At 48.5% G+C, this 71,225-nt stretch overlaps 2 protein-coding genes across 2 annotated transcripts in view; one reads left to right on the top strand and one right to left on the bottom strand.

Annotated features, from left to right (window-relative positions):
- FMOD (fibromodulin) overlaps positions 1–8,747 on the top strand; it is a 14,998-nt gene extending 6,251 nt beyond the window's left edge. The window contains 1 exon segment of the mRNA XM_049770664.1: positions 7,119–8,747. Coding sequence (XP_049626621.1) covers positions 7,119–7,270 — 152 coding nt within the window. The 3' untranslated portion in view covers positions 7,271–8,747.
- Positions 8,748–46,486: 37,739 nt separating this feature from the next.
- On the bottom strand, positions 46,487–50,143 carry BTG2 (BTG anti-proliferation factor 2). Its single transcript, XM_049770687.1, has 2 exons — positions 49,903–50,143; positions 46,487–48,741 (listed from the first exon to the last, which is right to left on the bottom strand). The coding sequence occupies exons 1-2, from the start codon at positions 50,054–50,056 to the stop codon at positions 48,407–48,409; spliced, it is 489 nt and encodes a 162-aa protein (XP_049626644.1). The 5' UTR covers positions 50,057–50,143; the 3' UTR covers positions 46,487–48,406.
- Positions 50,144–71,225: the final 21,082 nt, after the last annotated feature.

Here is a 71,225-nt window from a genome sequence, read left to right on the forward strand (position 1 = left end):
GTAGAGCGTTTGCTTTGCACCTCTGCCGATCCGGATGGACCTAGGTCCAATCCCCAGCATCCCATATGAACCCCTGAGCCTGCCAGCAACAATTTCTAAGTGCAGAGTCAGGACTAACTCCAGAGTGCCGCCGAGTATGGCCCAAAAAGCAAAAAATAAAACAACTACCGAACAATACCCACCCAACCCTATCTAATCAGATGAGGAAAGGTCTCTGCCTTCCACCTCCCACCCTCCCTCTGGTCACTGGTACTGGTGGACAGGCTAGAGGGAGGGAGGCCCAAGCCCTGGAGGCAAATAGTGGTGCAGGCAGGTCTGGTCCTGTTTGAGGAGTTTCAAGCCCACACTATGTGTGACCTTAAGGCACTGAGCACTTACTGTGAATGCTGGAGGCCCAGAGCTGACCCCTAGCTCTGCCTGGTCCCCTCCCCCTAGCACCACCAGAAGAGACTCCCCATCACCACTAGTTTTGACACACAAAACAGTCTTAGGGTTCTTTGTGGTTCCCCTGAGGGCAGGGGGCTGGTCCTCACATTCTCTCTTAAGTGCCACAATAACTGGCCCCTCTGAGACACTTATCTGGAGCCTGGACCTCCTCTAGGCATGAGACCACAAAGAGCAGAAAGAAATGTAGAAAGAAATGGACAGAAAAAATGGGGGTGTGGTCCATCTACTCCCCCTCTGCCTGCGAGGGCCAACAGTAGCCACTTAGATGCCTGCTGCCCCCCAGCCTGCCCTCCAAAGGCTCTGTAGATGAGCTCTGGAGAAGGCCCCAGCCTGGCCAGCAGAGGTTCCCCCTAGTTGGGCAGGTGTCTGTGATTGAAGGCAGACCCCCACCCAGCCTTCACTTCACCTCCATTTTAGGCAAAACAATACCAATTCTGGTTTCATTTTTTTGTTGTTTTTGTTTTCATCTTGGGATCACACCCAGCAATGCTCAGGGGCTATTCCTGACTCTACATTCAGGGAATCACTCTTGGGTGGTGCTAGAGAAACCATATGGGGGTGCTGGGAATAGAACGCAGGTCTTCTGCATGAAAGACAAGTACTCCACCCTGCTGTCTATTGCTCTGGCCCCAATTCTTGCTTGTTAGTTGGCTGTTTGGCTGATTGTTGTTTTTTTTTTTTGGGGGGGGGGGGTGGGGCCACACCTGGCAGTGCTCAGGGTTACTCTTGGCTCTGTGCTCAGAAATCACTCCTGGCAGGCTCGGGGGACCATATGAGATGCCAGGGATCGAACCCAGGTCTATCCCAAGTCAGCCGCATGCAAGTCAAACACCCTACTGCTGTGCTATCTCTCTGGCTCCTGTTTGATTGTATTTTAACCAGTAAATTAATGCAGACAGATTGCCTAATCAAGGACTTGACTTGTATTTTTGTTTTGCCCTACTACTCCAAGAATGTTTTTTTACTTTTTTTTTGGGGGGGGGGTCTCACCTCACGGCACTCAGAAGTTATTCCTGGCTCTGTGCTCAGAAATCACTCCAAGGGGCCGGGAAGGTGGTGCTAGAGGTAAGGTGTCTGCCTTGCAAGCGCTAGCGTAGGATGGACAGCGGTTCGATCCCCCAGCATCCCATGTGGTCCCCCCAAGCCAGGGGCGATTTCTGAGCGCATAGCCAGGAGTAACCCCTGAGCTTCAAACGGGTGTGGCCCCCCCCCAAAAAAAAAGAAATCACTCCAAACAGGCTCGGGGGACCATATGGGATGCTGAAGATCAAACCCAAGTCTAACCCAAATTGTGTAAGTCAAACACCTTACCTCTGTGCTATCTCTCTGACTCCTGTTTGTTTTTAAATTGTCTGGTCAAGAACATGACTTGTATTTTATTCTTTTTTTTTTTTTTTTTTGGTTTTTGGGCCACACCCGTTTGATGCTCAGGGGTTACTCCTGGCTATGTGCTCAGAAATCGCCCCTGGCTTGGGGGGACCATATGGGACACCGGGGGATCGAACCGCGGTCCTTCCTTGGCTAGCGCTTGCAAGGCAGACACCTTACCTCCAGCGCCACCTACCCGGCCCCTTGTATTTTATTCTTTTGTTTAGTTTTGTTTTTAAATTGTCTGGTCAAGAACATGACTTGTATTTTATTCTTTTTTTTTTTTCCCTACTACTACAAGAATACTCAAATACTTTTATTTATTTATTTTTAGGTTTCACCCCATGGCACTCAGAAGTTACTCCTGCTCTATGCTCAGAAATCACTCCTGGCAGGCATGGGGGACCATATGGTATGCCAGGATTCGAACCACCATTTGTCTTGGATTGGCTGTATGCAAGGCAAATACCCTGCCACTGTGCTATCTCTCCAGTCCCCTACAAGAATTCTTTTAAGAGAAGCTAGAGCAATAGCATAGTGGTAGGGCATTTGCCTTACACACAGATGACCAGGACAAACCAGGGTTCAATCTCCAGCATTCTATATGGTCCCCAAAGTCTGCCAGGAGCCAGAAGTAACCCCTGAGAGTCGACAAGTGTGCCCCAAAAACAAAAACAAAAGCAAAAAGAATTATTTTAGAGGGCTCAGAGAAATAGGCTACACCCACCAGTGCTAGGGAATTAATTCTGGCTCTGACTTTCTGCATAGGGATCACTCCTGTCAGGCACAGGGGTTCATGTAGAGTGCCAAAGATCCAACCTTGTGCAAGGCAAGTACCTGAACTCCTGGAGCATTTGTCCAGGCCCTGACTCCTGCTCTGAATCCAGCACACAATGGGATAGAGATGCAATGGCCTGAGTATCTGCTTTGATGCAGGTTCGATGCCCACAATGTCCTCCAGCACTGTAGGGAACCAAGAGTATCCCCTGAGCACCACTAGATGAGCTTCAAGAAAAAAAAAAAAGCAACTCACAACCTCAGCTTCGGTGGTACCTTCTTTGATAAAGCAGGCCGAGTTTTTTGTTTCTTTTTTTAACATCACTAGAAAGGGGAAATTGTGAGGCCGGCAAGGTGGCACTTGAGGTAAGGTGTCTGCCTTGCAAGTGCTAGCCAAGGAAGGACCTCGGTTCGATCTCCTGGCGTCCCATATGGTCCCCCCAAGCCAGGGGCAATTTCTGAGCGCTTAGCCAGGAGTAACCCCTGAGCATCAAACGGGTGTGGCCCGAAAAACAAAACAAAAACAAAAAAAGAAAAAAAAGGGGAAATTGTTGGGTCGGAGCAGTGGAGCACTGGCACAAGGGGTAAGGTGTCTGCCTTGCCCACACTAGCCTAGGACGGACTGTGGTTCGATCCACCAGCATCCCATATGGTCCCCCAAGCCAGGAGCGATTTCTGAGTGCATAGCCAGGAGTAACCCTTGAGTGTCAGCAGGTGTGGCCCAAAAACCAAAAAAGGGGGGGGGGATTGAGACCCAAAGAAAAACAAGCAACCTCGCCAGGTCCCCAAGGCTTAGACCACAGACCCCCATAGCCCTATTATCAGTAACCCAGGTGCTAGAACCAGGGAGACTGCACCCTCCTAAATTGGCCCCTCTCCTAGGGCACACCCCCATAGGGCCAATCAGGGACAGGGCAGAAGGGGGTGAATCCTGAGAACAGTACGGGAGGATGGGAAGTAAAAAACGATTAGGAAATAAGGCCTGCACCTGCCCTCCCTTTGGCACCTCCCTCCATCTCCAGCCCAGCAGCAGTAGAGCTCACTCTTGGCTTGTGGCCCTGTAGTTTCAGGATCTCGTGGCACTGGGTGCACTCTGGGAAAAATGTGGAAAGACTGAGGTCAGTATTTTAGCTGGGCTGGAAAAAATTCTTCCTGTGCTCCTAAACAGAAGCCTTCGGCTATTCATAAGCCAGTGGGAGACCCAGAGGGGCTGATACTTGGGGTGTATGGAGTCCAGTGTGGAGCAGAACCTGTATACTGTGACGACTACCAGCCCAGAGGGAATACCCGCCCCCCATATTTCTAAGCCCACAGTGGCATCTGGAGTTCTATCAGCTGCCTGGGGTTCCAGGTTGGGGCAAGGAAATAATCAGAGGAGCTTTGTTGCCATGAGTTCCCTCTCCCCAGCCTGCTCCCTCTACTTCTCATATACACCCCACAGATCTCTCGGCATCTCTCAGCTCATGTGATCTCTGGTATCAGAGAGGGAATGTCCAGCTCTTCTGCCCCCTCAGAGTGCTTCCAAAGAAGAGTATATCCAGCTAAGAGTGAAGCTCAGAGGAAACTCAACTACCTAATATGTGTCAGGTCCTGGGTTTGATTCCTAGCTCCCCACTACCACCACATTTTTCATCTCCCCTGTGAGTTCAGGGCTGGTCTTCTAGCTGCTTTCTTTCTTTAAGGCTCATGCTTGTTAGAGCAGCCTCCCCACAACTCTTCTCAATGGTGCTTAGAGGGAGAGGAAATGAGCTCCTCTCCAGCAGCCCCAGCTCTCCAAAGGGCTCCCTATGCCCCACAATCACTCCCACAATCTCTCCCTTCCTCCACCCTCAATTCCCCAGACTCCATCAAATTTCACAGAGGAGCTACAGCAATGCCTCTGAGACAACCCAGTGCAGCATTTGCCCCAACCATCCCGGGCTGCCCTTCCCATGACAAGATCATGTCCTCAGTCCCTGCCACTCATTGAGTCTCTGGCTGGTCCTTTTGAATCCTCAACAGGGTGTTGGAGAAGATGGGGCAGGTGGTTGGCTGTTCTGAGGTAACCAGAGGTCTCAGAGACAGCAGGAGGATTAGAACCGAACAGAGCATTGTATCTGCTAAGATGATCTGGCATCCAATAAGACTTCTGAGATCTGAGAAGGGTGCTGAGACATGACTCAGTGGAGTGAGAACATGGTCCACATGCAGGAGGTCTGGGGTCTGCTCCCCAGTACCCGCTGGTCTCCCAGGTAATACCAGGAGTGAGCCCTAAGACCTCCAGAGCTAGGAGCTCCTGAGTATAGCAAGAAAGTATAGCAAAAGCCAATGTTAAGTTAAACCTAATGTTTAAAAGGGATACATCATAATCACGTACAGAAAGCTGTAGGATTGATTTTTTTGTTTTGGTGTTAGGGCCACATCCTGTGGTGCTCAGAGGTTACTCCTGCCTCTGATTTCCTGAATCACTACTGGCATTTTTGGGGGACCATATGGGATACCAGGGATTGAACGTGGCTGGGCAGCATGCAAGGCAAACACAGCCCTACCCACTGTGCTATCACCAGTTCAGAATTATTATTTTAATTTGTTTGGGAGCCACACTTGAGATATATGCAGTGCGTATATGTGGGCATCAAAATCAGAGTCCACAGCAAGCACCTTAGCATCCCCAATGCTTTCTCTCCAGCTCCTTGACTTGATTTTTGAGATCAACCCACTGGTCTCGGAATTCTATCTCCCTTAAGCCGAGACCCCGTAGGCTGCACACTGAATATAGAGTAAAAGTGCCGGCTTACAGGCACTTGTCCCTGGACCAAGCTCTCTCATTAATTTCCTGCCACTTCCAGTGTCTGCACGGTGGCGAGAGATGGTCCTGATTTAAACCCCTTCATTTCCCTGTCTCCTGTCTCGTGGGCGTTCAGCAGAGCCCCTCAAAAGCAATCAAGGTCCCCAAAACTCTAAGGGCCGTTCTCATCTTCTGCTTCTGCTGCGGGCAGATGGGCAAAAGCTCTTGTCCTAGCAAGAAGGACACTCAAGGACATTCCTGGTCCTGTGCAGGTTGGTGGAACGGGTGTAAGCAGGCGAGGCAGAAGCAGACGGAGGCGAAGACTAGTTCTGCCCCCTCGTGGTAGACATCGGTAGGACTTTCAATCCCAACCCTGCAAGTCATTTTTTTTTTTTTTTTTTTTGGTTTTTTGGTTTTTCAGGCCACACCCGTTTGATGCTCAGGGGTTACTCCTGGCTAAGCGCTCAGAAATTGCCCCTGGCTTGGGGGGACCATATGGGATGCCGGGGAATCAAACCCTGGTCCTTCCTTGGCTTACCTCCAGCACCACCTCACCGGCCCCTCTGCAAGTCCTTTCTGCACAACCAAATTTGTGCAACCAAGATTTCTTCTGATCATGAAATTTTCCTATACATGGAGGGACATGGAAACTATTATGCTAAGTGAAATAAGTCAGAGGGAGAGAGACACACGCAGAATAGTCTCACTTATTTATGGGCTTTACGAATAATAAAAGGCATCATTGTAATAATGCGCAGACATGAGGGCCGGAAAGACCTGCTCACGATATGAAGCTCACCTCAAGGAGGGGTGAGTACAGTTAGAACACTAAAAAGTACATTGACAATGAGTGAGAGAAGTAGAGTGTCTGTCTCAAATACAGGCAGAGGGTGTGGGTAGAAGGATATGGGGTGCATTGGTGGTGGGAATATTGCACTGGTGAAGGAGGATGTTCTTTTTGTGACTAAAACCCAACTACAGTCAAAAATTTTGTTTTAAATCTTTAAAAAAAAAAAAAGTAGGTGACCGATCTTGAAATAGGGAAGTGGACTACTACTTCAAAATACCTTTTATGGCTAAAGTTATGAACATCTATGTGAGTAATTCACGTAAATATTGACCCTAGGAGCCGGAGAGATAGCACAGTGGCGTTCCTTGCAAGCAGCCGATCCAGGACCTACGGTGGTTGGTTCGAATCCCTGCATCCCATATGGTGCCTTGTGCCTTCCGGGAGCTATTTCTGAGCAGATAGCCAGGAGTAACCCCTGAGTGCTGCCGGGTATAGCCAAAAAAAAAAAGAAGAAGAAGGAGGAGGAGGAGGAGGAGGAGGAGGAGGAGAGAAGGAGGAGGAAGAGGAAGAGGAAGAAGAAGAAGAAGAAGAAGAAGAAGAAGAAGAAGAAGAAGAAGAAGAAGAAGAAGAAGAAGAAGAAGAAGAAGAAGAAGAAGGTTATTTTTGTTTGTTTGGTTTGGTTTTTGGGCCACACTCGGCGGTGCTCAGGGGTTACTCCTGGCTGTCTGCTCAGAAATAGCTCCTGGCAGGCACGGGGGACCATATGGGACACCGGGATTCGAACCAACCACCTTTGGTCCTGGATCGGCTGCTTGCAAGGCAAACGCCGCTGTGCTATTTCTCCGGGCCCGATTTTTTTTTTTTTTTTTTTTTAAGAATTCTTCTGAGCTTATTGTTGGAGTCTCTCTGGCCTCATGGTACGTGGATCTGAACTTCTCTCGCCCGCCCCCGTCCCGCCTGTCCCCACAGAATTCTCCATCAGCAGTTTCTGCAGCGTGGTGGATGTCATGAACTTCTCCAAGCTGCAGGTGCTGCGTCTGGACGGGAACGAGATCAATCGCAGTGCGGTGCCGGTGGACGCACCCCTCTGCCTGCGCCTGGCCAGCCTCATCGAGATCTGAGCTCCAAGCAACAGCGCTGGCTCCCGGCTGGGCACTGGGGAGACCCGGGCCCCACTGCATTTGGCTTGATGGTTTGGTTTGGCTTTTGCTGGAATGTCTGGGACTGATGGTGAAGCATGATGGCTCCATAAACTCCCTCAATCATCTCCTTCCCTGCTGCAGAGTCCGGTGGACTCAGGGCTCAGGCTGCCTTGGGGGGGGCAGGGGCATGGACACGGGAAATCTAGCTCTTCCAGGACAGAAGTAGTGGCCAAGACAGTAATCAGGAAGGCCCAGCCCCAAACATTTCATGCCCTTTAGTCCTTGCCACTGATGTTAGGAAACTAACTAATGGTCCCAGAGCAGTAGAACATCCGTGTCCTCTTTCAGTGACCCTGGGTTCTCAGAGCTATCTCTGGCCCAACCACCATACCCTAAATTAGCCTCCACCCTTGACCTGGCCCCACAGACTCTCTATGCCATGAGCAGAGGCAGGAGGACCCCCCCCCAAGAGAGCCCCTGCCTGTGTCTGAGGTCCCTCCCAAACTCACGCAGAGAATGCGCCAGCTGGTGGCCCTGATAGTACTATCTGAGGGCATGTCTGAGGCTATATCTGAGGGCAGAGGCCAGCACCTTAGCCTTGAATCAAGTGTGGTGCCTTGTCTTAGCATCAGGCACATCTCTGAGCATGGGTCAGATTTCCAAAGAGTGAACCTGCCTTCCTTTCTATCCCAGGGGCAAACACTATCCACATTGATGGGGCTAAGGAAACCAGTTCTTCTCTTCCCACCCAGCCTCTGCCAACTGGAGCCTCACAGGGCAAGAACCACATGCTTCTCAAAGCAGAGGGAAGCTCCTCTTTCTCCTCTTATCCAAACCCGAAGTTCCTGTCTGGTTGGACCCAGGCTCTCATAGCTCTCATCAGGGGTGGGCTGTGGCTCATCTCTAGAAATCAGTGGCTCACAAGGCCATGTCTGAGTATGGCCGTTCAGCTGCAGGTTCTCTGAGTCTAGGAAGCTCAGCAAGAAACCCTCCATTAGCACATGTCTGAATGGCCCGCTATTTCCCAGTAGGCCTGTAGCTCTTAGCATGTCAGAAAAGCAAAGCTCTCTTCCCATTACTGACCCATCTACCCTACTGGAGACCCCTGGAATAATAAAGCCATCTGGGCAGCTGAGGCAGGGGCTAGAGAGGACTTTGTCCTTGACTGGCCCCTGCCTAATGGCTGTGATGTCCTCATTCTGTGTATGCTTAGAAGTGGCTTCTCTTGGACATAAAGCAGGGACAGGGGGTCCTTGAACTATGTTCTTGACTCCAGACTCTGAAATTCACAAAAGCCAAACCAGCTCATTCTACAAAGGAGCTCTGCTGTAGGGTGGGGTGGGGGAGGGCAAAAAGCATTGCATGTGAACCCCATCATGCCTCAATACAGGAACCATATTACAGGAAAAGCATGTGTGGTGGCTGACCTGACAATAAAGTTGTTTTGCCATTGCAACTGCGAGAAATTAATCATTTGAGCAAGCAGAGGGTTAAGTAAGGATCCTGGGGGGTTAGGGGATCTCCTGAGTCACAGACTAGAAGTGCCCTCTTTCTCATTTGTCCCTCTCGGGTGGACTTAAGAGTTTTAAACCTCTGTTGGGGCAAGAGAGAAAATTCAATATGTGGAACGCAGGCTTTATATGTAGGAGACCTGAGTTTGATCTCAACACTGCATCATACCCTGAGACAGAGCTGGAGTAGTCCCTGAGTACTACTACTTTGTGGTTGTTTTCCCCAACCCCAAAAGAGATCCCTGTATAAAAGTTCCCCTTACCAAACATTGTGCTGTGTGGTCAGCCCCCTGCACAGCAAGCACCTTGGCCCCTGCAAGTTCTTGAAGCCTAACTTCAGTCCTGCTAGCTACACATTCTCTTCCATTTTGTCTGGAGGCATGAAACAAGCACTTTTTGTTTATGTTTTCTTTTTTGTTTTTATTTCTTTCACTTTTGTTGTTTATGTTTTCAATCATGGTGATGTTTTTATCTCACCAAAAATATCCAGACATACTTTGGAATATTCTTTCTATGTCAATTCTGGAGTCATTGGCATCCTGAGGATTGTTGTCTTAACATCTTACGCCATCTAGTGGTGATATGCAGAAGTGAAGGCAGTGGGATGCTAGATTGAAGAAAAGCGAGCTAGTTTCCCACCCTTCCTTCCTAGGTACACGTTTCTGGGTGGGCTCTAAGTGCCAGCTGTCATCTAGATGCTTAGCAAATGCTCTGCTTAGGATGGCAGAAAACTTGAACTTTCAAGATGGTCCACTATATTCTGATAAGAAAGTAATAATTGATACTTAATTGTTCACTGACACATTTGGTGAATTTCTGTGCCGAGCATGTTGCAAACATTACTACCCCATCTTAATTCGGGTAAGCTCATTTGATCAGAATTCTCTGAACATGATTCAGGCAGGACTGTGAGTGCAGGAAAGGTCAGAAGGACAACACATGGGACTGGAATGATAACAGTGGGTTGCCTTGCATACTGCCAACCTGGGTTTGATCCCCATCTCCCCATATGGTCTCCTGAGCCTGCCATGAGTGATTCCTAAATGCAGAGCTAAGCATGAGTCCTGAGCATAACCAGGTATGCGCACGCGCGCACACACACACACACACACACACACACACACACACAATTAGGTGGAGCACAACTTGAGCCCAAAACCAATTTCAAGGACAGTGCTCCAGTTCAGGGATGTCACGTGGGCTGGGACCCAGCACGGTCACAACACACACAAGGAAGCATCTGCTGCCTTTGGGGGTGATCCCAAGAACCTCACATGAGCACCCCAGAAAAGGCAGAGCAGCCAGAGCCCAGCCTTTCAGGCTTCCCTGGTCTCTAAATCCAGGACCTCTCAAGAATGGTGAGTGTGGGGCCTGCCCTATTCTCCTGGGCTGCTGATCTACTTCAGTGATCTCAGCTGCACTCCCCACCTCTCTGCCAGAGGTCATTCCTTCACTGTTTTACAGACCTGAGGGCGTTGTCCTGGGGATGAAGAGGCTGGTCCTGGCTGAGGTAACAAGTATAAACACCCAATGCAGAAGATTAGAGAGAAAGAGTGTGAAATAGCCACTGCATGGAGAATAGTGACAAGGCTCCTATGCCAGGAGGCTGGAACTCTAGGCTAGTAAAATAGTTAATGCACAACTGAGAAACGAGGCAAGTCCCCCAGAAGCCCTGGTCCAGGCCTGACAGTTCTTCCTTCCGCCACTAGTGGGCACACTTCACTTTGCTCCAACAGGCTTCTGACCACCCCCCCACCCCCCCCACACACACACCTTGAAATCTTCCCTCCGGACCCCCCTCCCCTTTGTTTATTAAAGCAATCAAATAAGTAACAGCAAGTCTAATTAACCATAGCCACTTCCAAGTGTGGGTGAGCACAAGTGGCATTTCAAGATCTTTTCAATAATTGTGATGGGGGGCCGGGTAGGTGGCGCTGGAGGTAAGGTGTCTGCCTTGCAAGCGCTAGCCAAGGAAGGACCGCGGTTCGATCCCCCGGTGTCCCATATGGTCCCCCCAAGCCAGGGGCGATTTCTGAGCACATAGCCAGGAGTAACCCCTGAGCGTCAAACGGGTGTGGCCCAAAAAAAAACAAAAAAAAAATAATAATTGTGATGGGGCATAAAAAAGTCGCTGTAGCTTTGGTTGGTAACAAAGTCTGGAGACCACTGAAAATTGCTTTGGTTCCTAGGAAGAAACCAAACAGAGAGAACTACATCTCTGGTAGCTGTGTGGAAAACAAAGGGTTCATTTTCACCTCCAAGTTTACAAGTCCTTTCTGGAAAGGCATGAAAAAAAAAAAAAAAAACAGACAGGATGGATCATGGTGGGAGGAGGCAAGCAGAGAAAGTAACTAACAGATTTCTCTCCTGAGCCATCTCAGATCTCTCAGTAAATGCTTATTTGCTTATATTTTTGTTTTGTTTTGTTTCTTGTTTGGGGGCCATACCCAGTGGCAGTTGGGGTTACTTTTGGCTCTGTGCTCAGAAATCACTCCTGTTAGGTTCGGGGAACCATATGGGATGGCAGGGATCGAAACAAGGTCCATCCGGATTGGCTGAGTGCAAGGCAAATGCCCTACTAATGTGCTATAGCTCCAGCCCCATTATTTACTGTTTTTTTTTTGTTTTTTTTTTGTTTGTTTGTTTTTGGGCCACACCCGGTAACGCTCAGGGGTTACTCCTGGCTTGGAGGACCATATGGGACACCGGGGGATCGAACCGCGGTCCGTCCAAGGCTAGCGCTGGCAAGGCAGGCACCTTACCTTTAGCGCCACCGCCCGGCCCCTTATTTACTGTTTTTAATCTGGGCCACACTTGGCAGTGCTCAAGGTTTACTCCTGCATCTTTGCTCAGGAGTCACTCCTAGTGCTGATCAGGGGACCATACTCAGTTCTAGATAGAAGTGGGGTGGGCTTTGAGCAAGTCAAACACCTTTTTTGTTTTGTTTTGGGGCCACACCCAGCAGTGCTCAGGGGTCACTCCTGAGCAGAGTCGATGAATCATAAGGGATGCCAGGGATCGAACCTGGGTGAGTCACATGCAAGACAAATGTCCTATCTGCTGTGCTATTGCTCCAGCCCTCTCAGTAAGTTGTTTTTTGTTTGTTTGGTTGGTTTGGTTTGGTTTGGTTTTGGTTTTTGGGTCACACCTGGCAGTGCTCAGCGGTTACTCCTGGCTCCACACATAGAAATCACTCCTGGCAGGCACAGGGGACCATATGGGATGCCGGGATTTGAACCAATGACCTTTTGCATGAAAGGCAAATGCCTTATCTTCATGCTATCTCTCCGGCCCCTCAGTAAGTTTTTAACCATCTGCAAAACCATAATCTGAGTAATGTGTCAAAAACTGATACATTTAGTGTCTGGTCAGATGAATGACAGTTCCCAAGATACTGTTTCAGGGATCTGGCGGAAAGGACAGTCCAAAGGTACCTTCATGTTGGCAACTTCAGAGAGAGGCTCTGTGCTCCTCAGAGAAGCAACCAAGTAAATGGATAAAGTGCTGGATTGAAGCATGATTAAATTTCACTTTAAGGGGCCGGAGAGATAGCATGGAGGTAAGGCGTTTGCCTTTCATGAAGAAGGTCATTGGTTCAAATCCCGGCATCCCATATAGTTCCGTTCCCCGTGCCTGCCAGGAGGGATTTCCAAGCATGGAGCAGGAGTAACCCCTGAGTAATGCTGGGTGTGACCCAAAAAACAAAAACAACAACAACAAAAAAAAATTCACTTTAAGAGGAAATGTTCAGGAGTCCCAGGGTGGACTGAGACTTCAGGAATGCCCCCAACCCTGAAGTGAATTCAGGTGACTCTGTTTCTATTGTAGACCTTCCTAAACACTCTTGATAGAGGATGGAAGTCAGCAGGTGTGACTCCCCACATGCTGAGCCTCAAGTGACCCAGGCCCCTAGGTTACTGCCATATAGTAACCAACCCATTGCTCAACTCCCCCAGACCACCCCACCAAGTGCTTTCCAGAAGCGGAGCCCACACCTGGGGACAGAGCCCAACATGTGGTTTAACAAGGGCTGGGCTGGCCCCTACAGTGGCCTGGGACCAGGAACGAGAAAAAAGGATCTGAAAGGCTGAAGAGTACAAAAAGGGCCAAGCATCCAGCAAACCCCTGTCAGTCCAGTCCTGTTGGACCCCAGTAGAAATTGCAAATACTCAGGTTCAACTGAAACTCTTTCCTCTACATGCCTGGGTGTTGGCTGTAGGGAAAAAAACAGTTGCACTTGACCCAGTGTAAGAAATAAAAATAGGATCCTAGGCACAGCAGGGAGGACATTTGCCTTGCACACCGTCAACTCAGGCTTCACCAGCACCCGATATGGTCCCCTAAACCTGTCAGGAGTGATTTCTGAGTGCAGAGCCAGGAAGAGTAACTTCTGAGCACTGCTGGATGTGTCCCAAAAAAAAAAAAAAAAGAAAGAAATAAAGTAGCAGAAAGAGGATCCAGAGTTTTGAAAAGAGATGAGAAGACCTTCCTACAGAAGCAGGTGGGGGAACAGAGAAGTAGCACAGGGGGTAGGGTGCTTGCCTTGTAGGCAGCTGACCACAGATTTGATCCCTGAAAATATGGACAATGGGACAATAGCACACACCTGCCATTACAGCCAGCACGAGAGCACATACTACTTTACTACACTAAGGCTACCCCAAAGCAGACTGGTGGGCATCATGAAGGGACACCAGCAGCTCCTGGCCAGGTGTGAGGTGGGTGGGTACCAAAAGGGGAGCTTGAATCCCGCCTTTTAGCTTCAGGCAGTTCAAAGTATGCAGCGAATCTCTCATAGTCACAATGGTCATTTTCTCTTGTAGTAATAGCACATTTCACTAGAGGATGCATATCTTCACAGGTTCACAAACCACTCCCTTTGAGGCCCTAAAAAATAATATTAAAGTCAGGATGCTTGCCTCACATGTAGCTGATTTGTCTGATCCCTGGCACCACATACGGTCCCCTAAGACTGCCAGCAGTAATCCCTGGGCACAGAGGCAGGACTGATCCCTGAGTACAAAAAGCCACTACTTGGTATGGGCTCAACAAGGCAAAATAAAGTAAGTCCTAGAAAGGCTCAGATTTGCAATGGAGAGACCTTTTGGGATCCCACCATCAGAGAGGAAGAAGTGTATCAGTTCCCAATTCTTACGTTCTCAACAACATAAATTAAATTTAGCTGACTGTAAGCTGAAAATAATTCCTTTTTATGCTACTTCCATAAGGAGAAGTGGTGTCTTGGGGCAGGGGGTGGTTACAGCATCTGTCTCTTGGAGGAATCTAGGTCTAGGGCAAGACACTCGGCATTGCAGAAGCAGCACCCAAAGTCATAGCCACAAAGGTACCCCAGCACACTCCTAGAGCACAGTGACGCTCAGAGGAGATGAGGACCTTCAGCCTGCCTGCTCCCAGCATGGTTCATGAGTTCCCACACAAACATGATGCTAACCTCTGGCCTCAAAGTTCAATTGGCAGAACCAAGTCATGTCTGATGCGTGGCGATGTGGCGGGAGGATGTGCACCCAGCAGGTGGGTCTCAATAGAAGGGTTAGGCTATCTAGTTGGTGGCAATAATGCATGATGAATATAAAAGGGGGCCCAAGATGCTCAGTAGTCAACTGTGGTAGATTCCTTTGGGGGAATTTTGTGCAGATGTTTTGTGAGGCATCCTGGTCACCATACTAATCACCTTGGCAGCCCTATAGAGTTGGATTAGGGATATAGGGTATGTCCTGATAAATTAGTGCTGCCAAATTGAATGCTTCATTCTATCTTGCATTCTGAGTCTAGTTCTGTAACCTGCAGAGCCCAATAGCAATCAGTGTCTATGAGCTGCATACTAAAGCATTCCTATACAAAACTGATGTATAACAATTTTTTAATGTATTTATTCTTGGGAGTGCAGGAATGGTCAAGTACCACTAGCCTTGCAGCATAAGATCTCGTGTTCAATCCACAACATGGACCCACATGCAGAATGTGCTTTCAACAGCCTGCTTTAAGGATCCTGGCATTGCAACAAGGTGTGGTCTCTGCCTCTACTCACTCAGGCAAATGTGTAAGCATCGAATCTGGTACATGATTCCTGGTCATTGCAACCACAAAAAACATGGAAGAGGAAAAGGGAAATAAATATATTTCTCCTCTCATAGTCTCAGATACCAAAAGTTTAAAGAGGCCATGCATCTTCCAAAGTCTCTAGGAAGAGCCTTGTCCTTTCAGTTCAATAATCTCTTGGTGTTTTTTATTATTATTATTATCATCATCATCATCATCATCATTGGATCATACTCAGAAACATTCAAGAGTTGCTTTTGGCTTTGCACTCAGAAATCACTCTTGGCAGGCTCAGGGGACCATTTGGGATGGCAAGGATCAAACCTGGGTCAGTCATAGCAAGGCAAATGCCCTACCCACTGTGCTATCACTCCAGCCCCTCTCTGGTTGACTCATTGCAGCATCACTGTGATCTCTGTCCCATGTCCCATGACTACTTTCTGTGTACTCTCTTTCTCATAAAGAATTCTAGTTCAGGGGCCGGGAAGTGTCGCTAGAGGGTAAGGTGCATGCCTTGCAAGCGCTAGCATAGGATGGACAGTGGTTCGCATCCCCCGGGAGTCCCATCATGGTCCCCCCAAGCCAGGGGCGATTTTTGAGCACATAGCCAGGAGTAAACCCTGACAGGTCAAACGGGTGTGGGCCCAAAAACAAAATAAAACAAACAAAAAAAACAAAGATTCTAGTCACTGGACTCAGGGACCATTTTAATTTGCTATGTCATCATTGTTCTCACTGATTATGTTTTCAAAGCCCTGTTTTTAAATAAATTTTAAGGTTCTAAGTGGGCCTGGGTAAGATGAGTCACTATTCAGATTGTGATGCTGCCCAGAGGGACCTCCCTCAGGCAGACTAGGAGTGTCCTCTCTACCTAAGCTATCACACAGATATTTCCAAGGGCTTGGGGACTAAAACTTAAGACACCAGAGATCCAGGTCCTGCCCAGATAGTGTGGACAACATCTGAATTCGTCAAAAATAATCCAAGTCAGCATCACTTGTGCACCAAAGCAAATAACAGATAGAGGCAGAGAAGAGAGTCTTCTGGGTGGATATAAATAAACAAACATATGGAAAACGTCAAGAAAATGAAGAAAAAAAAAGCTAGAAGCTGGAGTGATAGTACAGCAGGTAGGGCATTGTTACCCCTCCCCCAACTTCTGCCTATCTTACCTGGATGGGAGGGGTCTGTGGTTGCTAATAAAGGGGTTGCCTCAGGGGTGATAGGGAGATTCAGAGGAAGATTCAGAGGGAGATTCAGCGATAGAAGGAGCAGAAGAAGCTTCAGAAGAAGGAGGCAGGACAGAAAGATTGGAGACAGGAAGAATGCAGAGGCTGATTAGCTTAGAAGCCACACATGGTGGCTAGGGCCTATTAATAATAAAGCTTCATGTCTCCTGAAACCTGACTGCTGTGGATCATTTCCTCACCGTTATCCTGAACCCTCAGACCCGCCAGCTGGAAGGGGATGCAGGCACCTAGCCTAGCCGAGAAAGGCCTCACCATCCATCCATGATCATCCACCACCATCGAGGACTTTTATTAATTTAATTAATTCTACAGGACATCTACCTTACACTCCACCACCCAGGTTTAGTACCCAGCAAGGATGCTGGGTCACCTAAGCCCACCAGGAGTAATCCTTAGAGTCAAGAGTAAGCCCTGAACATTGCTGGGTGTGGCCCAAAAACAAACATTATGGGGAAAACGTTCCAAATTGTACATCTGATAAGGAGTACAAAATGTACAAACAACTCGCATGAGTCATATAAAAAGAAAAAATCTGGGCCAGAGAGATAGCATGGAGGTAAGGTATTTGCCTTTCATGCAGGAGGTCATCAGTTCGAATCCTGGAGTCCCATATGGTCCCCTGTGCCTGCCAGGAGCAATTTCTGAGCCTGGAGCCAGGAATAACCCCTGAGCACTGCCGGGTGTGACCCAAAAACCACACCAAAAAAAAAAAAAGAAAGAAAGAAAAGAAAAGAAAAGAAAAAATCAGATTAAAAACGGGCAAAGATTCAAATGGACATTTTTCCCCAGGAAGATATACAGATGACCAGTCAGTAAATAAAAAGATGTTCAACATTTTGGTCATTAGGAAAATGCAAACAAACCAAATCCTAATAAAAGGGGCAGCTTGGAACCTCTTCGAGATTAGTCCTGGAACTGGGAAGCTAGAACATTGGTATGCAGGAGGATGTTAGGTGTAAATGGGGTGCTTGGCCTTTTTTAGTAGGGCCCACCCCCATCCTGAGAGGATTCCAGAGATTTCAACCAGAGTCTATGCTTGCCTAGGACAATTCAGAGGTGGAAACATTAGTCCACAAACATTTTTAAATAGGCACTAAAGGGGGGTTGGAGCAATATCATACATAGTGGTAGAGCATTTGCCTTGCAAGTTGTTGACCCAGGACAAACCTGGGTTCAATCCCCAGTGTCCCATATGGTCCCCCAAGCCAGAAGCGTTTTTTGTTTGTTTGTTTGTTTGTTTGTTTTTGGGCCACACCCCGGCGGTGCTCAGGTGATACTCCTGGCTATCTGCTTAGAAATGGCTGGGGGGGTGGGGAACGGGACTGTTGGTGTACCTATCTGAGACCCTGGATTTAGGTGTAGATACCTAAGACCCACCCATTTCTGGGAGGGGTCTTGGGAACCAGATATTAGGTGTGACCTTACCTGCAAGACCCCACCCATTCCTGGGAGGGGTCTTGGAAAAGTTAGAAAAGCCTTGGACCGAGGGGATTCGGGGCCCCTTTCGGCCCTGCTGAGCTCTCTGGCTTTAGGGTCTCTGCCTCTTTTGGTCTTGGACCAGGATGGAGGCCAAAGGGAAGATGGCTGAAAGAGTTAAGACGCAGGGTAGCCTAGAATGGCTGAATGCTTAAAAGGTTATGAGATAGGCCACACACATGTGGTGAATAGGGCATGAATAAAGCTGATGGTTCCTGATGCCTGCCTGTGAGTGAGTGATTTCGCCTTTCACCTGGGCCTGGGACCCACGGGCTGGATGGGGTTGCTGAGCCACATGGCCTGGGATGGCAGAGAAAGAAATCCATCGCCATCCACCGCCATCCAGCCCCATCCTTAATTATTTGACACAACACGGGACCAAATGGGACGCTGGAATTCCAACCAACCACCTTAGGTCCTGGATTGACTGCTTGCAAGGCAAGAGCTATCTTTCTGGCCACGAGAAGTGATTTCTGAGCACATAGTCAGGAGTAACCCCTGAGTGCCACAGGGTGTGGCCCAAAAAAAAAAAGGCATTAAACGGGCTGTGGCAATACAACAGCCAATTGGGCACTTGCCTTGCATGTGGCCTATGCAGGTTTGATCACCAGCGTCCCATATGGTTCTTTGACCCCTGCCAGGAGTGATGCCTGAGTGAAGAGCCAAGAGTAACCCCTGGGGGGGGGGGGAAGAAGAGTAGCCCCTGAACACCAATAAGTATGAGCCAAAAACCAGAAATAAAATAAAATAGACTGGGGCCCAGAGAGATAGCACAGAGGCATTTGCCTTGCAAGCAGCCGATCCAGGACCAAAGGTGGTTGGTTTGAATCCCGGTGTCCCATATGGTCCCCTGTACCTGCCAGGTGCTATTTCTGAGCAGACAGCCAGGAGTAACCCCTGAGCAATGCCGGGTGTGGCCCAAAAACCAAAATAAAATAAAATAAATAAAATAAGTCACTAACAAGAGAAATTAGTTTATTGAAACAGAAATAGATTGATGGTTTCTAGAAGTAGGTGCGAGGAAGTAGGCAAAATAGGTCAATGTGGTCAAAGTTATAGCTCAGTAGTCAATCCAGAATGTGCATGACAGGCTAATGATTATAGCTAGTGTTGCCATTTACAAGTTGCTTAGAAAGTAGCTCTTGAAAGTTCTCATCACAAGAAAAAAATAGTCAACTAAGTGTGGTGACTTCCTTGAGTGCTACACCTGAAAGAAGTGCATGTTTTATGTCAATTATATCCCAATTCAAACAGGAGAAGGAGGGAGAACAAACCACAGACATTCCTGAGTCAACATCTGTTTTGAATCTGAGACATTTCAAACCTACAAACCATGAAAAGTAAAACAACTAAACCCCACATGCTCACCATCCAAATCCCCTACAGAGAAATTTTTTGTTTTAGTTTCCCTTTCCATTGGTCTGTTTGAGGGCCACATCAGCTGGTGTTCAGGTTTTACATCTCGGTGTTCAGGTGTCACTTCTGACAATGCTCTTGGACCCCTGTGTGATGTTGGTGATAGAACCAACATCACCCCTATCCAAGACAAGCCACTCTGGCAGGCCCCTACAGAAATGTTAGTGCAACAGTCACCAGGAAAGTGGTGGGCTACTGGACTGGACTCTATGGACAGCAACAACAGCTGTGGGTGCCCTATGAGGGTTCCAGCAACAACTATTTCGAAAGCCAGATGCAGGACCTAGAGACCCAGATCTTCCAGGAACTCAAGACTCCATGGCGGCAGCCAACCCAGCCTACTGAATGGCACTGGACTACATACTACTAAATGAACTAGGCGACTGCGATTTGGCTGCTGTCCCTGTGAACACTCAAACCACTCCATCTCAGTTGCAAACATGAAGCACACTTTGACTACTCTGAGCTGAACACATTCAAACCATGGAAACGAACTTTCCTTCCCGCCTTTTGTGCTTCTTGAACAAAGCCAGTTCTGTGAAAGAAGCCAAGTTCCTGGGCCCGGAGAGATAGCACAGCGGCGTTTGCCTTGCAAGCAGTCAATTCAGGACCAAAGGTGGTTGGTTCGAATCCCGGTGTCCCATATGGTCCCCCGTGCCTGCCAGGAGCTATTTCTGAGCAGACAGCCAGGAGTAACCCCTGAGCATTGCCGGGTGTGGCCCAAAAAAAAAAAAAAAAAAAAAAAAAAAAAAAAAAAAAAAAAAAAAAAAAAAAAGAAGCCAAGTTCCACAATTACCTGGAGATCAGGCCATGGGCAGCTTCGATTAATCAATCATTTGATACTGCCACCTAGGTCGAGGGGGTCTAAGACCTATTGCTCAGCTCCAAGGCTGCCCGTGGAAGCTGTAGAAAATGTTCCCAGGGGTATAAAGACAGGTGTAGTGGAGTAAAACTCTGTTACTGAAAAGATGTATGGTTTTGTATGGTTTATGAGTTCTTCTTATTCCTAGATGAAGAATAAGAGATCTTAAGGGCCAGGAAGATCACTAAGGGGAAAAAGTTCATGCAGAGGAAACACTGGGTTCTATTCCCACCACCACATGGTCCCCCAACCACCACTACCACAGGGTATATTCACCAAAAAAAGAGGAAATAATGTTAAGAAGAAATTCTTTTGGGGCCGGAGAGATAGCAGGAGGTAAGGCGTTTGCCTTTCATGCAGAAGGATGGTGGTTTGAATCCCGGCATCCCACATGGTCCCCCATGCCTGCCAGGGGCGATTTCTGAGCATAGAGCCAGGAGTAACCCCTGAGCACTGCCGGGTGTGACCCAAAAAAGAAAAAGAAATGCTTTTGGTTTTGGTTTTGTTTGGTACCATGCCTGGGGATTACTCTTTTTTTTTCTTCTTTTTTTTTTTTTTTTTTTTTTGGTTTTTGGGCCACACCCGGTTGACGCTCAGGTGTTACTCCTGGCTATGTGCTCAGAAATCGCCCCTGGCTTGGGGGGGACCATATGGGACGCTGGGGGATCGAACCACGGTCCTTCCTTGGCTAGCGCTTGCAAGGCAGACACCTTACCTCCAGCGCCACCTACCCGGCCCCCCCCCCTTTTTTTTTTTTTTTTTGGTTTTTGGGCCACACCCGGTAATGCTCAGGGGTTACTCCTGGCTATGCGCTCAGAAGTTGCTCCTGGCTTGGGGGGACCATATGGGATGCCAGGGAATCTAACCACGATCCGTGCTAGGTTAGCGCTGGCAAGGCAGACATCTCACCTCTAGCGACACCACGCCGGCCCCAGGGGATTACTCTTGGCTGAGTTCAGGGGATCATATGTGATGCCACAGATCAAATCTGGGTCAGACACCTGCAAGGCAAGTACCCTATTCACAGTACCACTATACTATCTCTCTGGCCCGATTAAGATTTTTTATTTTTGGCCACACCCAGAGGTGCTCAGGGATTACTCCTGGCTCTGTGCTCAGAAATCATTCCTAACAGGCACAGGGATTATGGGATGCCAGGATTCAAACCACTGTCAGTCCTGAATCTGCTGTGTGCAAGGCAAATGCCCTATCGCTGTGCTATCGCTCCAGCCCTTAAGAAGAAATTTTTAAGAAAATAAAACAATTGGGGCCGGAGCAATAGCACAGTGGTAGGGCATTTGCCTTGCACGCAGATGACCCTGATGGATTGAATCCCCAGCATCCCATATGGTCCCCCGAGCCTTCCAGGAGCGATTTCTAAGTGCAGAGCCAGGAGTAACCCCTGAGCACTGCTGGTGTGGCCCAAAAACAAAAAAAGAAAAGAATCTTAGGAAAAAAAAAAAAAAGACATTACCATGGTCAGAGAGATAGCACAGAGGTAGAGCATTTGCCTTGAATGCAGAAGGACAGTAGTTCGAGTCCTGGCATCCCATAGGGTCCCCCGAGTCTGCTAGGATCGATTTCTGAGCATAGAGCTAGGAGTAACCTCTGAACACTGCCGGGTGTAACCCCAAAACAAAACAAAACAAAACAAAGACATTACCACTTAACAAAGGAAAAGAGTTTTTATTTTGTTTTGTGTGTGTGTGTGTGTGTGTGTGTGTGTGTGTGTGTGTGTGTTTTGCTGGGATTAGATATTAGATCCAGGGCTTCTATTACTGAATCACATCATTGGTCCTATTTGTATTAAAGTACTTTAAATAGACCTTGGGTTGCCCTATAAAATGCATAATATGTAGATTATATATTATATATAATATAAAATATAACTATAATATAAACTATACATGGATGAGATAATTTTTAAGAAGATTCTTTGGGATTGTCATGGAAATTACAAAATAAGAATTATATTTAAGGGCCAGAGTGATAGCACAGTGGTAGGGCATTTGTCTTGCACATGGCCGACCTGGTACAGACCAGTTCCAGGCATCCCATAAGGTCCCCCAACTCTGCCTGCCAGGTGTGATTTCTGAGCACAGAACCAGGAGTAACCCCTGAGTGCTGCCTAGTATGGTCCAAACCCCCCCAAAAAATTATATTTAAGGGGCTGAAGTGATAGCACAGTGGAAGGGCTTTTGTCTTGCATACAGCCCACCAGGGTTTGATACTTGGAGTCTCATATGGTTCTCTGTGCCTGCCAGGAGTGATTTCTGAGCACATAGGCGGAGTAAACCCTGAGCACTGCTGGTGGTGGCTCAAAAATCAAAAACAAAGAAAGCTGGGTGAGGAGCCAGAAAGATAGCACAGCGGTAGGGCATTTGCCTTGCACACAGCCAACCCAGGACTGACAATAGCTCGAATCCCAGCATCCCATATGGTCCCATGAGCTTGCCATAAGTGATTTATGAGCACAGAGTCAGGAGTAATCCCTGAGTGCCACTTGGTGTGACCCAAAAACTAAAAAAAAAAAAAAATAATAATAATAATAATAATAATAATAAGCTGTGTGAAATACCAAAATTATTTTAATATTTATAAAATTTCTTTATAATTTGTAAAGAATTATAAAACTGTCAAGTGTTACAATGTCTATTATCATATGATATTCTATGTTCATAGTAAAAAATAAATAGCACAGAAAAAGAGAACAGAACAATGCAGCTCTTTTTGTCTTCCCACTCCTGTTCCTTTCTCCCCAGAGGTACGCTGTGTGTTTGTATGATTCTGTTATGCATTTTTGTACTCATAAATTCTAAAGAGATATTTGTGTCTTCCCACTCTGTCTCTTTTGTCAGTATTGAAGGTTTAAGTTTTCTCCATCTCTACAGTTAGGCTCTGGGGTAATTTATTTTTAATATTGTATGGATATACCTAAATGCATTTCTCTGCTCTCCTTTTGAAAGACATTTACATTATACTACCAGTAAAATATTGTCTTCTATGATAACACAGAAAGTATCCCTCTTGGGGCCAGAGCAATAGCACAGCAGTAGGGTATTTGCGTTGCAAATGGCCGAACCAGGACAGACCCAGGTTTGAGTCCCAACATCCCACATGGTCCCCGAACCTTCCAGAAGTGATTTCTTTTTTTTTTTTTTTTTTTTTTTTTGACCACCTGGTGATGCTCAGGGGTTACTCCTGGCTGTGCACTCAGAAACTGCTCCTGGCTTGGGGGACCATATAGGTCGCCGGGAGATCAAACCACGTTCCATTCTAGGTTAGTGCATGCAAGGCAAATACCCTACCACTCGCACCACTCCTCTGGCCCCCCAGAAGCGATTTCTGAACACAGAGCCAAGAGTAACCCTGGAACACCGCTGGGTGTGATCCAAAAACTAAAACAAACAAATAAGTAAATAATAAATAAATGTTGGGGGGGGGAAGTATCCATCTTGTACTTATCTGAGCTGGCCTTTTGGAGTTTCTATGTTTTATACCAAGGTTTTTCCATACTTATTAGGGTTTATTTTTGGTTTTGTTTGTTTGTCTGTTTGTTTTTAGGCCATACCTGGTGCAGCTCAAGGGTTATTCCTGGCTATGCACTCAGAAATCACTCCTGGCTTGGGGGACCATATGAGACGTTGAGGTATCTTAACCCTGGTCTGTTCTAGGTCAGCGCATGCAAGGCAAACACCCTACCACTTGTGCTACCATTCCACTTATTAGAGTTTAAATAGACTTTGTTGAGATCTAGGAGATAATACAGTGGGTAGGGTTTTTGCCTTACATGCAACAGACCTGGGGTTCACTCCCTGGCATCCCATATGGTTTCATGAATCTCAACAAGAGTAACTGATGAGTGCAAAGAGTAACTCTTTTTTTTGGGGGGGGGGGTTGGGCCACACCCGGTAACGCTCAGGGGTTACTCCTGGCTATGTGCTCAGAAGTTGCTCCTGGCTTGGGGGACCATATGGGACACCGGGGGATCGAACCGCGCTAGCGCAGGCAACGCAGGCACCTTACCTTCAGCGCCACCGCCCGGCCCCAAGAGTAACTCTTAAGCATAATCAGTTGTGTCCCAAACACCAAAAACATTTTTTTCTTTCTTTTTTCTTCTTGTTTTTTGTTTGTTTGTTTTTGGGTCACATCCAGCAGTGCTCAGGGACTACTCCTGGCTCTACACTAAGAAATCGCTCCTGGCAGGCTCAGGGAACCATATGAAATGCCAGGATTAGAACCACCGTCCTTCTGCATGCAAGGCAAATGCTTTACCTCCACGCTATCTCTCTGGCCTCACATTATTTTCCAATAAAATAAATATTCTTTGTTAAGCAGGACTAAAGTATCGCATGTCTGCATTCTAGGATGTTGAGCCACAGACCAAACTACCTGCTCCTCCTCTGCAGAAACAACCCAAAATGACTCCAGAGCTTCCAGGTGGCCAAAGCACCAGCACTAAAGAGCCAGTGGACTCCAGGTCCAGGAGGGAGCAGGTATGGTGTGAAGCATGAGCAAACTCCTGAGCAGGTACGGCCACCTGCTCCCACAGTGCAAACAGACAAACAAGTCACTCTGAGGCGCATAGTCCTCAGCTTCCTCTAGCCATGGTGCCACAGAATGCTGCAGGCTCAGAAATGCAGACAGCCTATTTGTTTGCACTGGCATATCCCATCTCTTCTTTTTCAAACATGACAGCAGTCAGATCGATAGAGAATTTCCCGGAAGTTGTGCTGAGCCTTGGCTGGCGACCCCCCAGCCAGACTGCAGCCAACTCTGACCAGCCCTGGGCGTCTGGAGTACAAATCTGTCGGCAGTGGCAGCAGAGCTGCCCCCCACCCCCATCCCAGGTGAGTTCCCTCCACCCAGGGAGCTGGAATGGGTCCTGCTGTGGTTAGGCCCCTCTACAGTGGAAGAACAGTGAGCCCCTTATATCTGGTCTTTCTGGTCTGGAGGTAAATAAAAAAGAGGTGGAAGAGAGGTTTTTTTCTTCAGCGCATCTAGGATTCCAACCAGGACTCACTGAGGTAGAGGCACTGAGTGCATTTGAAACCAGTGCCCTGGGCAGGGGTGGGTGAGGCAGCAGCCAAACGAGCAGCTACATGACTGGGAGAAGGTAAGCAAGACAGGCGGTGCCATAGAATGTTCTCCAGCTTGAGCCAGGCCATGAGTCAGACACACTGGGGAGGGGGCAATGACGGTGATTTGCCGGATCCAAATTCTGCCCAAGGCCAGAGGGGTTGGCCATTGTGCTGGTCCAAGGGGCACATCCAACAATGACTCCAAGGGCCCTCATATCATGTGTTCCTCTGGAGAGGAAAGGTGGGAGATTCCATATCATAAGCCCCCAGTCAGCACCCCCTCACCAATGTTTTGTGAGTTCACTGAACAACCTGATTAGACAATAAATTCCTTCAAGGTATAGATCATGTCGTTTGATTCTTTACACACCCACAACAGCTAGCCTGGAGTACGGTTCAGAAGTTTTTTTTATGACACTTGTTAGATCATATCCTTGTGAGCCAGTGAAATAGAGGCAGGACATGAATATTTGAGGTGGGGTGTGTTTGCTTAGAGGTACTGTACTTTGGCAGCGCTGGTGATTAAACCCAGGTCGGCCATGTGCAAAGCAAGTGCCCTCATCACTGTACTGTGCTCCAGCCCCAACATAACATAAATTTAATAGCCCATTAGCTCTCATACATACATACATACATACATACATACATACATACATACATACATACATACATACATACATACATACATACATACGTCTTCCCACAAACACTGAGGACTTTCCATTTGAGGATTGTTTCTCAGAAGGCTTCTCTGTACTAAGCAGATAGATGTAATTAACCTACTGACCACTAGGGGCATCTACTGTGTTTGCAAGACTTGCCCCTAACACAATGGACTGAAACCCAGGCCTACTGGTTTCCCGTTGGTCTAGCCCAGTGGTCGGCAACCTGTGGCTCACAGCTGCTCCAGGAGTCAGGACTCTGCTCCTAGCCTCTGTCAATGCGCGCCCTGTGTGGCTTTCAAAATAAATTTCAATCGTGGTTTTGGCGAGATTTGGCTCAGTTGGAAGAAAAAAAAAGGTTGCTGACCACTGGGACCCACTGTACATCCAATGTATTGTGTTCTCTAGCCACTTCCTTGTCCTCACCATCTGGCACCTGTGAGGCGCCCCAGACACATCACTGCTTTTGTTCTTCACGATACAAAACATAAGCAAAGGCCAACTCCTGACATCACCACAGCTAACAGGTGAGCTGGGTGGCCTCCAGGCTCTGTAACACCCCCCACCCTGGCACCAGCTCCTGAGCTCACCTGCAGGGCTGGGGAATGTGCTGCTACGGGAAGCCAGGGCTGCAGGAGATGAGTCTCTGGGGACAAGCAGGGACTCAGGAAGACACTTAGAGAGAACATACCAGCACATTCTGGTGTTAATTCTGGTCTCTGGAGGATCAGAGAAGCACATATCCATGACAAAAGGTTAAATTCTAAAGAAATAGGGCTTTAAAAAAAAATCTTCAGATGCTGCTGTTCTGAAATTTTTAAGAGGGAGGATTATGAAGCAAAGTCCCTGAGGAAAAAGAAGAATCCTGTCTTGCCAAGAGTTTGCTCCCTTGATAAAATCCACGAGCTAAAAGCAGCACTTACCTCGAGAGCTTTCCGACTGGAGCATATTAAATGTCATTCTGAGACTGGAGACTTGGCTCAGGGGTAAAGTTCATGCTTTGCATGTGGAAGATCTGGGTTCAATCCCCAGTGCAACAAAATAGAAAAAAAAAATAGTCAGCTAAAGTTTATTCTGTGTCTTGTTTGGGAGGTTGTGTTTGTTTGCTTGCTTGCTTTTTGGGCCATACTTTGTGATGCTCAGGGGTTACTCCTGGCTATTCCCTCAGAAATTGCTCCTGGCTTGGAGGACCATATGGGACACCGGGAATCGAACCTCGGTCTGTCCTAGGACAGCTGCGTGCAAGGCCTGCTCTGGCCCCTACTGTTTAAGGTTCATGGCAACCAAATCAAAATGGAGGACCCAGATTAAACATGGGGAAATAATGTGCTTCTTTCCTTTGTCAATGATACCTATCACAACAATATCATCTGCTTTTGGGGCCAAGCATTTGTCACCTTAAAGCTAAGAAGAAAGTGTTATTATCATTCATATTTTTTCATAGCAATATGCTAAGATCAGAGCAGTTAAGTAACATGAAAGTTGCAGGGCCAGGATTAGTTGTTCTGGAGTCAAGCCCTGGTCACTTGTCCTTAAAGATTTTTTTCTTGGGAGCCGAAGAGATAGCATGGAGGTAAGGCGTTTACCTTTAATGCAGAAGGTTGGTGGTTCAAATCCCGGAATCCCATATGGTACCCTGAGCCCGCCAGGAGCGATTTCTGAGCGTAGAGCCAGGAGTAACCCCTGAGCACTGGCCGGGTGTGACCCAAAAACCAAAACAAAACAAAGGAGTAAGTCCTGATCACCACCAGGTGTGGCCCCCAAAATAAATGTTTCCTCTTTTTTTTTCTTTTTTTTTTTTTTTAATGTTTCCTCTTTCTAAGCTTACAACAAGCATCCTCGGTGAGCAATGTGTCCAGAAGTGTTGAGCCACACAGTACAGGCACCCACCAGGGGAAATGCATGCCCCAATTCAGACAGACATCGGTACAGGAGCTGGAGAGGGTTAGAGGTGCAAAAACCCAAAACTTCTAGAGGTGCTCAGAAATGACGGGCTGAGCAATTGGCTGGCCTCAGCCAAGCAGCCTGGGAGGCCTGAGAAATGGGTAAACGATGACATTTTCCGGACCCAGAAACTCGGCAACAGGTGGCAGACAGGAGGGGCTCTGTGCACAGCAACTGGCTTCGGCCCCTCCCTCAGCCTACCCAACCACCTCCACCCCTACCCCCACTTTCCTGCTAGGTCCCGCTCCGCCAACCTCCAAAGCAAACTACCCTCCCAAACCCACAGCACCCTCCTTTCTCCTTATCTGTCCTGGCAACCTCCGGCGTCCGCAAGAGTTCGGATTGGTCTACCCGGATCCCGCCTGGCCAATCAGCAGCTTGTTGCTAAGGTGCGGCTTCCCCTATAGGGCAGAGCCCGCAGTTGCTGGGAGAAGAAAGCAGAAGTGCCAGCGGGTTTGGTCGCGAGGCAAAGCTCTGGCCAGCTGCTCCGTGGGGACAGAGGGGCATGGGTGGCGTCCGAGGACTCCCCCCTCGTTCCAGATCCAAAAGGAATGGCTCGTTCCAGATCCAAAAGGAATGGAGCCTATCACCTGCCTGCCCACTCTCCCACTGCCCTGTGCTCCACTCTGCAAGATATATCTGAGCCCTGGAGACCAGTGGAGAGAGCTCTGCGTTTTTATTTTCTTGGTTTTAGGGGATTTTTTTTGGGGGGGGACACCTGGAGGTACTCAGCAATTACTCTTGGCTCTGCACCCTGGAATCACTCCTGTCGGTGCTCAAGGACCATATGGGATGCCAGAGAACGAAAGGGTTTGGTGTGCAAGGCAAGCCCCCTAACCACTGTACTATACTGGGAGGGGGTACTTTTTAATTCAGACAATGGGGAGGTCGCAGCTGATCCCCTCCCCAGGCCTGTTAAGGTCAAACTGCTCTCTCAGGAAAGTGAAGGAAACAAGTCTCACCTCACCGATTTGGGAAAATTCAGACCAAGACATGAAGAGCCTTGAACAGGGTTGTCCAGTTGGGGACCCCGCCCCCCCTACCCCTAGTGATCATCTCATGTCAGATGACTTTGTGGAATAGGAGAGCTGGGTGTGGACAGACCCCCAGGATGGAGAATTTTATCCCACCCCCCTAACATTTGAGTTGTTCTTTCTAGCTGTGAAAACCAGGGCTCCCCTGTGATTTCAGCTTGACTCCCACCTCCTCCAGGCTGGGATGTTGACTACAAGTGAAAAGCTGAAAAAAGCTCAGCTGGATACCTACCTGTTTCCCAGGACAGAAAGGGTGGGAGTGGTGGGCTCATGGTAAGAACATGTGGTATTTAGTGCCAGAGCCTTAGTACAGAAGATAGGGTGTTTGCTGTGCATGTGACAACCCAGGTCCCATCCCTGACTTCCTATATGGTCCCATATGGTCACCAGGAGTGATCTCTGAGTACAGAGCAAGATATAGTCAGCCCTGAGTACCGCTGAGCTTGGTCCAAAAACCAACCAAACAAACAAGAATGGTCACATTTAATCATGCAGGAGCCAGGCAGGCGCTCGCCCCTGCATCACTTATTTTCATTAATCCTCCCACCAATACTGAGTTTCTTCCTACTGAAAGAGAAGAAAGCAAGCATGGAGCAGAGCCAAGGGCAGAAGAGGCAGTGGGTGGCAAGATACCTGGTGCTTGTGTTGCAGGAGGTGGGAGTCGCCCTGAGACTCCCAACTGGCCCTGTTCAAGAGCTGTGCTGCCAGAGCACTGTCCAAGAACGCTGGAATGAGGGGCTTCTCAGAGGCCATGTGCGCCCCACACACAAGAGCAGAACCTCCAATTACGCCTCCTCATCACATCCAACAGCTCTCTATATGGTCTGGCCATGCGAAATGGAAGTCCATACTGCAGTGAATTTTATGTCCTATGACTTTTACCACCACAACAAAAGAGTACCCAGAGAATGTCCCCCTGCTTGGATGCAAGGGGGAAAGGGCAAGGGAAGGGAACCAGTGTCAGCAAGTGCCAGAGAGGAGCGATAGGGGTGAACCCAAAGTTGTTCATTGCTTCTTAGGTGTTTGCAAAATCCATGTTGCTTCAGGGGAGCACTCTGTTTGAAATTGGGGTATAGGCTGGTATAGGAAGGACAGGCTGTCCCCAGCCTCGACATGATGGGGAAAAGGTCTGAGCAGGACTTGCTGGGTGATCAGTCCCCATTCTCTGACCCTCCCAGCCCTGACCTCTGGCTCCACTCTCTCTCTCCTCACCCACCCGGCCTGGCTCCTGGGCACACCATCTGCCTCTCCTCTCCCTCCCCCTGGGACTTCGCTCCTTTTATTGAGACCTTTAAATAATTAAATGCCCCAAGCCTCCCCTGCACAGAGCCCCCGCCCCTGGGTGTTATTCAAAGACCAGGAGCTGGACTGGAAGGTTGCCAGCCCCACCACCTCTATTCAGCTCCTTTCTTTTCCTGCTCAGCTGCTTAGCGGCTAATGGGCCTTTTGGGGAGGGTGGGAGCCTCTGCCTGTCAGGGCTGGTCTGCAGAAACCAAACAAAAAGACCAGAGCTGTCAGGGGCTGAAGGGGGTGGGGAGGAAGCCGGCTTTGAATGTCTCTTTCAGGCTGCTCTGGGAGGGAGAAAGAGAGAGATGTGAGACCACTGGGAAGTTGGGGCCAAAGTGACTCTTCCTAGGGCCAGGGAGCCAGGGCCACTCGCCCTGACCCTGAGGAGTCATTCCACCCAAGGGGGAACTGGGGCAGAGGGGGGTGTGAAAGGGGAGAGGGGCCTCAAGATGTCAATCACTTGAATGGTTTGGGGCTTTGCAGCTCCTCATGCAAATCATCCAAAGAGGGCCTGAAAGTTGGTCCAGACACAAAGAAGTTTCTCCCCACTGTGCGTCAACTCCCACCCCCAGCCTCCAACAGCCCCCAGTAGCTTCCACCCCTCCCTAGCCAGACAAACAAAAGGTCTGGGCCCAGCAGTGCATGGAGAGCCAAGAGCAAGAGCGAATGGGATCTCTTGCCCTGCTCACCAGCAGACAGATGGGAACAGTTGCCCCACACCAGTTGGAGTTTCCTTTCATCCCCCACCCGTCATAAAGGGGCAGGGCCCCCAGCCTCACAGCGCCCCTTGGCTCCTGTAGCCAGTCCCAAGACAGAAGGGGTGCCAGAGAGCGGGAGGTGAGAGGGGACTGACGTGGGCTGTTTGGCTGGGAAACAAAAAGGTTGTTCAAAGCTGGGGCACTGGGGCCGGCCTGCCCATCTGTCCTTCTTTGGGGAGATGCTGCCCCATGCTCCTCCTCTGCTTCTGGCCAGCGCAAAGCAGAGCCCAGGGCCCCTGGGAAGGGACACTTCCATTTGGGGAGACAATGCTTCGCTGCCCGGGCTTGAAGTCGGAGGCGTTAAAGCTTTCATGAGGCAAAAATCCCTTGCTGGGTATATTGTTTTGCCTCCTCAGAAATCAGGTTAAAATGGAAAATCCAAGACCTTAGGGACAGATGGAGAACGGTGGGATCAGGGCTCTCTGTCGTTAAATAATAACATTTGAGGGCCAGGGAACTGAAGCACATGCCTTATTGTAGAAGGCCCAAGGTCAGTCTCCAGGTCCTCTCATATTTTCCAACAGCAGAGGGGTGCAAATTTGGAGCCATGTTTTCAGTTTCATCACCCACCCATGCAATGGGGTGGGGGGTGAGGTGGGCATAGCAATCTAAGGGTTTTCAATGCCCTTCCTATCCCCTGGCCCTGCCTCCTGCCTCCTGAATGTCAGTCTCTGTTTCTTCTTTTGCCTTTTAACATCAGTCCAGTCTGATGGGGCATGGGGTTGAGGTTGAGGTACTAAGAAAATGCAATAAATTCAAAATAAATGGGAACCTTCTATGTCTTCAGTCAGTGCATGGCACAGCACATGAGCTGCTAACCCACCCACTTTGGGGCCAGAGCCATAGCATAGTTGTAGGACATTTGCCTTGCATGAGGCCAACCCGGGCTCGATTCCCAGCATCCCATATGGTCCCCCAAACCTGCCAGGAGCAATTTCTGAGTGCAGGGCTAGGAGTAACCCCAAACTACAATAACTAAATAAAATTACCCGGGGCTGGAGAGATAACATGAAGGTAGGGCATTTGCCTTGCATGCAGAAGGATGGTGGTTCGGATCCCGGCATCCCATATAGTCCTCCGAGTCTGCCAGGAGCGATTTCTGAGCGCTGCCAGTGTGACCCAAAAACCACAAAATAAATAAATAAATAAATAAATAAATAACCCATTCACCTGTTGCTCTTCCTGCAAACACAGGACGCCCACTCCCCAGCTGGCCTCTGACCTGCTCTTCTGTCACACACACACACACACACATACACACACACACACACACACACACACACACACCTATCTATGCTCAGAATTGCTTTGGGTATCTTCTGTGGCACAGGTAATGAAATCATTTCTCAAAACATCTTTCCCAATCCTTGTTCAAGATCACCTCACCCATCTCTGATCACTTCCATTTGTAGAGCAACCTGGGGCATTTATTTGGGCATACCTGAGGATTCTGGTGAGCCCCAGAGTTTGCATTTAATTCCACATCCTCAGTGTCTTTTATTTGTGTACCTAGAATTATCCTGTCACCTTCTTTGGACTGGCAATGTCCCAAAAAGAAGAAAAGAAAACCCCAAATGCCTCACCTCTGTGCCTCCCCTTACTCCAGGACCTCAGAGAACTGATGGCCAGAAAAAGGACTAAAAAACAGGATACCATCTGCAGCTGGCCTTGGCCCAGCCCCATGGACAGCCCTGGGTTCTTCAGCCACCACTGATCCCTTTCTCCCATCGCAGTCAAGTAACAGCCTTCCTAACCCATTCTCTCCACCAGAGCTCACCTTCCCAGGCAGCTCTGAATCTCATTCTAGGGCTATAGCATTCACAGTTAGTGTTTCCCCCACCTTATTTTTCCACCTGGGTGGTGCCATGGGAAAAGCCTATTGGTCAAGCAATGACTCTGACTGAGAGATTATTTTCATTTTGTGAAAACAAGTGAGGCCACTGAGACCTGCGCCTCCACCCTGAGCAGGTCGGTGAGAAAGGAAGTGGGTCATAGTGGAGACAAGGAGGCCCTGTGTTTTGCAGCCGCGCTGGGAAACCAGTAGCTGAGGGTGAAGCAATCCATCTGGCGGGTGGGTCTATATTGGATCAGTATTTCTCCAACTGAAAAGAGGCAAAGGGCAAGAGACTGAGATCCTAGAGCCATGGCCATAGTCGGAGCCAGAATCAGAGGGAGCTGCTCCAGAATCCAAAACATACTTCCTACTGCTCCCCTGACTGCACTGCTGCCTTAGACGAAGGTACAATGGTGGATACTGAGCAACATTATAGGTGACCTCTGGGGCCTGCTATTCAGGTTGAAGTCTGCCATATAAACAAAAAGAAATCAAAGCTCTCTCTCTCTCTCTCTCTCTCTCTCTCTCTTTCTCTCTCTCTCTCTTTCTTTCTCTCTCTCTCTCTCTTCTCCCCCTCCCCCCTTCCACCATACACACATACACACAAACACACACCACCACCACCACCACCACCACCAGATACACATGAGTGAGGAAGCAGTGGCTTCTTTCTAGATCCCTGATGGTTTTTATGAAATCACTTACAACTAGGACTCATGCACTGGTTTCACAGGCTAGGTGATTCTGAGTACAGACATGAGAAGCCTAAAAGGTCAGAATTCCAGGCTTATCTTTTTTTGACTTCTTCAAGTTGGACTATGACTTAGTGAAAAAAATTCCTAAAAGCCAACAGACCTAAGACTAAGAGTGACAAGAAAAACTTCTGAAAGCTTGGATCCAGTTACACTTGATTTCCTCGATCTGTTCGGCCCTTCTGGACTAAGCTCTGGCTCAGAGAGAATCAGGAGCATTATGCCCACAGAAACCTGCTTCCCTTTCTCTGAGTCCAGTGACCTCACCTGATGAACCCAATAAGTTAGCTTAAAGAGTTAACAAAAGAATGTTCCTGGCCAGCATTCATCTCTGAGCTTTATTATTGTGTTATTCCATTAGTCTGATGCAACTCGAGGAAAAAAAGCTTTGATGAGGAATCATCCCCAGTTACAAAATTGAGAACCTATTATGTGCCAAGCACCAGAGAGACAAGCTTGCATGGAAACAGGATCTCCAGAATCCTAAATCCAAGAGGACTTTGATAGAGTTTGGATGAGCCTTTTCCTCAATGATGGAGAAAGCCTGATCCCCACATAGATAGTACTGCTGCCTTACTGGACAGAATGGCCTCAGGACTGGAGGGTAGGGAAGGCAGTGGAGTGTCTCAGGTCATAGGTGAGAGAGGGGCTTTTCCCAGAGGCTTTTGTCACCCGTGGCCTTGGCCCTGAGAAGGGATCCCAGTACACTTTAGGCTAGACAGTGACCCTCTGGGACTAGACTGCCCAGAGCAAGAGATTGAGGGCCTGGGCATGACCCTGCCCATACCCCCTTACCCAAGGGGGATCTAATGGACATTTGGGGGGATGAGGAGAACCCCCCCCCCTTTCTGGTCCAAGTGAACAGCAACCCTGCCAGCTCAAGCCTGGGCGCCTGCCCCACCCTAGGCATGACTGTTTACACCCCTCAGAGAGGCAGGTGTCTGGGCAGCTGCCGCCTGCGGTCCCTTCTCCCCAGATACAAGGGCGGCAGGCCCACACCCGCAGCCATTGGCCAACAGGAAGGCAAAACAGAGCCAGTGCTCCGCCCTGCAAGCTAGTGAAAAGGAAACACCTGGAGCAGGCAGCTGGCCGAGGACGCTGAGCCCGGAGAAGAAAGGGTTTTGGGGGTGGGGTGAGGAGCTGGGAGGGGCACGTAATTGCGGGGCCTGAGGGCCAGCTGCTGAGAACCAACAGCTGAGTTAAAGGCTCCCGGGCCCTCCCCCGACGGGACACTCTCCGGGGGCAGGACAAAGCATAGACTCCCCAGAGACTCCCTCCTACTTCGGCTCTTTCCCTCTTTCTAGGCTGCCTGACCCCTGATCCAGACAACAGAGCCAATTCTGAGGCGGTGCAGCCTTTGTTTTGGGAAATCGTGTTCCCAAGCCAGTCCGGGTATTTCCAAAGGGCCTTAGATCTGCACCATCTCTGCCTCCTAGCTTCTTCCAGCTCTGTCTGTAGATTGGGATGGGACAAACCTCTTCCTAAGGATCAAAGGACACCCCTCACTCTGCACCCAGCCCAGAACAGGCTGGCAGGTGTGAGGCCCCAGACCATACAGTGGGGCTTAGTTAGGGTTAGACCGGCTCCCTAGTGGGGCACTTTGATCAGACTAAGCATGATGATGTCTTGACTTAGACTCTGTGGCACAGCAGGCAGGACACCTGCCACACATGGGTTCCATTCCTGGCACCACATAGAGAGTCCCTCAAGCCACACTAGGAATGATCCCTGAGTGCACAGCTACCCATTTTCGTGCAGACAAATGTCAGGAGAGATGGGGGAGAGAGAGATATGCACAATGAAACAGTGAGCAGTTTGAAATCATAACAGTTTTGGGGGAGACAGACATTTTAGCCTGGACAGTTAAAACCATTTCCAAATAGTACGTGGGGCCTGCAATGTGCAGGGTAGGGAATCCAGGGCTCCCTGGCCCTGCTTATGGATAATTTCTTTTTGCTTTGTTTTGTTTGTTTGTTTTTGTTTTGGGGCCACACCCGGTGGCACTTGGAGGATGTGTTCTTGGCAGGCTCAGGGGACCATATGGGATGCTGGGGATCGAACCTGGGCCCATCCCAGGTTGGCAACACGCAAGGCAAACACCGTACTGCTGTGCTATCACTCCTGCAATGGATAATTTCTGAAAGCCCTAAGGTTCTTAAGAGGACTCTGGATTATCCAAAGCAGCATTCTGAGAGAAGCAGAGAAGGAAAAGGCAGCAGCAAATACCCAGCTTTGAACCTGCCCTCTTCCCTCTAACTCCACCTAATTACTGCTGCTCTGCTTTCTTCACTGGCACAGCCAGGTGAAGCCATCTAAATGTTCTGTGCAGCTGGCCAGAGATGCTGCAGGTCTGGCACTAGGTAATGCCCAGCAGTAGTGGGTGTTCAGAACACAGTATAAGCCAGGGTGTCTAAATTTTCTTTTTGATGCTGGGGGGTGAGGAGGACAGGTACCCCCACAGTGCTCAGGATCTACTCCTGGCTCTGTGCTCAGGAATGCTCTCTGGCAGTGCTCGAGGGGACCGTATCTGGTGCCATGAACAAAGTGGGGTTGGCCACATGCAAGACAACTGTCTTACCCTTTGTCACTATCTCTGCTTCTGTCCAAATACTTTGAAAATAATCTGGGAGTAAGTGTATGGTAGATGTAAAAAGAGCCTTGACAGTGGTGGAGACACTGACACGGTGGGGAGGGACGCCACAGGTAAACCTAGATTCAAACAGTGAGTCCTATTGTCAATTGTGACACCTCAGTAAAAATGTTGTTGTTGTTGTTTTTAAATAAAAAGTTATTTGGAGAACTGGCTCAGAGAACTGACACACATGCTATATATGAGCAACACTTGGTTTGATTGCAAGCAGCGCTAGGACCCCTGAGCAATGCCAAATATAGCTCCCCACAAACAAAAATAAAGTAGTTTGGGAGTTGGAGACATAGCTTAAAGAGTTGAAGCTTGTACTTGGCATATACAGGCCTTATGATTTGGTTCTTGACACCACACGTCAAGTCCTGGTGGCCTCTAGCACTAGTAAGGGATAACCCCCATAAATACTAAAAGAGAAACCACCACCTGACCAAACCCCAAATCACCAAGGGGCTTAATCATTCTGGTGATACATTGTGGGAATACCAAAGGTCAAAGTGATGACAGTCCCAAGAGGAGGAATACAAAACTAGATGGGAAAGTTGTGTAGAAGTCCACCAAGTTCAATGATTGAAAACAATAGCACAGAAGTCTCAACTAGCACCTAATAGCTCAGCAAATCCTCAGACAATAATTCAGTAACACCACTATGGGAGATAAAACAAATTATTTTGTGCTGCTAGAGATAGGCTGAGGGTGTGAGTGGCTAACTTGGAGGGAAGGTCACACTGCTGATGGGAATGATGTCGGAAGACTGAACACCTGAAATGACTGTGTTATTATTTGTGTGTGTGTGTGTGTGTGGTTCTTGGGTCACATCTGGCAGTGCTCAGGGGTTATTCCTGGCTCCATGCTCAAAAATTGCTCCTGGCAGGCATGGGGAACCATATGGGATGCTGGGATTCGAACTGATGACCTCCTGCATGAAAGGCAAACGCCTTACCTTCATGCTATCTCTCCGGCCCCAAATGACTGTGTTATGAACAACTTTGTGTATTATGGTGTTTAAATAAAGCTTCAAAAGGGGAAAAGTAGGGCCCGGAGAGATAGCACAGCGGCGTTTGCCTTGCAAGCAGCCGATCCAGGACCAAAAGGTGGTTGGTTCGAATCCCGGTGTCCCATATGGTCCCCGTGCCTGCCAGGAGCTATTTCTGAGCAGACAGCCAGGAGTAACCCCTGAGCACCGCCGGGTGTGGCCCAAAAACCAAAAAAAAAAAAAAAAAGGGGAAAAGTAAAACACACACACACACACACACACACACACACACACACACACACACACACGCACGAACGCACGCACAACCTAAAAGTAGTTTGGAGCATTGAAAATTGAATGAGAGGGCCCGGAGAGATAGCACAGCGGTGTTTGCCTTGCAAGCAGCCGATCCAGGACCAAAGGTGGTTGGTTCGAATCCCGGTGTCCCATATGGTCCCCTGAGCCTGCCAGGAGCTATTTCTGAGCAGACAGCCAGGAGTAACCCCTGAGCACCGCCGGGTGTGACCCAAAACACCAAAAAAAAAAAAAAAAAAAAAAAAAGAAAATTGAATGAGAACTAACTAATATAGACCCTGCTACAAAGGTGAGCAAGAGAGAGCTAGCAAGGCTCTTGACCCAAACAAGATACTACACCCACAAGATCCTGGGGGTCAGATGCATCAGAGAGGCTGATCTTCCATTGCAGGAGTTCAGAACTGCAAAGCAAAGCTGCAGGAAGGTCTTGGCATGGCAACAAAGGCCATGTTGAAGCCACTAACCAGTACTGGTAATGGGGTAGGTGGGAGGCTATTGTATCTCGAAAGTAATGGCAGGAGCAACAACATGTTGCTGTTCTCTCCCAAATGGAAGCAGATTGGTAAGAGGTGATTCATCTCACAGATGCAAAAACAGGCCTCAGCTACGGAGGGACTAATATGAGATGTCAAAGACATCTATTACTGAGCTTTATTCTGCCAGCAGCAAGATACCCACTTTCCCAATTCCTAAACCCTGTTATTCACAGCTCCTTGCATCTGGCTTGCAAAGTGGAGGATTTCTTTTATTATTTTGCTTTTATTTGGGGGCCACATGCAGTGATGCTCTGAGATTACTCCTGGCAAGACTCAAGGCACCCATATAGGATGCTGAGGAATCAACCCAAGTCAGCTGTGCAAGGCAAGTACCCTCCTTGAGATACTATAACCCCATCCTTAGTGAGCAGTTTCTGACCTCTCTCCTGCTACCTTCAATCAGAGTTCTCTCCAGTCAGGAGTGCAGCCCTCTCTCAGGGCCTTATCTCCAGGGTAAACCCACTTGGGATGTTAATAGATAACTAAGGTTCCCATAGGGAAGTTTAAAGTGAGTCCAGCTTTTCTCAGAGACCTTTACAGCTCAGTGTCCAGGAGAGTGCAGGAGCGCCAGGAGCTAAGATGTTATCGCAGATGGCTATTTTGAGCTGATCCATTCAGGAGTGAAAACTCTTTTTTTTTTTTTTTCTTCCCCACCCCTCCCCAGGACTGAAAACCCTTGATTTCTCTTCGTGCCTGATTTAAATCTCTTCCATCTGTTAGCCTCTCTCTCCAGGTCACTTAAATATTCATCCTTTTGGTCAGCATTCACTGACACCTACCAAGCAACCCTCGTAGCAGGCAACTTCCTTTGCTTACATTTTAGCTGTAAATTTGTGGCTTAGAACAGTGGAAAGATTTTTTTCTTTTGTTTTGGGGCCACACCCAGTGGTGTTCAGGGCTTACTCCTGGCTCTGTGCTCAGAGATCAATCCTGGTGGGGCTCCAGAGATCTCTGCCAGGGATTAAACCCAGGTCATCTGCATGCTAGGTAAGCACCCTCTCTGCTGTCTATCTCCTCTTATCCTACACAGAAATGTGAAAAGAACTAACTTGAGCACTCATGCCCCAGGAGGTGGCCTGAATCTTGTGACAAGAGTTAGGCAGAACCAGCTGGATGGGCTTAAGGGGTAGAACAATTCTTGAACAAAGACCCAGAGGCACAGTCCCAGACCACAGATATACTCAGAGGATGGACACTTGGGTCTAATCCCAGAGGGGAAGCTGAGAGCCTATGTGGCCAGTTCTACTGAAACATAATAGATGATTCTTCCCAGAGATCCTGGCCATAGCCTAATGCTGCTGTGCAGGACTCACTGTATTTTGATGGGGGTGGGGGAGAAAACAGGGGGTATACATCCCTACCCCAACTCCTAGGTGCTTTGAGGTTCATCATAGACCACAAACTGGGCTCTCTGCAGACAGGCATTAAGAAGAAAAATAAGGGCCCGGAGAGATAGCACAGTGGCATTTGCCTTGCAAGCAGCCAATCTAGGACCAAAGGTGGTTGGTTCGAATCCCGGTGTCCCATATGGTCCCCCGTGCCTGCCAGGAGCTATTTCTGAGCAGACAGCCAGGAGTAACCCCTGAGCACCGCTGGGTGTGACCCAAAAACCAGAAAGAAAGAAGAAGAAGAAGAAGAAGAAGAAGAAGAAGAAGAAGAAGAAGAAGAAGAAGAAGAAGAAGAAGAAGAAGAAGAAGAAGAAGAAGAAGAAGAAGAAGAAGAAGAGGAGGAGGAGGAGGAGGAGGAGGAGGAGGAGGAGGAGGAGGAGGAGGAGGAGAAAAGAAGAAGGAGGAGGAAGAAGAGGAGGAAGAGGAGGGAGAGGAGGAGGAGGAGGAGGAAGAGGAGGAGGAGGAGGCAGCCAGGGCAACAGTAGAGTGGGAAGGGAGCTTGCCTTGCATACAGCCAAGCAGAATTTGATTTCTAGTACTCCATCTACTGATATTCTGATACTCCATATCCCAGGAACCCCATCAGGAGAAATCTCTGAGCAGAGTCAGGAAAAGCCCTGAACATCAGTGTTTATGACCCAAAAAAAAAAAAAAAAAGAAAAGAAAAGAAAATAAGGGACTGGAGAGATAGCTTGGAGGTAAGGCATCTGCCTTCCAAGCAGAAGTGGTTCGAATCCCAGCATCCCATAAGGTCCCCCGTACCTGCCAGGGGCAATTTCTGAGCGTAGAGGCAGGCATTACCCCTAAGCGCTGCCAGGTGTGACCCAAAAACCAAAACAAAACAAAACATAATAGAATTTCACAGTACAGGTTTCTCTTACTAAACCCACATTATCTGATATAAGTGGCTTCAGAAAAGTGTCACAGAAAAAAGTCAAAGAGCTTCACAGACAAGTCTCAGCAGCCTTGGTGAGTCCCTCACACCTGGCAGTCTGCCCCACCCCAGTTGGTGCCCCCCAAACCTGAAGTGGCCCCTCCCTCCTGTTGTAAATAGAGTCACTCCAGCTCTCAGGTTCTGATAGCCTCTTATCTGATGTGCTTTGGGCAGCCTGACAGGTTTACTGGATAAGGGTTAAATCAAGGCCTGCTCTTGTTTATGGGAGGGGGTAGAGAATGGTGGGACCAGGTTCTCAGCTGCAGACAAAGCTGAGAGCAGTGAGGCACAGGGAACCCAGTTCTTCTTAAAGAGGGAAGTAAGGCAGAATTAGCTGTATCCCTGGGGTAGTAAGATCCTTGCTCTGGGTCTGGGGGCCTCTTAGATTGGACTCAGGCACTGTAAGGAGGAGGTACTGGGCAGAAAGCCAGAAGGCTCCAGGACTTACCACTCTTGCCACTCTGAGTTTTGCCTCCTCTCTCTGTTCTGGAAAAGCATGTGGGTACCATGCCACAGGTGGGCAAAAGGAGGCTGAGCAAAGTGCTTACTGGAAAATCCCTCACCCCACCCCTTTGTGTGTGTAAAGGAGCACGTAGCCCAGAGTGGTATTAATCTGCAGCCATGGAGCCAACAGGCAAAGCTGCCATGGCCAACAGGATCAGATGTCTGGCACAGACACCCCGTGCTTCAACAAGGATGACAAAGGTCACCATGAGCTCATTCGGTCAACAATCATTCATTCAGCTGGTTCTTGGAGAGTGTCTGCTATGGGCTGCACAACACTAGAAGACTTGGGGCTGAGAGATTTCTACACAAAGAACTGACACTCAATCCAAGAGGAGAAACCACCCCTGGCTTGTGATTTAACTATAGTCGTTAGTGGCATTGGTGGAAACAATCCTTTTAATGATTGTTTTCTTCCAGTTATCAGCCTCATATAGTTTGGGGGGTTGAGGTATATAGCTCAGTGGGAAACTGAATCTGGGGTCTTGGGTGTCATTCTCAACATTCCCCTCCCCCACACATAGAAAAATATATTTTTTTATTTATTGAGTGGAATAATGTTTCATTTAAGATGATCAATAGGGCCCAGAGAGATAGCACAGCAGCGTTTGCCTTGCAAGTAGCCGATTCAGGACCAAAGGTGGTTGGTTCGAATCCCAGTGTCCCATATGGTCCCCCGTGCCTGCCAGGAGCTATTTCTGAGCAGACAGCCAGGAGTAACCCCTGAGCACTGCTGGGTGTGGCCCCCCCCAAAAAAATTATCAATAGGTTTTGGAAAGGGCAATTTTAAGCAAAATGACATTAGGGAACCAGCTAGACTTAAAAATGCAAAGCTGCATGGTAAGGAGGTTTCAGACCTCATAAAATCCTCAAATCATTTTTTGTTTGTTTGTTTGTTTGTTTTGGGTCACACCCAGCAGTGCTCAGGGGTTACTCCAGGCTCGACACTCAGAAATCACTCCTGGCAGGCTCAGGGAATCATATGGGATGCTGGGATTGGAACCACTGTCCTTCTGCACGCAAGGCAAATGCCCTACCTCCATGCTATCTCTCTGGCCCCAATCCTCATATCATTTTTAAGACAGCCTCTATTCATTTTGTGTGGTTTGGGATTCACAACTAGTAATGCTCAGGTTTGTTCCTAGCTCTGAATTCAGGGATCACTCCTGGGATGGGGTGCCAGTGATCATACAGTGAGGTGGGAGCAATTGTGCAGCAGGAAGGGCCCTTGCTTTGTACACGGCTGGCTCAAATTTCATCACTGGCAACACATATGGTTTCTCCAAGACCTGCCAGGAGTAATTCTTGAGCACAGAGCCAGAAGTAAATCCTGAACATCACTGGGTTTTGCCCAAAATAACAAACAAAATATATAAGCTCAAAGTCAGGTTTGCTGCATGCAAGGTTGACTCCTTGTACTCTCTCCAGCCCAGAGACAAGTTCTATTTTGAACCCAATCCACAAATGGGTAAATAGAGGCCTCTTGGCTTATGTAAATCACTGTAGGTATCGAAAAAGGCAGCTGGCCCAGTTGATGGGCACAGAACCCTCCTCTGTGCCCTGTGCTATAGCCTCGATAGGTCTGTCCACGTTATCCTTTGGGGGCAGGACTCTGACCCAAGGGAGGGAAGACTAGCACTTAACTTCCCTGTTCAAATGACCTTTCAGTTCAACTAATTGCAAATAATGACAATAATTGTGCTAATTTGCCCTCCTTGATTGCCAGATAATGGGGATGACTTAGAATCAAATGCTAAACAAAGAAACGGAGGTCATTTAATCCAACCCCCTAATTTCTGACACAGGAAAATTGATGGGCTTGTCCAAACTCACACAGCTTGTTAGCATGTACCCAGCCAGACCCACCACCCAGAGACTCTCCCTCCCCACCCAGAAATGGCGTTGGTCCTGGTGTCCCTTCTAGGCTGAGCTGCCCTCAGTCTTTCTTTCCCAAGGCCACTGCAAGTCACTGGCAGGTTTGCAATGGTTCTTCCTCCTGGGATTGTGGCACCTTCAACAACGCCCCCACCCTACCAGCCTTATCAGGAGCCAGGATGGGCTGGTAATCTGCAGCTCCCAGGGCCTTGTCCAGCTCCCTGGGGAGGTGCATTATCATGCAGAAACAGCTGACCAGGCACAGGTCTCCCAGGCTGGCACTGTTTACCAAGTAGGGCAGCTGGGAACAGCAGGGACCAATCAGCATCTGGTGCCCAAACACAGAAAAGCACCAAGTACAATTCTCAAGCTGCTCCTGCTCAGCTTAAAGCCTCAGCTGCACACCACAGTCTTTCATCCCTACTGAAATGTGTCAGAGGTACAGTCAGCAGCAGAAACTCAAATTCTGGAGTCCAATCATATATTAGCCTATGGATATTAGCCTATGGGGAGCTAAGAGCACACCTGGACAAATGGCTGCCCTGTGGTTTCCCTGGCCAAAGCCTCAGAGATGGGAACCAGTGTCCTATAAGCCTCCAGACACCATCCTCACTTCACAGGCTTTCTCTCCAACAAAGCAAATCTTTGCAAGTGAAGTCCACTGGGACACAAGTCAACACTGACTTTGCCCCAAATGAGATGTGCCACCAGGATGGGCAAAGCTACACTTCCCCTGTCCACACAGGCAATGGTGGGTCCTTGTAATGAGCACTGATGCTGTTAGCAGTGACAGATCAGAATGGGAGCCCTTCTTTGATCCAAGAGGGTTCTCATAATCAATTTTGTGCTTGTTTTTATTTTCAATAACTTTTTATTCTGCTCATATAATTTTATACCGTTTTTCTTTTTTTGTTTTGTTATTTTTTATTTATTTATTTATTTATTTATTTATTTATTTATTTTGGTTTTTGGGTCACACCCGGCAGCACTTAGAGGTTACTCCTGGCTCTACACTCAGAAGTCGCTCCTGGCAGGCTCAGGGGACCATATGAGATGCCGGGATTCGAACCACTATTCTTCAGCATGCAAGGCAAATGCCTTACTTCCATGCTATCTCTCTGGCCCCTATACCCTTTCTTTTCTTTTCTTTTTTTTGCTCAGGGGTTACTCCTGGCTCTATGCTCAGAAGTCGCTCCTAGCTGGTGCAGGGGACCATATGGTATGCCAGGATTCAAACCATCAACCTTCTGCATGCAAGGCAAACACTTTATCTCCATGATATTTCTCCGCCCTCCCCATCCCTTTCTTAATTTCAAAATTAACTCTAGTTTTGAGTCCTGAGATACAATTAGCATAATTAATTTTTGTTGGTTGTTTTTTTTTTTTTTTTTTTGGTTTTTGGTTTTTGGGCCACACTTGGTGACGCTCAGGGGTTACTCCTGGCTATGTGCTCAGAAATTGCTCCTGGCTTGGGGGACTGAGCCCAGGTCCATTTTGGGTCAGCATAATTTAAACTGTACTTATCATTAGAAGGTTTTATTATCAACACTGAGTGTTCTCGATCACTTGTGCACATAGCAGAACAATAACTTTATTTTTTTATTTTTGGGCCACACCTGATGGCTCTCGGGTTACTCCTGGATCTGCCCTCAGAAATGACTCCCGTGGGCCAGAAAGATAGCACAGAAGTAGGGTGTTTGCCTTGCACGAGGCCTTGACCCAGGACAGACCTGGGTTCTATTCCTGGCATCCAAAATGTTCCCATGAGCCTGCCAGGAGCGATTCTGAGCGCAGAGCCAGGAGTAGCCCCTGAGAACCACCAGGTGTGGCCCCAAAACAAACAAAAAAATTACTCCCAGTAGCTTGGGAAATGGGTCACTGAGGTTCAAAACCAAGTTGGCCTCATGCATGGCAAATGCCTTACCCCTTGTGCTATAGCTCCAGCCCCCAATAACTATTTTTAAGAAATTAAGTCTGAGGGTCAATAGGTAGGATGTGTGCCTTCATGTGGCTGCCCAGGTTTGATACCTAGTACTCCCTCTGGTTACCTGAGCTTGTCAGGATTGACCCACTGAGCTCAAAGCCAGGAGTAAATCCTGAGGACCATCAGGTATGCATAAGCCCCCCCCCCCACCAAATAAAATTAAAACCAAAAAAAAAAGAGAAATAAAGAAATTAAGTCTGTCAATTTAGATCTCTGAAGATGGGTAGTTGAATTGGGATGGGTAAAATAAGTAGAGTGACAAGGTTTTTTTTTTGTTTGTTTGTTTGTTTTGGTCTTTGAGCCACACCCAGCGGCACTCAGGCTCCTGGCTCTGTGCTCAGAAGTTGCTCCTGGCAGGTTCGGGGGACCATATGGGTTGTCGGGGATCTAACCCAGGTTGGCCCCAGGTTGGCTACGTGCAAGGCAAACACCCTACTGCTGTGCTATCACTCCGGCTCTAAAGATTGACAAGTTGGTAGAGGTTGAAGCAATAGTACAGAGGGTAAGCCTCTTGCCTTGCATACTGCCAACCCCAGTTCAAAATGACACCTTTTATGGTCTCCTGAGCACCATCAGGAATGATTTCTGAGTTCAGAGCCAGGAGTAACTCCTGAGCATTGCCAGGTGTGACCCAAAAACAAATTTAAAAAATTGTCAACTTGGGGTGAGGGAGGGGGGAGGAAAAAAGTTGTCAACTTAGTAAATGAGTATTTTTGCAGGGGGCCACACCCAGTGGTGCTCAGGGTTACTCTTGGCTTTGTGCTCAGAAATTACATCCCCGGCAGGCTAGGGAGACCATATGGGATGCCAAGATTTGAACCAGTGTCCGTCTTGTGTTAGCAGCCTGCAAGGCAAACACCCTTACTGTGCTATTGCTCGGGCAGTAAATGAGTACTTTGTTTTGTTTTTGAGTCACACATGGCAGCGCTCAGGGGTTCCTCCTGGCTCTACACTCAGAAATCACTCCTGGCAGACTCTGGTGATCATATGGAATGCAGAGACTTGAACCACCATCCTTTTGCATGCAAGACAAACACCCTACCTCTATGCCATCTCTCTGGTCCTGTAAATGAGTATTTTGTTTCTACTTTCAAATTATGTCCATATTATGGCTCTAAACATTGATAAATTATTTAAATATATAATTTTGGGATTTTTTTTTGGGAGGTGACACCACACCTGGTGGTACTCAGGGGTATTCCTGGTTCTGTGCTCAGGAATCACTCAGGCAGGTCCAAAGACAATTCCGTGCCTTCTTCCCTCCCTGGTTCCTGAGTCCCTACTTCCCTCTCCTAGTGCCACACCATGCAAAATCCATCCCACCTAGGTCTACAACTGTTTGTGAATGAGCCTCAGAAGTGTGTGACATTAAGTGGGCTTTAGGGGGAGGCTAAGAAAAGAGACTGTTAACAAGTCATGTTTAAACTTGAAATTCAGCACCTGCTGCAAAGAAGACAAAACTAACTCAGTTCAAAAGTACCTTGGTAGAAACTTTTACACATCAAACTTCATAGTCTCCCAAAAGCCAGTGGCCCAAGTATTCTAGACTATCATTGGACCTTTGGCCTTCAGCTTCTGCTGTGCCAAGTTACTGCTCTTTAGCTAGCTGGTGCCACTGGTCTGTTCCAGGTTCATTTCTGGGCTAAGACAGCAGTCCTGGAGGTGCGGAGATCCCCTAACTGGAATTTCAATGCTCTGCCCCACCCAGGAAGGAGCATGTGCTTTCCACCACCCCAGTAGGAGAGCCAGGCTGTGTTTGTCTGGACCAGTTTTCCTATTGTTTCTACTCCCCCACATAACACACATGCTTACAGAACGAACGTGTGAATGAGGTGACTGCCAAGGCCGGTAAGTACAGGCCACAGGCACTGAGGCCTTGCTGGGCTGGACTCTGGGCTGTTCTGACTGGAAATCCTGTGTCACTGGGCATTTCCGGGAACCTTGGCTGTGAATCAACGAAGAGAGAAGGCTAGGATATGACCTGGAACACTAGGATTCTTTTTTCAGTCACATGCACAAGACTTCTGTGTACTATTGAAGACTGCTGAGAAAAGCAGCGGACCTGGGCCGAAAAGCACGCTGTGAAATGGGGCCTTCTCGACACCACACAACTGCATCTGCTACATTTTTATTAAAGTACCAAAAAAAAAATTACACATCTGTCCATAAAGCTGTGCATCTTCCTTATAAAACACTATCATACAATTAGTAACCTTTTGTCTTTTCAGTCAGAATAGCTTACAAATGTACTACTATTATCACTTAATAAGAGAGACAGGCCTGCTCAACAGTCCAGCTCTAGGTGTGTTTTGTTTTTAAAGTCAACAGGAGAGACAAATCAAGGAAAACATGAGGCTAAAAAAAAGCGCCAGGAACCTGTTTGCAAATGCTATGACACAACTGCAGCGATTCACAGCTTGGTTGTAACCCACAGGCTCAAAATTGAAGTCGGATCTGTAGGTGCAATATTAAAGTTAAAGCAACGGAGACAAATCAGGGAAGGCAGCCTGGAATCTGGAGAGTTGGAAGGGAGGTGGAATTGGTGGGAATGGGTAGGGAGTTTGGTAAATAGCACCTTTGAGTCAGAATTGAGTAGTGAGGAAAGGCAGGGAGAGACCCCAGGAAGAAGTGCTGAGGAAGGTTTTCTCACTAGCAGGGTACACAGGTTGACCAGATGCTCTAGCAAAGCCCTTAAGGTGGTTCAGGATGCTCAATGTCTTCTCGGGACCCATCACCTATACCACTGAGAAATGGAAGATTTTTTTTCCCAGTGGAGTTTTGCCTTTTTCCCCCCTTTTTCCAACACACAACAGCAAATATTGCACAAGTCTAATAGACAAATTTGGATTGTACTAAAGGGACAGTAACCTTGCCCACAGATGCTGAGCACCTGGGAGAGACAATGCCCAAGGTTTGGCTACAGGAGTTACCAAGTAGTCTTTCAGACTTGGTGTGTTCTCCCACATAGCCAAAGAGCTGACCAGCCAGCCATAGTTGAGAGAGGAAGACAGCCCAACCCAAGGGAATCCCAGGTAGTCCAGAGCCTGCTGGGACCCCAGACCATATTGCACAGTGATTGAAAATTCTGGTCCTGGGTCTAGCTACTCTGAATCTCCACAGAGGAAACACAGAGTTAGGGGAGTGTTGTGCTTTTAAAGAGAAGGCAGTATAGAAGCCCAATGGCATCAGGACTTTCATGTGGCTTCAAAAGAAATTTTGGCCAAAAATGATTAACACTTCCCCGGTGGATATTCTTTGGGTCCCAAAATTCTGTTGCAAATCACCTTCCAGTTCTTCTCCACAAAGATGTACAGCAGAGCAGCATGCAGCAAAGCAAAGGGTGGTTTTGGAGAACCTCCTTCACCCTCCTCACCCACCAGGCTCAGCTCCACCTCCCCGAGTCCAGACACACTTGAGATTCCAGGCTGGGAAGCTGCCTCTAGGGCCCTTGAGGACAGAATTCCAAACAAGCCCTGATTTCCAGAAAAACTGCTTTAGGACTGAGGGAATAAGGAGAGGCTCACCAGCCCCAGCTCGGCCCAGGATCTCACCAGAAAAAAAAAGATGAGGCAGCTGGTGACGGTGTAAGCCTGGGCTTGAATGCCCTGAGTGAGGGGGCTGTGAGCAGAGCCCTGATCGGGAAAGAGGCCAGAACAGACAGACCCTTCCTCTCCCTCCAGGGCCTGACCACTCCTTCACAGTTGCTAACCTTGCCAACTCCCCTAAAATCTCCCTGGGATACAGGCTCAGCTTCTCCCACATTGGCCAGGCGCACCCCCAAACCACCAGCCCTTCCCATAAGCCAACACTAGCATCCAGACTCAAGCCCACAATTTCTCTCCAAAGGCACCTGGGGAGGCTACTTCGAGCAGCTCCCTTTAAGGAATTTTTTTTTCTTAAAATAAAAATCTTTTGGTTTTTATGTTTTCCTCCCCTTTTCTTAAAAAAAAATAATATATATATAAATAGCTCTTCATTTAAAATACAGTCCCCAGGTTGAGGTATGCAGAGGCCTGTTGGCGAGTGAAGGGTCTAACTGGAGACGGCCATCACATAGTTCTTGGGGGGACTGCTCCGGCCCAGCAGCATTTGGTTTTTGCAGGTGAGGAGCCCATAGGAGGCAGTCACTGGGGACTCCTCATACAGGACACAGATGGACCCATCCTCTCCGATGCGGTAGGAGACTTCATAGGGGTCCACCCACAGGGTAAGCTCGCTGGGCAGCAGCTGGTGCAGCTGGGGCTGGCTGAGTCCAATCTGGCTGGCCACCTTGCTGATGATGGGGTCCATCTTGTGGTTGATGCGGATACACCGATAGCCAGAGCCCTTGGATGGCTTCTCGGGGAACCAGTGGTGCTTGTAGTGCTCTGTGGAAACAGGACCAGCGGGACATGGTCAGCTGAGAGCAGCTACTCTGGTGGGGGACATGGATGAAAAAAGGGGTGGGGGCAAGGAGGAGAGAACCCATTAAGGGAGTAATCAAGGAACCCTTCTCAAATCCTCCTGCCTCTGGGGCAGGGGAAACTGGAAGATATGGAAAGATCCCAGTCCCTTCCAGGACAAAATCTGTGCAGTGGGTGGGTCCCATATCCCAGTACTTCCTGGTGGCCTGGGTTCAGCTCTGTTCTCCATTGAAGGAGTGTGTTATAAGAGTGGCATGTCCAGGCAGGTTCCCGAGGGAACCGAGGCCACTTTGTCAAGCTTTCATTCCTCCCCTGAGGGAGGGGGTGTGTTTCTTTGCCACCTTCAGCAGTCATCTGCTGTGGTGGGAGGGAAGTGAAAAGGGCTTGTCTAGGGGCTTTGTTTAGGTCCTTGTGTTTACAACCGGTTGTGCAGGGGATTGAACCCAGGGCCTCACACAAGGAAAAGCAAGTGTTAGACTATTTATGTGAGCCACATCCCGGCTCCGTTATTTTGATGACCATCTGCCAGCTGGGTAGGGTAGGCAGAATTTTTGTGGCCAAGCTCAGAGCGGGTCTGGTTAGGGGTGTGTGCCGGGGGTAAAGAGTACCAGCTCACCGGCTCAAAGAGCTGGCAGCGCCCCTCTCAGTGGTTGTTTATTTCCACCAAGCTCCCCTGCACCCCCTCACCCACGCCAACAAACAACACTCCAGAGCCCAGTGACTAGCTTCTGGGTCCTTTCTGTGCTCTGAGAAGTGGTAGATGGGGAAGGGGCGAAGGAGAACACAAATGGGGAGCCGGATTCCAACTTCCAGCCGGCTGGGACCGCCAGGCACAGGCCCCCGTGGGTGTTGGATAAAGCTCAAGTTTCTCTCCCAACCGACTCCAGATCCCAGATCCTAGATCCCGGATCCCCGCCAGGCTTAGCCGTGAGACTCCCTAGGTGAGTCTCGGGACCCGTGGAGACAGGACTCAATCAAGGCTCCTTTGGGGCGAAGGGAAGTGGGGATCACGGATGGGGTGCTCCCCAACTAACACATCACAACCCGCCCAGGCCAGGGAGATGCGCCCTGCGTCCGGGGGACTGCTGGAGAGGGGCCGCCTCGACCTTGGGCGTGTGTGCTCACCTGTGAGTGCCTCCTGGAGAGCCCCGCTGAACACTTTGAGCCTTTGCTCACTCACACAGCCCCGCGTCCTCAAGAGGCTGGAAAGAAAACCCACGGCAGCAGCGATCTCGGGGACCATATCCGTCCTCTTCCCGGCCCAGCGGGTCTGGCTCATGTCGTGGTCTTGGGAGCGGCGGCGGCGGCGGCGGGGAGCCGTGGGAGGGCTGGGGCGGGACGATGGAGTGGGATTCTCGGTCTTAAGTCTTCGCACCACCGGTCGGATCTGCCGAGACTTTGGCCGGGACGCAGCTTTTATACTGCGCTGGGCGGGCCGGCGAGCGGGCGGCTCCTCCCATTGGTCGCCGCTGGCGGATGAGGGAGTGGCCTTGTCTGGGGGAGTGGCCTTGTAAGTTTCACGCCGCCGCCCCGCCTCCGCCTCCGCCTCCGCCTGCGCTTCGGCCTCCTCCACCGCGCTGAGGTCATCGGCCGCTGACGTCAGTGCTGGGAACCCGAGTCGGCTGGCAGGTCGGGGGAGGCCCGAGGAGAAAAGGGCAGACGGGGAGGGGCCCCGAATCCTGGGCTCTGGCATCGAGTTCGGAGTGGCCTGGACCTCTCTTCTCCGCCCCCTTTCTTCAAAGCCCTTTCTGAAAGCCCACCGCCTCCGAGAGTCTTCGCCGAGACCCGACATTCGGGAACGGTTCCCTTTTCTGACTCTCCCCCCAACCCCCTTTCCCACCAGGTACGGTTAGAACCGCGCGCCCTTTATCACTGAACACGTCGTCACAGAACACTTTGTCACTAGTCCGAATTTGGTTCCTCTTTGCTTCTGGGCGGGGGCTGTTTTCTGTTTCATTCCCATAATAAAACCCCCATCATCCCCCCAACAAATTCTGTTCTCCTTTTTCTTTTTCTATGGGAAAGAGATTGGAACTCACACACACACACACACACACACACACACACACACACACACACACACACACACACACACACACACACACACACACACACACACACACACGCTCTCTGCCCTTGAACACCTGCCTCTCCCTCACCTACTGGGGGAGAAGAAGGAAGTCAGGGTTGCCAGACTTTCTGCCTTATTATTGTTCTAGTTGTCACTTTCCTTTAAAACGTCCCGTTTCCTTTGTTTTATTGTTGTTTTTTTTGTTTGTTTATTTATTTTTGTTTCTGGGCCACGCCCAGATTACTCAAGGCTTACTCCAGCCTCTGCACTCAGGGATCACCCTTGGCAGGCCAAGGGGACAGGAGGAGGAGGTGCTGGGATCAAACCGAGGTCAGCCTCATAGGAGGCAAGTGTCTTACCTGCTATGCTATCTCTCTGGCTCCAAGTTTGTTTGTTTGTTTTTTTTGTTTTTTTATTTTTTTATTTTTATTTTTATTTTTTTTTTTTTGGTTTTTGGTTTTTGGGTCACACCTGGCAGTGCTCAGAGGTTACTCCTGGCTCTATGCTCAGAAATCGCTCCTGGCAGGCTCAGGGGACCATATGGGGTGCTGGGATTCAAACCAACAACCTTCTGCATGAAAGGCAAATGCCTTACCTACATGCTATCTCTCCGGCCCCACCAAGTTTGTTTTTAAAAAAGTGATCTACCCTCAACTCCATACTTTTTTCTGTCCACTCCATCTCGTTTCTCCCCCCCCCCCCTTAGCCTCACTCCTTCCTCCTCTATACATACTAAATCCTCAGTTAAGAATGAAGCTTTGGGGCCGGAGAGATAGCATGGAGGTGTGGAGGTAGGACATTTGCCTTGCATACAGAAGGTCGGTGGTTCGAATCCCGGCATCCCATATGGTCACCTGAGCCTACCAGGAGCAATTTCTGAACGTAGAGCCAGAAGTAACCCCTGAGCGCTGCAGGGTGTGACCCCCCCCAAAAAATAAAAAGAATGAAGCCTAGAGGGTCCAAAGTGATAGCTCAGTGGTAGGGTGTTTGCCTTGCATGCAGCTGACCCAGGATGGACCTGGGTTTGATCTCCGGTGTCCCATATGGTCCACCAAGCTAGGAGCAATTTCTGAGCGCATAGCCAGGAGTAACCTGAGTGTCACTGGGTGTGTCCCAAAAAGCAATAAATAAATAAATAAATAAATAAATAAATAAATAAATAAATAAATAAAAGAATGAAGCCTTGGGGGGGCAGAGAGATAGCATAGCTGTAGGGCATTTGCCTTTTACTGGTCAAACTGGGACGGACCCAGGTTTGATTCCTGCCATCTCATATGGTCCCCTGAGCTTGCCAGGAGTGATTTCTGAGCAGAGCCAGGATTAACTCCTGAGCACCGCCATATAGCCCAACATTCTAAATACATACATACATACATACATACATACATACATACATACATACATACATACATACATACATTGGAATAAAGCCTTGGGCAGAAGTGGTAGCACAGTGGATGTTTGCCTTGCACACGGTCTACCTGTAACAGACTCATATGGTGCCCCACCCCCCAGCCTGCCAGGAGTGATTTCTGAGCATAGAGCCAGGAGTAACCCCTGAGTGCCACTGGGTGTGCCCCAAAAATTTTTAAATAAAAAAGATGTTACCTCCCTCTCAACTTGGCACACCAGTACTGTAAGTGGGAGTTTATTTCTGTGAGCCCCAGGTAGTGCTGACCTCCTTCCTTCTGCTGGACCGAGTGCCCCAGACTCCTGCCTTCTTCTCTGTGCCTCTTAGGAACCCTCCCTTCACCCATGTTCTCTGACCTTTCCCCTTTGCTGCCTTTCCTCATTGGGACTCTTGTGGGTTCCACTTGGAGATCAGTGTGCCCTTTGACTTTCAATCACCTGCCTTGTCCCTTCCTGTGGATGTCTGGGATCAGTTCAAGGTCATCTAACCCACTGATCCTCCTCAGCTGTCCTGATCCCATTTCTGTCTGAGACATTGTCACTTCCCGAGAGCGAGTCATACCATGTGGAAAAAATCACACTCACTGGCTTTTGGCTTCTCCTTGTACTTTGTTCCCCAGAGCCAGTCTTAAGACCTGAGGAACAGCAAACCCCTCCCCAAATCCCACACCCCTCTGTGTAAACACTTTCCTTCCTACACCTCTGCATTTACGTGCTCTTTTAATCAGTTCCTTCTAAGACAACCCTTCCCCATTTGTCCACAGCATGAAGACTCAACTTCTATGCTTAACAATGTAGACCTTTCTTAATCTGGACCCATCTGCCCTTTTTCAGTTTCCACTGCTTCCTATTACAGGGTCTGTATCACAGCAGCTCTTCAACCCTGGGTCCTCCCATTTAGCCTCTGAACCCCCTTCCTACAACCTGGCCCTCAATCCATGCTGGCTCAAGACTACTGACTGGGTCCTGGTGCTCTGGGATCCTGGTGTCATGGAGACTCCTTGCTGCCTCCTTCCACCTCTCTGAGTTCCCCACACCCACCTGAAGCTGCCTCTCCCATCTTTAAAAACCTGCACCCACTATTCTCCTGTAACATATTACCATTGTCAGTGTAGTTGCATGCAGCTGGTCCAGGTTCAATTCATGGCACCACATATGGTTCCTGAGCCCTGCCAGGAATGATTCCTGCATGCAAAGTCAAGAGTGATCCCTGAGCACCGTTAGATGTGGCCTCCAAACCTAATAATAATAATAATAACAATAATAATAATAATAGGAGTCGGAGAGATAGCATGGAGGTAAGGCATTTGTCTTTCATGCAGAAGGACGGTATCCCATATGGCCCCCTGTGTCTGCCAGGGGCGATTTCTGAGCATAGAGCCAGGTAACCCCTGAGCGCTGCTGGGTGTGACCAGAAACCCCCCCAAAAATAAAATAATAAAATAATAAATAATAATAAAATAAAGTTAGTTTTGGGGTCATACCTGGCTGTGCTCAGGGCTTACTCTTGACTCTAGTGGGGCTTAGGGGTTCATATGTGGTAATGGAGATTGAACTCAGATCAGTCATGTGCAAGACAAATGCCCTCCCCAGGTGTGTTATCTCTCCAGTCCTTTTCTGGTATTATTACCAGTCTTTGAGGAAGAGGCTGACATCTTGCCTCAAATACAGTTTGCAGAGGCCACAGAGATAGCATAAGGAGTAGGCTACTTGCCTTATACATGGCTAAGAAGAATTGATCCCTGGCACCCCATATGACCCCTGAACCCTGCCAGGAGTGAACCTGTAAATGATGCCTATAGGGTCAGATCCCAAGATGTAAAGTCAACTGGTGAGGTCAGAGATGCTGGTGAGGTCAGAGACAGGAGTGACCTTAAAAACAGATTGCTTTGATTCTAGGTCTACAGTTCCAGGTTAATCCAGATTTGGAACATACCAATACTGCTCCACTGCCTAACCATCAAAATGCCCCAGAATTCCAGTTTATCATTGTTTCAGGTGATGAACGTGTCTCTAGACAACCTCTTAATTGTCCCCTCAAAAGCTAATCTAGACCAGCTGAGACACCAGCTGTGTTCTTTTAGAGGAAGTAGTTTGTTGCCGGAAACAAAGCTAGAACTAGAAATGAGGAAACCAGAGAGGTCAGATGGAGCTCACAGCTGACCAAGGTCAACCACCAACAAAGTAGGAAATACGTCATGCATGGGCAGGTGGAGAAGGTTGTTGAGTGTCTGAAAGTACTAAACATCTTCCAGGCTGTCTTAACTGACTGTGTGTTCTGGTCCTATTTTAGATTAGAACTGAATTTTTTTGTTTGTTTGTTTGTTTGTTTTTTGGGTCACACCCGGCAGCGCTCAGTGGTTACCCCTGGCTCTATGCTCAGAAATTGTTCCTGGTAGGCTCAGGGGACCATAAGGGATGCCGGGATTTGAACCACCTTGTTTCTGCATGCAAGGCAAATGCCTTACCTCCATGCTATCTCTCCGGCCCCAGAACTGAATTTTTAAAAAGGCTTGATGATTGGCATAATAGGTAGGATGTTTGCTTTGCACATGGCCAATCCAGGTTTGATCTCTGGCATCCCATATGATCCCCTGAGCACTGCCAGGAGTAACTCCTTTTTTGATGGTTTGTTTTTGTTTTGGGGACACACCCAGTGGTGCTCAGTGGTTACTCCTGGCTCTGCGCTCAGAAATCACCTCTGGCAGGCTCAGGAGACTGTATGGGATGCCGGGATTCAAACCACCATCTGTCTTGAAAATGGCTGCATGCAAGGCAAATGCCCTACTGCTGTACTATCTCTCCAGCCCCTCCTTTTTAAAAAAAAAATCTTTGTGGGGCCGGAGAGATAGCATGGAGGTAAGGCATTTGCCTTTCATACAGAGCGATGGTGGTTCGAATCCTGGCATCCCATATGGTCACCTGTGCCTGCCAAGGGCAATTTCTGAGCATAGAGCCAGGAGTAACCCCTGAACACTGCCGGGATGTGACCCAAAAAACAAACAAAAAAATCTTTATTTAATTATTGATTATTGGTTTGGGGGCCACACCCGGCAGCACTCAGGGGTTACTCCTGGTTTTGCAGTCAGAAATTGCCTCTGGCAGGGTGGGGGACTATATGAGATGCTGGGAATCTAACGGGGGTCCCTCACAGGTTGGCCACATGCAAGGCAAATACTGCTGTTCCATCTCTCCGGCCCCAGGAGTAATTCATGAGTGCAGAGCCAGGAGTAACCCCTGGACACTGCTAGGTGTAATCCAAAAACCAAAAAAGAAAAAAAAAAGAAGTTGATCAAAGGTTTTTGACTTAGGAAACAGTGCAGAATCTTGTGTGGATATTTTGTTTTAGGTTTTTTTTTTTGGGGGGGGGGAGTAGTGGATGGTCTTAGGCTATACACTAAGTAGCAGTAGTAGTGCTCAGGACTTACTCCTGACTCTGTACTCAGGGGTTGCTCCTGGCAATGCTTGGGGGAACACTTTTCATGTACTTATCCTTTTAATCACTCACCACAAAAGTCGTTTTAATCACAAAAATCATTCTCAATAGTTGGGAACAGACCTCTTTGCTTCCAGGAAGATCATGGAGCCTCTGTGCTGCTGAGACAATGACCTAGTGTCCCATATCGTCCCCAGAGCCATTATTCCAGAAAAAGAAGGAAAAGATGATGATGTTTGTTGCAGCAAATCAGGACGAAGGCACCTGCAGTTTTGAACTGGATTGAGGAGATCTGACCCATCGTAGGTTTAGGAATAGCCTATAACCCAGATGTGTCTTAGCTTCCTTGATAGTGATTAAATCATATTTGGCCACAGATAATCAGTAAGAGCCAGAGGTACAGCCCTGGATTCATTCCCCTCTTTTCTATATACAAGCCTATGGGGATGAAGCTAAATGTATTATCCCTCATTCTAAGTTCCCAAGCTACCCAACTCAGTTCCAGCTCAAGATTTGGCTTCTCTAGGCCAAAGGCACTTCCGTTATTCAAATTCTATTTTTTGTTTTGTTTTGTTTTGTTTTTTGGGTCACACCCGGCAGTGCTCAGGGGTTACTCCTGGCTCTACACTCAGAAATAGCTCCTGGCAGGCTCAGGGGATCATATGGAATGCCGGGATTTGAACCACCATCCTTCTGCATGCAAGGGAAATGCCCTACCTCCATTCAATTCTACTTGAAGTTTCTTGAAACTGCTGTTCCACTTTCAGGCACTATGGGATAAGCTGTTGGGATTCCACAGCTTGGAGCCAGAGAGATGTTAGAAGATTATGTGCTTGCCTGGGATGTGGCATCCTGGAGGGATGTCAGGGATTGAACCCAGGTTAGCCTGTTGTGAGGGAAATGCCCTACCCACTGTACTATATCTCCAGTCCTAATATATCTTTTATTTAATTCCACTCCCCACAAATATTTTACCTCTTCCCCTTGCATGTCACCTCTGCCTTCCTGCCTCCTGTGCTTGAAGTGAGCATCAGGTAAGGACAGGCCCCCAGGCTCCTTCTTCCTCTTCCTTGTAGCCATCCTTTCCCCTCCCCAGTGCCTAAGGTGAAATTTGGTCATTCTATGCCCTGGCACTCTGAGCTGACCTGGTGCAGCTCCCTCTGCTGAGAGGGCAGTCTACCCTCCACTGAGCCAGATCTACTGGGCAGTATGACCCCAACCCACTGGCTCCCCTGGCTCTGGAGTCCACCTCATCCACAGCTCTGAAAAGACCCTCATTGAGTGAGATCTGCCTCAGGAAGGAAGCGTTCCTCTTCTTACCCACTCCTGCTCCTCTTTCCCAGCACCCTAGGGCTGCCAGGCAGGATCAGCTGCCAATGTAACCTCCCAGCTTCCTGAGCAGGAGGAAACCTGAGGTTGGTGGAAGCTGATCTGCAAGCAGGGGGCGGGTAGTGGGGGGGGGGGGCTGAGCTATTCTGGGAGGGTGACATCAGCTGTTCTCACTACGTGAGATGGGAGTTTTCTCATACGCCTGTGCGTGTGCGTCCCTGTGGGCAGGCAGAGCTGTTTGTATCCTGGAGTGTTTGTTCTTTGAGTTTGTTCTTTGAGTGTTCATGGACAGAAGGGCACGCACTGTTTGTACTTGGTCCCCTGCACTTAGAACTGCAGCGAGTGGAGAACACCATTTGGGCAGTGTGGGTGTTTAGGTAGGAAGGGGTGTTTTGGCGGGGAGACTGCACTTGGCAGGGCACCTTGGAGCAGAGCGAAGCTAGCAGAGATGCTAACTTGATCTCTCCTCGCTGCAGACCTAGGAGGTGGCGACCTGAGCTGCTGCCTATAAGTGATAAGAAGCATCACCCAGACGGGACCAGATGCTGCTTTCTCACTTCCTAATCAGGGGGCAAATACTGCTACATTCACTCCTGTCTCTGTAGGTACTGCTGGGTAATGTCAAGGCGCCTTTAGAGTTTCCTATCATCTTCTTACAAATTGCTCCCACGAATATCAGCCCAAGGCCAGCCAGGCTGGAACTTCTGCTCTAGAATCAGAAACCAGAATCAAGGACTCAAGGACTGAGGTGGGAGAGATAGTACAGGGGTAGTGGCCTTGCACGCGATTGACCTGGGTTGGATCCCTGGTGTCCCATATAATCCCCACAAACTCTGCTAAGAGTCATTCCGGAGTTCAGAGCCAGCAGAAACCCGGACTACTGCTGGGTGTGGCACGAAAACAACAACAAAAGAATCAATGACAAGAAAAAAAAAGGGGGGGAGGGGGACATTATCTCAACTGCCACCACATGACCTGGATGACACTAGGATGTTAGCTAGTTTTGTTTTGTTTTGTTTTGTTTGGGGGCCACACCCAATGGGGCTCAGGACTTACTCCTCAGTCTGAACTCAGGGATCACTCCTGGCAAGGCTGGGATGCTGGAGATGGAACCTGGGTTGGCCTTGTGCAAGGCAAGTGTCCTTCCTGCTGTGCTATTGCTCTGGTCCCAGATGTTAGCTTATTTTTAAATGTCTGTCTTTAAACCCCTTCCCCCACCCAAAGTGAAGTGAGAACAGGGACAGAAATAGATGATGCAAAATGATTAGGGGTTGAGAAAAACAACCCGTCTGGACTCAGCACACCATGGTAAAACACACATTCAGAAACTCCAAGGGTTAGAGTCTCCAGGTCACAGTAATTTTCAAGTTCCTTAAAAATTTCAGCGATCCTGGGGCCGGGCGGTGGCGCTGGAGGTAAGGTGCCTGCCTTACCTGTGCTAGCCTAGGACGGACCGCGGTTCGATCCCCCGGCGTCCCATATGGTCCCCCAAGCCAGGAGCGACTTCTGAGCGCATAGCCAGAAGTAACCCCTGAGCGTCACCGGGTGTGGCCCAAAAACCAAAAAAAAAAAAAAATTTCAGCGATCCTGGGAAAGGCTGGAGAAACTTCTGAGTGCTAAAAAGGAACCCATTCCTCCACTCACCCTGAAGATAGAAACAAAGAGTAGATTTTATTGTACAAAAGGTAACTGAATTGGGGCCAAAGCAATAGTACAGCTGGGAGGGAGTTTGCCCTACACAAGGCTGATCTAGGTTTGATTATGTTATCCTATATGGTCTCACGAGCCCCCAAGAATGATCCATAGCGAGGAGTGAACCCTCAGCACCAGCAATTGTAGCCCCATAACAAGATCAAAAATCATTGTTTTACTAGTATTTGAATGAAGCAAGAAAATAAGTCCTTGCTGGCAAAGTGCCATAAGAATGAGCTCAATGAGACAGAGGCTGTACCTAGGCCTCAGGCTCCTGGTACAAGGCCACCCCAACAGAAGACATGAACATGGTCCCAGAGATATGGTGGCAAGCTGTGGGCTCAGCCACAGGCCAACATTTAACCTGGGGAATACCAGTGTCAGCAGCTTCCTCCATCATTTCCAGGTGATGAGCAGAAAGTGCTGTGACCAACAATGCTCAGTGGCTAAAGGAACCAGGGTCTTTCCAAACTCCAGACTTACTACAAGCCAGCATGGGGCCCTGGAGGGTCCCAGCTCTCTACAGTGACTTGGTTTTTGGTTTCGCTCTCTCCTGAATCCCACCCATGTAGCTGGGGAACCCCAAACTCCTGCAAGCGCAGGAGTCGGAGCTGACTCACAGATCTATATCAGCTCACCTGGTGGTTAAACATTTTTAATATGAATTGTCAATATTGAACCATTCATATGTGTCATATTAAAACAACTTCAAGTGATCATTTCTCTTTAAAGCCCAGAATATGGCTAACACTGTTCCCATGACCTCCGCAGATGTAAGGGTGTTCAGACACAGAGGGGCCACCGCACCACGTATCAAACAGTGTCTGTCAGTCCACCAGGCAGTCCCCCACACAGGTCACCCCTGCTGAGGTTGAGGACATTACTCCTGGGGACATGCTGGTTTCTTTTCTATTATTCTCCACAATCCTAATGTGCATCAGCTACCTTTACTCTGAAGGTATCTGAATTACATCACTTCATACAGAGTAAAGTTCAACCTATCATCTTTAATCCCAATTTTATGCCTGAAATTTCATTTTTATTTTATTCTTGAAAATTTAGACATACTTAAAATTTGTATGTTTGTTTTGGTTTGGGGCCATATATGGCAGTGCTCAGGGATTTCTCCTGGCTCTGTGCTCAGAAATTACTCCTCGTGGGCTTGTGGGACCATATGGGGTACCAGAGATCAAATCCGGGTCAGCCAGGTGCAGGGCAAACCCCTACCCATGGTACTATCACTCTGGCCCTTATTTAAAACATTTTAATGATGTTCAATTTAATTGATTTTATTTTTCTTGGTGCCACAATCAAGCTCAGGTCATTCCTCTCAGAGCTCAGGACCATGTGGCACCAGGAAAGGAACCCAGGGCTTCTGTATGCTTAGCATGTGCTCAATCCAATGAGTCATTTCTTTGGTCTTTACTGGTATTTATTTGTGTGGGTTTTATTTTTTTTTTTATTTGGTTTGGGTTTGGGGACCACACCCAGTGGTGTTCTGGCTCTGTGCTTAGGAGACCATACAGGATGCTAGGAACCAAACCCAGGTCAGCCATGTGATAAGCAAAGTCTCTACCCAGTACTATCTCTGCAGTTCCCCTTACTGGTATTTTTGTTTGTTTGTTTTTGGGTCATACCCGATGGCGCTCAGGGATTACTCCTGGCAGCTTCCTCAGAAATCGCTCCTGGCATGCTCGGGGGACCATATGGTATGCCAGGAATCAAACCCGGGTCCATCCCAGATCTGCAATGGGCAAGGCAAAGCCCTACCGCTTTCTATCTCTCCGGCCCCCCACCATCAGTCCTGAATCGACTGTGTGCAAGGCAAATGCCTTACTGCTGTGCTATCTCTCTGGTCTCACCTTACTGGTATTTTAATTTCAAAATGGAGTGTATGAAGATACTTCTTCCCTACCCCTCTTACATTTGTTCTATCCTCTCTTCACACCATCTTATTTTTTTTATTGCAGCCTAGAATTATTAAGATGTTAGTCATCTTCCATGTCCCCCTGAGAATCAGAGGCCAAGGCCCAGAAAATAGGCATTTATAGAATCTCCTCTGCTTCTGCCATTTGCAAAGGGCATTGCCCTCCTCCACCATGTCTGCCCCTTCCACACTGTAGATCCAACAGTTGATCTTCACCCACCTATCTCTCTTCACCTAAGTCCTTGCTAAAGAATTCTTGTCATAGGATTTTCCTTCTGCATTATGTTACTCATTCCACTGTTCAATTTTAACTTTGGGGGCCACACTTGGCAATGATTAGAGATTACTCCTGACTCTGCACTCAGAAATTGCTCCTGGCAGGCTCGGGGGACCATATGGGATGCCAGGGATTGAACCTGGGTCCATCCCAGGTCGACCACATGCAAGGCAAATGCCCTACCATTGTAAATTGGAATTGACCTCAATTTTGCTGTTTTTAATTTGTTTTCTTTGTTAGTTTGGTTTTTGGGGCCACTCCTGGTGGTGTCCAGGGCTTAGTCCTGGTTTTGTACTTAGGAGTCTCTCCTTGTGGTGCTCAGGGAACCATACAAAATGCTGGAGTCAAGCTTAGGAAGGCTTGACTTCCTAAGTACAAGTGTGCTGCCCACTGTACTATCACTCTTGCCTCTCACTCTGCAGCTATAGGCCCTACTGGGGGCAAGCAAGAAGAAGCCAGAAGAAAATGATTCACTGCAGAAGGTAGACTTCAAGGAGAGATGATCAGGAGGAGGTAGGCATTTGTTCCCACAGAACTTTCAAGAACCCAACTCCCCTTGGAAACCCTTAGAGGACAGGTAGCCTCAGGAAAGGTCCAGAGGGGAAGAGCTTTGAAAGGTCAAGGATGGGGCTGGGCTTATGAGGGGAGCTGGTGGGTGTTGCCTCCTTGGAAAGGTGGACAGTGACCATGTGAGGGGTGTGTGGATCCTGCCCTGACTGAGCCCAGGAGAAAGGTCAGTCATGTGAGCCTGGAGGGCGGGACTCTGACAACCTACACTGAAGGTGACCTCTGGGACTACAAGGGTTAAGAGCCTCAGGTTCCAGGGTCAGGTTTCAAGGGTCTCCTGGTGCTCCCCAAACTCACCTCTTCAAATGAAGAGATTACCCATGTGATCTCGAGTCACTTTGACTCCAGCGCTGGGGAGCTGAAATCCAGGCCCCCTTCAGCCTGGCCCAGCTCCATCACTGGGCTCTACAGATCTACTCTGGCACGTACACAGAGGAGGTCTCTGGTTCCCACTGCTTGGCCATTATGCACCTCTGCTCGGGGTCTGCTTTGGGAAGTTTCTGTAGGTGCAACACTACAGGGCAGGATAAAAGGAGCCCCCTCTGCTGAGAAGAAAGGAGCCAGACTAGGAAGGGGTGGGAACAGGACAGAGTCCTCAATGAGGTACTATTGTTTCTGGGTCTGCCTTGATGTATTAGAGCAGCAAAAGGACAGAAACTATCCATTAAAAGTTAAATTTCCTGAAACCCCTACCCACCCACAAGCATATGACACCACACACACACACATCTGCCCTCCAGGCCTTCCCCACGGATGCTGGAAGATGCAACTAAAAGTGCCCAAACTCAACAAGAAGCAGGGACTTGGGGATGGCTAAGCTGAAGGTATCACCTTTTTCCCAAACATAGAGGACAGACAGAGACAGTGAACTCTCCTAGCTGTACAAACCCTTTGTAAACGAGAAAAGAGCAAAGGCACCCCAAGCTGCACCGATGTTGCTTGGGCAGAGACCTAACGGGGCTATGTCTGGGCAAGTTGGGTGGCTTGTCAGAGGGACCCCACCCAGGGTAGGGTGGGGCAGGGATCAAGAGGGACTCTGGGCACTGCTGTAGAAGAGGCCCTGCACACTGCTGGCCTCCTGGCTTTGAGCTTTTTCTCCCTGCATTGTGAGCTCAGAGCCAGAGTCACAGGAGCCTAGTGGCCAGACAGGGAGGCCCCACCCTGAGTCTCGGTTGCTTATCTAGAAGCAGGGCATGTGGGCCAGCAGGTCCACCCACCTCCATTGACCATCTGTGGCTCTGGTAGGATATGTGATCACTAGCTACAGAGAGAAAAATCTGATTGGGTGACAGACAGTGGGAAGGTGAGCTCCTGAGCTGACACCTGTACGCAGTTGGAAGTCCAGCCTATCCATCATCCTGTGGGGTGCCTCTACTCAGCAACACTAAGCTATATACCAGAAATACCAAATGTCCTAAATAATCTTTTTGCTTTCACTCCCACTTCTTGTCCTTTCCTCAGCCCAGTAGTCTTGTGTCAGGGCTCCTTTTATTTTTTTTTGAGGGGGGGGGGTTGGTTTTTGGATCTGACCTGGCAATGCTAAGAGGTTCTTCTTGACTCTACACTCAGGAATTATTCTTGGCAGGCACAGGGGACCAAATGGATGCCGTGGATTGAATCTGGGGAGGCCACGTGCAAGGCAAATACCCTACCCGCTGTGCTATCATTCTGGCCCCCATCTGGTGTCAAAGGTCTTTCTAACCACAGATTTCTCCTGCTGAAAACTGTTGAAATGTTCCCTACAGGGAGGTTTCAGAGTTCACAACTGAGTCTTCATGTCCCCTCTGCACCTCCACACATTTGTGACTTTGATCATATTTTTTGTTTTACCTGGAATTCTCTTTACTTAGTTGCCCATCAAAAATGCCCACACATCCTTTGAGACCTGGTTTCTGTGTCACCTCCTGTTGGAAGTCTTTCTGGATTCACTACTACACCCAATTCCTCATTGCAATCAATCTCTTCTGTTTATAATTTATACATGTATACTTTGGCATTGAAGTTTATTGCGTATGAGAAATAACACAGCTGGTTACAGTGCCTTTCTTTTCTTTTTATTTTTGGTTTTTGGGTCACACCCGGCAGCACTCAAGGGTTCCTCCTGGCTCTATACTCAGAAATCGCTCCTGGCAGGCTCGGGGGTGGGGGGGGGGTGGGGGGGACACCAAATGGGATGCTGGGATTTGTACCATCATCCTTCTGCATGAAAGGCAAACGCCTTACCTCCATGCTATCTCTCCGGCCCTACAGTGCCTTTCTTTTGTGTGTGTGTGTGTGTGTGTGTGTGTGTGTGTGTGTGTGTGTGTGTGTGGTTTTTGGGTCACACCCGGCAGTGTTCAGGGGTTATTCCTGGCTCCAGGCTCAGAAATTGCTCCTGGCAGGCACGGGGGACCATATGGGATGCTGGGATTCGAACCAATGACCTCCTGCATGAAAGGCAAACGCCTTACCTCCATGCTATCTCTCCGGCCCCTACAGAGCCTTTCTTGTAAGCTGATTCTCGTGAGTTCAAAATCACCGGAGTCTCACATATGCTGATAATAAAAAACTTGATGGTTCATAACTTTAAAAATAATTATTCTTGGGCCGGAGCGATAGCACAGCAGCAAAGCGTTAGTTTGCCTTGCACTGGGCCAATACAGGACGAACCCTGGTTGAAGTCCCGGCATCCCATATAGTCCCCCAAGCCTACCAGGAGCGACTTTTGAGCTGAGAGCTAGGAGTAACTCCTTAGCGCTGCCAGTGTGACCCCAAAACCAAATAATAATAATAATAATAATAATAATAATAATAATAATAATTATTATTATTATTATTATTATTATGGTTTGGAGCCACACCAAACTCAGAGATTATTTCTTTTTTTTTTTTTTGGTTTTTGGGCCACACCCGTTTGACGCTCAGGGGTTACTCCTGGCTATGCGCTCAGAAATCGCCCCTGGCTTGGGGGGACCATATGGGACGCCGGGGGTCGAACCGCAGTCCGTCCTGCACCACCTTCCCTGCCCCAGAGATTACTTCTTGCTAAGTGCTAGAGAGTTGCTTCCAGCAATACTCAGGGTTCATGAGGTGTCAGGGCAGAACTTACCCCCCTCGCCACCCCCCACCCCTCGTGTGCAGAGTAAACACTCCAATCCACTGTTACCCCTCTAGCTCCTAACTTTTTTTTTTTTTTTTTTTTTAATATAGTGGCTACAACCAATGCTGTTAGAGGTGCAGGGGGTGCCAGGGCCACTACCTGAAATGCTTGGCCCAGAAATGTGGACCTGACAGTCTGCTCAGGAACATTCAAGGCCACGCCTAGCTAGGGCTGTGCATATTCAAGGCACTTGCACTCCACAGGAGCTAGCTTGTTGATCCTTATAATTAGATTTTTCTTTGGGAGCAAAATGATTGTTTAGGGACTAGAGAGAGAGAAAGAGAGAGAGAGAGAAGAGAGAGGAAAGGAGAAAGAGGAGAGAGAGAGAGAGAGAATGGTGAGAGAGAGAGAGAGAGAGAGAGAGAGAGAGAGAGAGAGAGAGAGAGAGAGAGAGAGAGAGAGAGAATCCATGAAGAGAGAATTACATACTCCATAGTGGGATGCAGGTGACCCCAGAATAGGAATTTGCCATTCAGATGCCAGAGATGCCAACTAGTTTGTGATTTATTCCCATGTGATGCTTTAAAGCCTGTGGCCAGGCTAAAGTCCTAGCTGTGCTACCTTAAGCAAATTTTTTTTTATTTTATTTTTTTGGTTTTTGGGTCACACCCGGCAGCGCTCAGGGGTTACTACTGGCTTTATGCTCAGAAATCACTCCTGGCAGGCTCAGGGGACCATATGGGATGCCGGGATTCGAACCACCGTCCTTCTGCATGAAAGGCAAACGCCTTACCTCCATGCTATCTCTCCGGCCCCTTAAGCAAATTATTTAACCTCTCTCTATGCTTAGTTTTTTGGTTTCCTTGTTGTTGAGTCATATCCATCTGTGCTCCAAACTTACTCCTGAGTGTCTGGTGTTCCCATATAGGGTGCTGGGATCAAACCTGGGTCAGCCACAAGTGCCCTATTCATTTTCTAGTTGTTCTTTTTTTTTTTTTTAATCCTAATATGATTTGCTCTTACTTCAAAGATTGTTGGAAAGGGCCAGAGCAATAGCACAGCGGGTAGGGCTTTTGCCTTGCATACAGCTGACTGGTTTCAATGCCTGAGAACGCATATGGTCCCCCAGTCTGCCAGGAGTGATTTCTGAGTGCAGAGCTAGGAGTAATCCCTGAGCCTGGCAGGTGTGGTCCAGGAAAAAAAAAAAAAGAGAAAGAAAGAAAGAAAGAAAGAAAGGAAGGAAGGAAGGAAGGAAGGAAGGAAGGAAGGAAGGAAGGAAGGGAAGGAAGGAAGGAGGAAGGAAGGAAGGAAGGAAGGAAGGAAGGAAGGAAGGAAGGAAGGAAGGAAGGAAGGAAAAAAAAAAAAGAAAGAAAGAAAAGAAAGAAAGAAAGAAAGAAAGAAAGAAGAAAGAAAAAGAAAAAGAAAGAAGAAGAAAGAGAGAAAGAAAGAAAAAAAGAAAGAAAGAAAATAGAAGAAAAGGAAGAAAGTAAGAAGAGAGAAAGAAGAAAGAAAGAGAAAGAAAAAAAGAAAGAAACATAAAGAAAGAAAGAAAGAAAGAAAGAGAAAGAAGAGAAGAAAGAAAGAAAGAAAGAAAGAAAGAAAGAAAGAAAGAAAGAAAGAAGAAAGAAGAAAGAAAGAAAGAAAGAAAGGAAGAAAGAACGAAAGAAAGAAAGAAAGAAAGAAAGAAAGAAAAGAAAGAAAAAAAGATTGGTGGCAGCTGGAAAAATCTACTCCTGCTCAGTGTCCTTTCCTGCCTTCCTTCTGGCCTCTGAAAACTCTGTGGAGGTCAGAGGTTGATTCCTGCTGAGTCAGGCAGTCCAGAGTTTTCAGGTGGCCTACCTGGGATTAGAGTTCTGTGGAAGTTTAGGGAAGGACATCCTGGTGAAGCCCCTCAGCTGGATGGAGAGAGGAATGCTGAGATAGAGTACCCAATCAATGGTAAAGTTGAGCATCCAATTTTGAGCAGGATGATCCATTGGTTCCTAGGCAGGTATCTCAACTCCTTGCTTCCTCAGTTTTCAATTCCAAGGGGAATCTACTGCCCATGTAGAGGTGGAGGACAAGATACAGCAGTTAGGGTGAACACTTGTCTTGTGCACGGCCGACTAGGGTTCAATCCCCAGGACATCCTATGAGCCTCGCTGAGCCACCAGGGAACACTGGTGGGCATGTACCCAATGAAAATAAATAAAAGAGAATGCCATGTAAAAAGCATTGTTTAAGGGTAGCAAAGACACCCCATCTAGGTCTTTGCTAGTCTTTCCTACTTCTTCACCTGCCCACTCACCTGATTTAGGGGAAAATATATTGCTCAAGACCTTAAACGCTGAGTAGCTTTGAATCACAATGAATTTGTAGAGGGCTCAGGGAGTGGGTGAGAGTTAGAATGAACTGAATTTCTCAGCAAGGAAAAATAATAGAAATCCACATGGGTTCCACTGCACTACCACCAGCAGAGCCCAGAAAAAGTTTCTTTTTATATACACTCATATACATAAAATATGGTATTAATAGGCTATTGACATGATGCAATATTTTGAAAAAGAATATTGTATTGTTCTGATACTTGCCTTTCTTGAAGTAATCTATTTTTAAATCTAAATATCTTAGCAAATGATGATGTAGTCATATAATTTAATTTTATCCTGATGCTTAAAATGAGAAGGACCCACTGTAAGATGTAGAAAGAAATAGAAAAAGAAAACAAGATGTAGAAAGAAATCCTATTTTTGTTGTTGTTTTTTTGGGTCACACTGGGCAGTGCTCAGGGTTACTTCTGGCTCTATGCTCAGAAATCACTCCTGGCTTGGAGGACCATATGGGACATTGAGGGATCAAACCGCGGTCAGTCCTAGGCTAGAGCACACAAGGCACCACTGCTCTGGTCCCCTATGTTCCATTTTTAAGTTTCTGGCAGTTTTGCTGTTTTAATCCTGTCCTTAGACACAAACCATGAGTAAAGGCCATGATACATTCAAGAACCCATGAGAAGTTCCTTTGTAGAAAGATGGAAAAATCTGGATATGCAGATTAGGTTTAGTATTCCGAATTCATTGAAACGAGACAAATAAGAGCTATAGGAAGACTCCTGCTTTGTACATAGTAGATCCAAGTTTGATTCCCGACATCCATATTCTGTCCAGGAGAGCCAGAACACTTAGAGCACTGCTATTTGGAAAGAAAAAGAAAGAAAGAAAAAGAAAAAAGAAAGAAAGAAGAAAGAAAGAGAAGAAAGAAAGAAAGAAAGAAAGAAAGAAAGAAAGAAAGAAAGAAAGAAGAAAGAAAGAAAGAAAAAAGAAAAAGAAAGAAAGAGAGAGAGAGAGAGAGAGAGGGAGGGGGGAGGGGGGGGAGGGAGGGAGGAGGGGGGGAGGGGGGAGGGAGGAGGAGGGGGGAGGGAGGGAGGGAGGGAGGAGAGAGAGGGAGGGAAGGGAAGGAAAGAAAGAAAGACGGGATCTAAGGTAGCTGCAGTGGTAAGATGTTCCCCCTTCCCCTGGCTCTGTGAGCTGGATCCAATCTTAGCCAGATGATATAGTGGAGCCTCTAATGTCGATGACTGTGGCCTTACATGGCACCTTCCATGCCTTATCTTTCCTGAGGACAACCAACTGTCCATTGGGCAACCTGCTTCAGTAATCCTTGGCACAAGGGGGTTCCCAAGATTAGTGCTGCCAGGGCTAGGAGGAGTGTGAGGAGTGAACACCATGACTCATTGCCATTTACAGCTGGTCATACAACACCTCAACACCTTTTGTCCTTTACATGGGATAGTCATCCAAGGAAGATGTCTGGTCTGGAGAGAAACAATACTTCCTGCCCTCGGAAAACTCCACTTTCCTCACCATAAGGAACACAGACTTCCCCAGGGTCAGACCTGTGCAAAGAGCTGGAAATAAGTGAAGGGGTGGGAAGGAGGAGCTGTCACTGGACTGAGACTGGGACTGGGAACTCTGAGCCTGAACTCAGAGCCTTTGAAGGAAGGAGCAGCCAAGCGGGAGTAGGGAGACTGGGGTAGGGGAATGTCCCCACAACACCTGCTCACCCTGCTTTGGGCAATCCCCATTTCCCTCTCTGATTATTTTTATTTTTTGGTTTTTGGGTCACACCGGCCGCCTTCAGGGGTTACTCCTGGCTCTATGTCAGAAATCGCTCCTGGCTGGCTCAGGGGACCATATGGGATGCCGGGATTCGAACCACTGGCCTTGTGCATGCAAGGCAAATGCCTTACCTCCGGTCCTAAAAGGCAGTCTTTTTATTTATTTATTTATTTATTTATTTATTTATTTATTTATTTTTTGGTCCTCAGCCTGGTAGCCCAGCAGAGAGCAGATACAGCCCCTGTCATCAGGTCAGCTGACACTGTCCCACAGCTGGGGGTCACTCCAGATTCTGGTTCTGAGACAAACAGCAGGAGCTTCTTGCTTGCTCCATCACTCTGCCTCCTAAGGACAGCTGGAAGGCTACATACACCTGGATACAAGTGTCCTCCTGAAATCCTGGCCCCCCTGCCCAGCTGGCAGCACCTTTACACCCACCAGTTCCTTGTGTCCAGGTCTGGCCAGCACAGCCTAGCAAGGAAGGACTCCTCTGTGCTGAGGGAAACTGAGGCCTTGGAGGAGGACGGTGGAATGAAACTTGAGTGGTCACAGAGCAGAAACAGGGATCCCCACCCTAACTGTACTCTCATTAGTGCTCAGGGGTTACTACCGGCTTCGCACTCAGGAATTACTCCTAGTGGTGCTGGGGGGTATCTTAAGGGATGCCGGGGTCGAACCCAGGCCAGAGGTGTACAAGGCAAACTCCCTCCCCACAGCTCCAGCCTGCTTCCCTGCACCCTACTGGTCTCAGGCTCACATTACAGCCGTGGCCTGGCATTAGGGACCCAGAGCTTTAAGGGAGCCCGAGGGTCATCTGCATTTCCTTCTGACTGGAGCAATGCCTTGGGGGGGGGTGGGGAGAGCCCCAGGAGGAGGTGGAAGACCTGGCGTGGGACAGAAGAAAGGAGCAAAAGCACAGAGGGCCGCAGCGGGGGTGGCAGTGGAGGAGTCGGGCGCGGAGGCCATATAAGGGCAGCGCTTCCCTCTGGGCTGTGACGCGGCGGGACCACGTCATGCAGCCGCCAAGGGGCGGGGACACCGGGAAAACAAGGGACCAACTGAGGCCGGTGGGCGGAGGGTGGGGGAGCCAGACTGGGAGGGTGGAGGTGAGGGGATGGAAGGAGGGAACTGCGGTCTGAGCCCGCCCCAGCCCTGCCAGTTTCTGTTGTAGACAGAGCTGGGCGCCTAGTGTCCATAAATAAGGGGATGTGACCCTTTTGGGTTTGGTTTTTGTTTAGGAGGACCGTTTTGTTCTTTTGTTTGGTTTATTTTTGTTTTGAAGTCACACGCCGCAGGGGTTATTCAGGGGAATTATTCTAGGCTCTGCACTCTGGAGTTACTCCTGGTGTACAGGGGGTACTGGATAGAACCCCACTGGGTGCAAGCCAGGCTAGCTGCTTCCTCCCCGCTGTCCTGTGTTCTTTTTTAGGGATGGGGGGGGGTTAGGGTTTGGGGTCACCCCTGGCGGCACTCGGGTTACTCCTGGCTCTGTGCTCAGAAATCATTCCTGGCAGGCAGGCTGGCTGGGGAGACTATATGGATGCCAGGAATAGAACCCAGGTCTGTCCAGGGTTGGCCTGATAGCACACTCTATCGCTGTGCTATCTCTTCCGCTCCCAGTCCTGTGTTCTTGGCTTTGGTAGTCCCAGTGTGTTCTCATCGGTTCTCAGCCTTATTGGGCCTGAGGCGTGTGCATTGTATTTCTGAGAAGAGTCAGTGATTCTCAAGCCTGGACCCAGGGGCTGTTCCTGTGGACAGGGTGTGATTCGAGAAGACAGTCATGTATCTTCATCCCTCCTCCCGCAAATAAAGTCCCCATTAGCCTGTCTGGAGGTGTGGGGGAGGGACTGCCCCAGCCTGCCCATTAAATCAGTTTAGCCCAGTGAGGAGGGCTGGGCCCCAGTGGGCAGGAGGGGCCCTGGTGTGTGGAGAATTTGGTGTTCTTCGGTAGACCTGGGGATGGGAAAATCCCAAAGCTCAGTGTCTTTCACAGCCAAGGGCTCCCCCCTCTCCCCTCCTATCTTCGATGTACTTCCTCTCTCTACTTCCCCTGGTAGAGAAGGATCTGGTGAAAACCTTGAGCTGACCCCACCCTAAGGCTCTCAGCACAATAAGAGGGAAAGGGAAAGGGGGTAAGGAAAGAGGTGGGGCACTTTCCTGCCTGGGGGGGGGGGGGTTCAGTCATTATGGTCTGGAGGCTAGGAGGCTCAACAGACTGATCTAGCATGAGGCCTGCTGTAGCCTCAGCCACACAGCACTCCCCAGACCTACTTGGAGCACTGGACCAGGTATTTGTGATTGTTATTCCTAATTGTCATTCCCCAAACAAGCAAAGGCAAGCAAATAAACAAAAGAGTAAGTCTGAAGCCCTAGATACAATTTAAGACTAAAAGTTCAAACACACAAAAAGTTCAGGTCAAAGGCATTGCAGGTTGTGGGTCAACCCAGGAGTAGGGTCTGTGCACCCTCTGCCTCCTGAGTCTGAATGTTGGGCTGGGTTTGGAATCTGCAATCTGCCTTGCGCTGTGGGTCTCTAACCTTCTTAAACCTCCTCTCCTCAAAATAT

This window comes from Suncus etruscus, chromosome 3 (genome assembly GCF_024139225.1).
Source record: "Suncus etruscus isolate mSunEtr1 chromosome 3, mSunEtr1.pri.cur, whole genome shotgun sequence".
Taxonomy (NCBI): Eukaryota; Metazoa; Chordata; class Mammalia; order Eulipotyphla; family Soricidae; genus Suncus; species Suncus etruscus.

Coding starts and splice junctions, on each gene's coding strand:
- BTG2 (XM_049770687.1), bottom strand. CDS start 50,056: ATGAGCCAGACCCGCTGGGCCGGGAAGAGGACGGATATGGTCCCCGAG. Junction 48,742..49,902: donor TCTCCAGGAGGCACTCACAG/GTGAGCACACAC, acceptor CTGTTTCCACAG/AGCACTACAAGCACCACTGG.